This window comes from Acomys minous (assembly GCF_964271855.1).
Source record: "Acomys minous genome assembly, chromosome: 17".
In the NCBI taxonomy this organism is placed as follows: Eukaryota; Metazoa; Chordata; class Mammalia; order Rodentia; family Muridae; genus Acomys; species Acomys minous.
Window position 1 is genome coordinate 55,468,997 of NC_140500.1, and position 69,557 is coordinate 55,538,553.

General features: G+C 50.7%; 2 protein-coding genes, 1 long non-coding RNA gene and 1 pseudogene across 11 annotated transcripts; 1 reads left to right on the top strand and 3 right to left on the bottom strand.

Moving 5' to 3' along the window:
- Positions 1 to 261: 261 nt before the first annotated feature.
- GATA2 (GATA binding protein 2) lies at positions 262 to 12,889 on the bottom strand. Of its 2 annotated transcripts, none has more exons than XM_084766629.1 (6): positions 12,549 to 12,889; positions 6,674 to 6,946; positions 5,602 to 6,243; positions 3,763 to 3,908; positions 1,568 to 1,693; positions 262 to 1,050 (listed from the first exon to the last, which is right to left on the bottom strand). In XM_084766629.1, the coding sequence occupies exons 2-6, from the start codon at positions 6,900 to 6,902 to the stop codon at positions 751 to 753; spliced, it is 1,443 nt and encodes a 480-aa protein (XP_084622755.1). In that variant the 5' UTR covers positions 6,903 to 6,946; positions 12,549 to 12,889; the 3' UTR covers positions 262 to 750. The 2 variants fall into 2 exon arrangements, with proteins under 2 accessions (XP_084622755.1, XP_084622754.1); XM_084766628.1 differs by lacking the exon at positions 12,549 to 12,889 and adding an exon at positions 7,613 to 7,752.
- On the top strand, positions 8,058 to 19,349 carry LOC311588706 (uncharacterized protein). Of its 7 annotated transcripts, none has more exons than XR_014776314.1 (5): positions 8,058 to 8,310; positions 8,569 to 9,266; positions 9,578 to 9,899; positions 13,911 to 13,961; positions 15,786 to 19,349. XR_014776314.1 is itself a non-coding variant. In XM_084766643.1 (5 exons), exons 1-5 carry the CDS (start codon positions 9,062 to 9,064, stop codon positions 16,322 to 16,324), a joined length of 636 nt encoding a protein of 211 aa, XP_084622769.1. In that variant the 5' UTR covers positions 8,058 to 9,061; the 3' UTR covers positions 16,325 to 19,349. The 7 variants fall into 7 exon arrangements, 3 of the variants coding, with proteins under 3 accessions (XP_084622769.1, XP_084622768.1, XP_084622770.1); XR_014776315.1 differs by having other exon boundaries at positions 8,058 to 8,170; XM_084766643.1 differs by having other exon boundaries at positions 8,058 to 9,266; positions 9,784 to 9,899; positions 15,786 to 16,002; positions 16,278 to 19,349.
- An 11,454-nt stretch (positions 19,350 to 30,803) lies between these two features.
- On the bottom strand, positions 30,804 to 31,601 carry LOC311588274 (V-type proton ATPase 16 kDa proteolipid subunit c-like; annotated as a pseudogene). The gene has a single exon. The product of its transcript is annotated as a V-type proton ATPase 16 kDa proteolipid subunit c-like (transcript).
- Positions 31,602 to 32,722: 1,121 nt separating this feature from the next.
- Positions 32,723 to 36,036, bottom strand: LOC311588340. Its single transcript, XR_014776164.1, has 3 exons — positions 35,939 to 36,036; positions 35,022 to 35,153; positions 32,723 to 32,952 (listed from the first exon to the last, which is right to left on the bottom strand). It is a non-coding gene; the product is annotated as an uncharacterized lncRNA (long non-coding RNA).
- Between the last annotated feature and the right edge of the window lie 33,521 nt (positions 36,037 to 69,557).

Below are 69,557 nucleotides of genomic sequence, written 5' to 3' on the forward strand. Positions count from 1 at the left end.
GGGGTGCAACTGGACTAGAGCATAGGCCGCAGCTTGGCCCATCTGGGTCACAGCAGCTTTGGCCTCTCGAAGGCAAGGGAATGATCTGGGAGACGTTTCCCTTTCCAGAGAATGTTTCCTTCCTGTGACCCAGCCCTGGCCTGGGAATCTGCGCAGGACCGCCTGCGATTGTCTCTGCCCTCTAGGGCTGCGTCAGGGCAGGGGCTACCCTCCAGGCGGCTGGGGAGGAGGCTCGGATGGACTTGAGGCCCTGTAGGATGGACTTGAGGCCCTGTAAGTCTGCCCCCCAGAGCCCTGAGTGGTGGCAGTGGGCCCCAAGGAAGGAGCCAGAGAACACAAACAGCCCATGCCCCCATGTCTTCACGTCTTTGTAAGAAATAAGAGCAAAATAAATTATTTAAAAAAAAATTTTTTTTTTGCCTATTCCTTTCTCCTTCAAAAATGGTTTCATTTTCCTGTCTCCAGTCTCCTTTTCTTGCTATAAATCTTTTCATTTTGCTCTCCAAACAACTATCCGTGAAAACACTTTCCTGGGCAGCACCCGGGGCACACACAAGCTGCAGCCCAGTTAGAAATATTCACAGTAATGGCGGCACAAGTCTGGGCGTCCTCCAAGGAGAGGTGGCTTCGGCCAGGTGAGGCTGGCAGGAGGAAGTGGGTCTCTTGGCATGGGAGGGAGGCGAGAGTATGTTCCACCCGTCCCAGGAGTGCCACCCTTGATGTCCATGTCTGTCCACTGGGAAGCTGCACCTAGCCCATGGCAGTCACCATGCTGGACGGGTGGGGGTGGCCAAAGGAGAGACTGGAGGAAGGGTGGATGGGCGTTGGTGTGGGTAGGATGTGTCCAGAGTGGCTGAAGGGTGGAAGGTGGCCTACAGGTGCCATGTGTCCAGCCAGGGCAGCCGCACTGAACGGAGACGATTTCTCCTGCATGCACTTGGATAGCTCCTCAAAGCATTCGGCCCCTTTCTTGCTCTTCTTGGATTTGCTGGACATCTTCCGGTTCCGGGTCTGGATCCCTTCCTTCTTCATGGTCAGCGGCCTGTTAACCTGGGAGCGGCAAACAGAGCCCTTAGGACGAGTTCCCTATAAACTATCCCCTCAGACGCTCTCCACAGGTGGAGGGAGGGTGAGTTATTTCTATCCCCCAGGGGGCCAGGAATTGTGCCCTCAGCCTAGCCTGAGATGTCATCATGAAATCTCTCATGACTTGATGGATTGTGTGGGACTAACAGCCCACATGGTTGCTTCCAGTCCACTAAATGCCTATACTGCCCCTCTCCTCCGACACCTCTAATCCTCCCCTGTCCCCAGCTTTTCCTAACACAGAGGTACCGATCCCCTGCTGGCCCTGCCCCCCAACTGGTCCCACCTCCAAAGCAGAGGCATCCTTCTTACAGGACGCCATGCTGGCACTCTTGGGCTGGCCAAGCAGGCTGCCGGCTGCGGCTGCGGCTTCCCAAGCCAAGCCAAGCTGGTGATTGTAGCTGGGGCTCCCGCTGGCTGGCCAGGGGGCTGGGCCCCGCACAAAGACCTGAGGTCCCTGGGGAGGGGTGGGGTGACTCACATTGTGCAGCTTGTAGTAGAGGCCACAGGCGTTGCACACAGGGTCCCCGTTGGCGTTTCGGCGCCATAAGGTGGTGGTTGTCGTCTGACAATTTGCACAACAGGTGCCCGCTCTCCTGGCAGCCGACTAGGAGGGGAGGGGTAGCGTCAGAGGCTGTCTCCCACGCCCCCACCTTGACCTCCTTCTGGGCCCTTAGCACCACCTCCCCCACCCCCCACCCCCCCCTACCACCCCCCCACCCCTCCCCCACCCCCAACCCTCCCCGCTTAGCCCAGTAGCAGTGCCTCCATCTCAGACTCGATTTTGGAATTTGAGAAGTAAACTAGTTGAGAATCACAGAACTTGAATAAAGAGTTCTTAGAATCTAAAGGATTATAAACACAGAAAACAGCCACTCCCCAAACGGCCTGGCCATCTAATTTCCTAGGTAAGGAAACCGAGGTCCCAGGGAGACTTTAGTCCCTGCGGCCACCCTGAGTTGCTCTGTCTTCAGTTGCATGCCTCCCCCGCCCCCCCCCCCCGCCCCACGTTCCCCCTGGAAATCAGAATCCTGGTGAGTCGTGGTCAGAAGGCCACGGCAACAAGACCCCCCTCCCCGCCCGCACTGCCCAGGAGCACCCAGAAAGACCTAGGGACGTTTGAGCCCAGGCTTAAAGTGTGGCTTTGCCTTGTCCTACACAGGATCTGCAAGTCACCAGGAGAGATTTAAATTAAATTTAACTACACTTTCAAAACTAAACATTCAGTTCCCTAGACTGCACGAACCGCATTCCTGGCGATCGATAGTCAGGCTAGCCAGAGGCTTCCCCAAGGACTAAGGCGCAAAGGCATTCCCACTTCCTGCTGGTCTAGAACCCTGGTCCCTGAGAGGTCACACCTGCCGCCTTTACCCGCCCCTAGTCCCAGACCCTCACCCCCACCCCCCACCCCCCAGGAAATACCAGTCAGAGGTGGGGAGGGAAGAGAGGAGGGTCTGGTCTCTAGAACAAGGAACGAAAGGTCCAGAGAGAGAAACCTTTTTCCTAGAATACAGATCACTCTTGTGCCCCCAGGTAAAAAGTCATGCCCTGTGTTCCTCCCCCACCCCTTCCACCCGCCACTCCTGCCCAGCAATTCCTAGCGCTGAACTCCACTTGGGCAGCCAGTGCGGGGTGGGAGCCAAGGCCAGCTGACTCCAGAGCGGGCCCCCTGGGCCTGAGCCTGCTCACGGAGGGGACCAGAGCTGGCTGCCTTGCCTCGGGGGCAGGGTGGGTGAATAAGCCGCCTGAAGCTGGAATTCTGACTCAGGGGCCAGCAGCCGCCGTATCCTCCTCCACCCCCACCAGCCCGCACCCGCCCTCACACTGCTCCGGGGGTGGGGTGGGGGGGGGGAAGAAAAAGGGCCCCAAAGCGGGTGAACGATTTAAAGTCATAAATCACTTCACCCTGAAAAAAAAATATATTTATTATTCTTAGCATTTTACACATTATTTGCAGAGTGGAGGGTATTAGAAATTTCAAAACAGCCCAGCGAGAGGCAGGACTGAGTCGAGGTGACTCTGAAAACTTGCCGGTCCGGAAACAGATACACGGAGTTTCCTTATCTACCGGCTGCAGATGTCCGGATAGGAAACTCCGGCAGGAGATCCGAAAGGACATTTTTTTAAAATCACTCAAATGAAAATACACAGTATAGGTGACTCCATGGAAAAATAATAAAGGGCAGGTTTTTTTGGTGGCTGCTGTGTGTTATTTAAATAAGCGAGGAGACTGTGAGCTGGGAGGCGAGGGAGGGCGGCTGGAGTCGCCACAGGGAAAAGTACTTCATGACCCTATTTTTTTTTTTTTTTTTTTTTTTAAAAGATCGACTAGGAGGCCAGAGCACAAGGGTGGGCTGTTGGATCCAGGGCTCTGGGAATCCTTCACCAGTGAGAGGGCGAGGAGGGGTGCCCGGTGGCTGCAGGACAGGAAATTTGGCAGGAAAGAATCCGCCAGAACGAAGACCGACCTGACTGACCCCCAATGATTTGACTGATAAGAGAGTTTCAGGTGCTGAAGTGTCTCTGTATTTGAAGTTCTGTTGTTGGGGTGTTTTCGGGTTTGTGTATGTGTGTGCTTTGGGTTTTTTGTTTTGTTTTCACCAGCTCTGCCCAGTTGGCGGCCACCGTGGCCCTTGTCCTGCCCCAAGATGCGCGTGCACCCCCGCAGGGTCTTACCAGCCTCCTCTTGGGCTTGATGAGCGGCCGGTTCTGTCCGTTCATCTTGTGGTAGAGCCCACAGGCGTTGCACAGGTAGTGTCCCGTGCCGTCCCGTCTCCAGAGAGGGGTGGCTGTGGCCCCACAGTTGACACACTCCCGGCCTTCTGCAGGGGAACAAGGAGAGACACAAGGCCTTCTCAGGAACCAAGTCTGACAGGGTTGTTGTTGTTGTTGTTGTTGTTGTTTTTTAATCAAAGGAGACATTTAATCCCACCCTGGACAGAAACAGGGACTTTGGGCGGGGGTCGCCATAAATGAAATCCTGAGTCGTTTGGGGACAAATCCTTGGTTCAGATGCTGCCTAGGGAAAAAACAAAGAGCGGCAGCAAGTGTGGGGTGCCAGGGCTTCTCAGAGCCAGCAGCAAGTTACCCGGAAAAGGAACTGAAGGCCAGCTTTATGGAACACAGGCTCCGGCCGCTCAGGCCACAGTTGCCTAGGCTGACCTGGGCCTGGGGAGGCTCTGTTCTCTCTTGCCTGCTATTACCTCTCTCTTTTGCCTCCCCAACTGTGCAGGGGGTTCTCCGTGCATGCTCCCCATCTCCACTCTCAGCCCCTCGCTGTCTTTATGCTTTGTCTAGAGTCAGGAAGGAGAAACTTTTCTCTTCCTCCAACTTTTCTCCCTTTTCAGCCAAAACCCTAGAATTCAATGATCGTTGTTGTTGTTGTTTTAATGAAATAAATAAGATGTTCTTTCACTTTAGGTTAGACAGCCTTATTTTCTGTTTGTTTTGGCTATCTGGAATTCAAATAAAAAAAAAAAAAAACAAACTCGGAAGAAAAGGGCTACAAAAAAGCCAAGACTTTGCCAAAAAGGCAGCGTGGCTGGTCTCAGCAGGGCAGGAGCTAGCTAGAGTCAAGTTGGGGCAGGAGTGCAGTGGGCTGAGGGCTCGGTGACTGCTTCCCCAGGAAACTCTTCCTGATTTAGTTGGAGCTGAGTCGCTATGAACTGCAGCAAGAGAAGGTGGTTCCTCATCTCAGGGCTTCGGAGAGAGCCTTCCCCTCCCTTCCCTGGCTAAGATCTATGGGAAGGAGCCTCAGCGCCAGGAGTCACTGCCTGAGGGCCCTACTGCTGGAGAAACCCAGCTGGCTCCAGCTACCACTGGGAAAGGGGTGCGGGCACCCGCACGCACAGGTTCTCACTCCTACCCTCTGGGAGAAGGATCCGGGTCACTGGGATGCAAACAGGCCTTGGGAATTTTGCTTTGGGGGAAATCTCCAAGGAGATCTGGACTCACCCGCAGTCCTAAAACTGGGCTAGCGGGAGTTGGAGAACCAGATTCCTTTAGGGCCTGGATCTCTGCAGTGCCCGCAGCATGCACACACGCTCACAGATACACGTACACACATGTACACACTGACTCCTTCCCTCACCTACACTCTCCATTCCCCCCCCCCCCCACACCCAGTCACGAGGCGGCTGCTTCGTTTCAGCTGACCGTTTGCGAAGAGACAGGGAGCTAGGGTCCTGAGTGTAGCCTGATGCTTACCAGCCTCGGAAAGAAGGGGGTACTGAGGGATGGGGAGAGGGGCCGGTCAGTGGGCGTGCTAGGACAGGGTGAAAGTTTTAGGGTTTCCTTCCTTTTCCCCCTTGCCCCTGCCTCCACCCTCCCCCCCCCCCGTGGCCCCCAACGGGGAACCTCAAATACCTGTGCACTATCAGAGAGAGAGGACCAGGACAAGCACCCATTCTTGAATCAGGTGCTCTAATGTGGGTGGTCCCTCTTTCAGATCACAAACCCCCTCTTACAGAGGCACACCCCACCCACGAGGCCCTGAAGTCCCACGGCTGCCTTTACCTGAGCAGGAACGCGCCTTGCTTCGCTGCTTAGGGGTGAAGCTGGAGGCTGGTCCACCCAGGAAGCCTCCAGGATGGAAGAGGCCGCTGCCATAGTCGTGAGCTGAGGCAGGCACATAGGAAGGGTAGGTGGGTATTGGATGGTGCGTTGCGGGCTGGGTGCCCATGGTAGCTAGGCCGGGGCGCAAGGGACTGCCACCTTCCATCTTCATGCTCTCGGACAGTGACACTTGGTACTTGACACCATCCTTGTCCTCACCCCTGGCTACACTACCCCCTGCAGAAGACGAGGCTGGGGAGGCAGCTCCTGTAGTGCTGGGGTCTGGAGACACTTCTTTGGGTGGCGTGGGTGGGAAGCCAAAGAGATGGGAGCCAGAGTGGGCTGCCGTGGGGGTGAGGGAGGCCACTGAGCTCCCACTGCCTGCCCCACTCCCAGCCGCAGCCCCTGGGTACACAGACAGAGGCCCTCCGGGTGCTCCAGCAGCTGAGGGGTGCAGCGTGGTCTTGGAGAACGGGCTGACGGTCCAGGGGCTGTGATGATGGGCAGCGGCGGCAGAGAGAGCTGCTTTGCCCCCGTCCAGCCACGGCAAGCCTGGGCTGTGCAACAAGTGTGGTCGGCACATCTGGCCTCCGGTGAGCCGGGCTGCAGCAGACAGCAGACGGAGAGGGAGTAAAGGTGGGCAGGGGCTTCAGAGCCATGACACAGGCACATAGGATCAGAACTCAGCAGCCCCACCCTTTAAAACATTAGAAACGTAACACCCCAGCCTGTAATCAACAGTATGTCAATGAAAAGCCTAAGGACAAGTGACACAGAGCAACTCCACCGGACAGGGCCCAGAAGGACCACCCCACCCCCCCAAGACAGTTGGAAATGGACAGAAACACACTACAGGTCTCAGACCCTCCCCAAGAGGTCGGTCACTGCCTCCACCTTCCTAGGCCCGATTTCGCAGCTGCTCAGATTCCTGTGGATCCCACATCCGGGAAGCAGCAGCGGGCCCTCGTCCTCCCTTCCAAGGCCTGGCGCGGGCGCCCGGCTTCCAGAAACCCCGGGGGCCGCCGAAGCTCACCGTGGGCCGGGCTGTAGGAAACGCGCGCGCGCGCGTGGGCCGGGTTGGCGTAATATGGGTTGCCCTGCGAGTCGAGATGGTTGAAGAAGACGTCCACCTCGTCAGGAGGCAGCAGTTGCGCCGGCTCCATGTAGTTGTGCGCCAGACCCGGATGGTGCGAGTCGGGGTGCTGCGCATTCAATACGGCGGGGTGAGCCATCCAGCGAGGCTGCTCCGGCGCCACCTCCATGGTCCGCTACTGCGGCTTGGGATCCAGACGAAAGCGAGGCGGCCCTGGATGGCATAGGGGATGTGAGGGACACTGCTGACCTCTGTCACCAACCCCCAAAGTCAGTGTCTTGAGAGCAAAAGGGCTCCAGCGGAGCTCCACTGAGGACCAGTCCCGGGTGGGAGGAACGCGCAAGGTTTAAAACGAAAGGAAAGTGGAGGAAGGGGTTCAGACTCATACACTCTCAGAGAAACTCGCGGTCCCATAGCCTCACACCCATGCACACGAGGTCACACACAGGAATGGGCTCTGACACCGGTGACCCCAACAAACGCACGCGGAACTGAAATCGGGTTCTCACACTGAGCCTCTGTCTTCTGGGCACATAACCTAAAAGTTAGAGACAAGAAGAGCCTAGACATCCACTCTGGGGTACACAACCCCAGACACACACACACACACACACACACACACACACACACACACACACACGCACGCACACACACACACTCATTCACTTACATTGGCAATGTATACAGAAACTAAGCTCCACACCCCCAACCCCAAACACGCACACGCAGTTGCTGAGTGCCGGTCCCCAATGCAGTCTCCAGCAGCCAACAGGACCTTTTCCCCAAGGCATAAGAACGTAATCATCTACAGAAGATTCAGGCCTGAGCTCCACAGAGATCTCGCCAACCTAGGACAAACCCCCTGAACCTCAAACTTACACTCGCAGAGGCGCGGGAAGGGGAGGACTCAGCAGTAGAGAGCAAGGGACACCAGGAGAGCCCCGGGGACCGCGGGCCCAGCGACAGCGCGTCCCAAAGCTGGCCGATTCACGGGATAGGGGTGGGGAACAGCGCGCGTCTCGGCCTCCGGCCCGCCCGGCTCCGGCCCCTCTGCATCCTCCGGCCGCCCTGGCGCCAGCTGCCGACTCCTGCACAGACATGAAGCGGGGGCCGCGCACGCCTAAGAAGCCGGCGCCAGCCAATCAGCGCCATGCACCGCCCAGCCTCCGCCCGCCCCCCCCCCCCCATTGGCTGCTTACGTAGCTTCGGCCGCTGGACTCTGGGACTGACCCGAGAGCTGGCCCCCCTCGGCCGCCTTGCCCCCTCCCAGCACCCTCCCTGCGGCCTCTGATGCCAACGCCCCCCAAGGGACCATCGCCTGGGGCCGAACCCTCCACCCCTCTGGAAGACGCTGGGGTCCTCCAACCTCTGCCCTCCCAGCAACTAGCCACGAATGGGGTCCCTGACTTCCCAGGAGCTGAGACACGCACCTTTTGGGTATCTTTCTGCTGGGACTCCAACTATTCACTCTTTCTGGCGGAGCCCCACCTCCCTGGCTACGGATCCTGGCCAGCCCGAGTCCAGCTGACTCTCCAGACCCTCTGTTCTCCAATCAGGGCTGGCTGTGCAAGGGGATGGTAGGATTGGCTGAACAGCATGAGTCTAGGGACCGGGAACCCCTCTAGGGCACCTGAACTTTGGGCTCTGAAGGCTCTGCTGGACCGAGGGTCGCGGTCGGGCCAGTGGCCCAGGGAGGGGGAAGGGCTCCGGGCGTGGCCTTAGTAGACCACCAGGCCGAACTGCCTGAGGCGAGGCCGTGGAGCCGGTGACTGGCGCCAGTGTCGGCTGGAGGGAGACTCCTGGGGTATTAGCCATATATATTTTTTTCCTCCTAGGGATCCCCGAGACGGCCTTTGGGTAGAGAGAAGCAATGTTTTGAGCACTTTGTTCCCAAAGTCACCTGGAGATTTTCTTCACCACACCTCCATTCTGGAAAGGCAGTGAGCTCGGCGGCGGGTACACAAGCCTTGCTCCCACCCTGGGTGTAGACTGGAGACTTAAGCTCCGGAGGCCAGAAAAAGGCTTGCGAACCAAAGACTTTTAGGGGACTCTAGACAGGTGCGAGGGATTGGCCGAGCTCGAAGTCCTCCATTTACCTCTTCTATCTTTGCAGGGCTCGATACCCGCCCCCCCCCCCAGGGAATAATTCCAGAGGGGTCCCAGGTTGGTCTCGAGTAGGGGGAGGGCTGGGGTCCCAGCCGCCCCCAAGGATGGGGGAGGGGCGGCGGGATTGACAGTCCGTAATTGGGTAACTGGAGGCGGCTTCTCCGGCCCGGCGGCCCCGCCACCGCGACGCCGGGCCCCTGACGTCACCCGATTCGCCAGGAAATGAACTTTTTAATAATCCAAGGAGGGAGGAAAGCCCTCGGTCCCCTCGGCTCGGGGGGCGCCCAGCCCGGCTCAGCTCCTCGGGCGCGCCCCCGTAACCCCCTCCCAGGTCCTCTGCGGACAGCAATGTGGGGCGCGCACACGTCAGGGCCTCCTCCGGCCTCTGCGGCTGGCGTCCATCTGTTTGTCCGAGGCCTTGGAACAGGTAAAGGCCTGGGGCCCGGGGTGCAGAACTCCACTGGGCAGGAAATCCCTGGGCGGGCGGCGGGGGGGGGGCGCGGTTCCCCCTGCTGTCCGCTGTGTTCCCCGCGCCTCTGCGCTCCAGAGACAGCAGGAACCCAGAAGGCTCGGGAGTCCGCTCCCAGCCTAGGCGGGAGGTCGAGCAAGAGGGCTCCAGAGACTAGTGGGGCGCAGGACTGCAGTGCCCCGGGGCCGACTGGGCAGGTGGGTGGTCTCAGTGCCGCCAGGCTCGCGCTTCCACTGCGCGGTCCACTTAGAACACACACCCTCTCTCAGGGAGGCTTTCTCGGCTTCTCCCAGCCTTTAGCCCACGATATTTCATTAATGCGCAAAGCGAGATCGCCATGGAGTTTCCAGAGTGTTCGATTTCCCTGGAACCTAGCTAGAGAGTCTAAAGGCCTCGCAGCCCTGGCGACAACCCCACTTTCGACAAAGGCATTCCATGTGCCCGAATCCAAGGCTTCTGCTGTGCGGACTTCCAGGAGAGCGTGAAGCGCAGAGGACGCTGCCCTGGCCCAGTCACCGCCGCCACAAACTGGCAGGGCAGGGGTCTCCCATCACCGCCATCTCCCCCGCCCCGCCCCGCCTCCTAAAGCAGGTAATTTCCCTCTTTTCTCCCGAAGTCGCGATTAAAATTATCTTTCTTTTTGGATGAGATGGAAGTTGCGGTTTCCATGCCACATCGCCGACGGGGCAGCGTGCTGCCTCTCACAGAGGTGAAAGTGGTCAGCCCGGCGGGTCCCCATCGAAACGCGAGCCCCAGTGTTGCCCACCCTGCTGGCTCAGAGCGGAGTGCAGAGGGGATTTAATTACTCCGTTCGGCAGCTCAGAAAATCGCAACAAGGGCTTAACCGGGTGGTTAAGCGACGCTAGAGCCTGGGCCTCAGGAGACCCGCAACAGCCTCTCTGCCCACAGACTGGGCATAGAGGAGGAGAGTGGGGTCTTGCCAGGTCGTCTGATTGAAGACCTAAGGCTGCCTTCTGGAAACTGCAAGCAACCAGGCGGCTGGGCCAAGCCCCTGCCGAGGTTTGGAGCCCCTGCGTCCGATGCGGGACTGCGGAGTTTTCCAGCAGGAACTAACCCGTCTGAAAGGGAAAATTTCCGGCTAGGTAGCAGAGCACTGAATTAGCGAATAAAGGGGAGCCTGTGTTGATCAACGTGTGAACCAGATGAATCCACAGCCAAGAACCCACTACTAGGCCAAGACGAGCCGCTACTAAAGCCCAAACACCGAGGGCCAGTTCCCAGGACCGCTTAGACTCAGCTTCCCGCAACCCGCGTCACCCTCCCCCAAAATGAAAGCAGACTTATTCCAATTTACAGACCCTTACTATGAAGTCCCTAGAACACCTACAAGTGGACACTTGCTTTGTAAAAAAATTTTGTTGCTCTTCATTTTGGAGCATACCCGAAGCTGCTCTTCTCTGAACTAAACTGTCCTTTTCCTACCAAGGTGGTGGTGGGGGGGAAGATTTCTAGGAGAACAGAGGGACCTTGGCTCCCACACTGAATTTGAATTTTCTAAGCACCTTTTTTTTAAAAGAGTGACCTGGAAGCTTTTGCAGAGAAGGGGGAGCAGAGCAGAGGGGTGCTCCTGCGTGGGAGCTGGGTTCTGTGGATCCAGGCCCGGTTCTGGGTGTGGCCCGGCTCCTGCAAACCAGATGGAAAGGGGATGGAATCATGCAGGTCCTCAGTACGTGCTACCCTCTTCGCTTGCCCTTTGTTTAAACTTCGACTTTCCAAGCATCCCCCTGGGATCACAAGTTTGCCCTCTCTTTGCAACCTAATTCTCTTCTTTTTCCTAAGGGCAGCTAAGTGGCCGGCTAGCTTAATGCTTTTTTTTTAGGGCTGCCTTCCAAACCCACGCTGCTGCTAGCAGCCTAGAGGCCTCCAGCCGTCCGTCAGCCACGAGCTCTGAGGGACCCTGGGAAGGAGTGGAGAGCTTCGACCACTATGGCTCAGAGTCCCCTCTAGGTGGAGGACTCCTAATGTCCCAGGCAGCATCCATCAATTCAGAAGGGCCCTAACAGTACCCCTTTGCTCTTTGGGATTCTCTTCTGGCTCCTCAAATCAAAAGACCCCGGTATGCCTACCATCTGCCATCTTACTCTGAGTCTTTTGGAAATACAAGGGCTAGGACGCAATGTCCTGGGTGTCTGGCCCGCTGATGCCAGGTGCCTTCCGACTCAGAAATTTCTGGTCAACTTCTAGCCTCCATGCTCCACCCGCAGACAGTCGGGGAGAATTTCCCTCTCTGGCCAACAGCTATGCTTTTGCTCAGAGGCCTGGGGGTCAGCATCTTGACAACTGCTAAATGCATTTCGTTGGATGCAATTTGCTTGCAATTTGTCAACCCGGCTGGGAAACGCTCTCCAGACGCCTGGCAGACGCTTTGGCTCTACCTGGTTCCTACATCCTGCCTGCCTATAAACGAATCCCGACTTGGGTCCCCGTGTAGACCCGTAACTCACCCCCAAGATGCTCCCGACCTTGGGAAGCAAGTTAGTTAGTTGGTTTGTTACCAAAACAAACGAATTTATTTCCTTATTTTCTGGTAAAGGAGCAGATGCCACCCGGGAGGTCCTTCTGAATACAAGACCTTTCCCCACACTGCTGGGGTAAGCTCGAGTTCAAGCCTGGCCACCACCGAACGGTTCAATGCCCAGCGTCCAGACAGGCCCAGAGGGCCGACTACTACGCCTATCCATAACGGATCCCCTAGCCTGCGTCGGCCTCTTGAAATCCCATTTATTGAAATCCCACTGAAAGGATTCCAACTCCGACTTGAGCAAGGGAAGACTTCCATACCCTGCGCTCTCCCCCCACCTGCACCCTCACATACAGGATAAAGGGCCGTGGGGGCACTTCGAGCGGGGGGACCCAAGCAGGAGCGAGCCGGGTTAAGCCGCGCAAAGCCGGTGCACGGGACTAGCTGGCAGGTGCAGCCAGCGCTCCGCAGCCCGGCTTGGGCGCATCCGCCACCACAACTCTGGGGTGGGGAGCAGCCGAGACAAAGGCTCCAGATCTGGGGTGGGAGGGGGCGCGTCTCAAAGCTCTGGAAAGCTGGGTCTAGAGGTCCGGCGCTGTTGAAAAACGAAAGGCAGGAGCCCCAAGGCGGACCTTATGAGTTTCCGGGTGACTTAGGTTTGAGCCCCTCCCTAGTACGACCGTGCGGTCCGGTTGTTGGAAAGGCCGAGCCTGGGTCCGGGAGGCTCGGGACAGCGCAGGCTGAGTGCAGGAACTTACCGACTGCGGCGCGGTGGGCGGCGCCCTCGGGCGGCCACGGCCAGGGCTCAGCAGGGAAGCAGCGGTGTACGCGGCGTGGCTAGTCCGCCAGCGGGAGTCAGCGCGGCAGAGGCGGTCACCAGTAGGGCCCCCGTGGCAGGGCCGAAAGAAAGCTCTTTTGCGCAGGCGGCCGCTTTTGTCCGCCTGCTGCGCCCTAAGACCGGCTATAGTTGTGGTGATCTCAGGACAGACCTGAGCAGTGAACACCTCCCCGCTGGTCTGGCCACCTCTCTTGATTCTGGCTGCTTCTCGGTTCCCAGCCGCAGCGCGGCAGCTTTTTATTTCGACATCACTTCAGAGCGGGCGGGGGGGGGGGGGGGCGTCGCAGGGGGGCAGGAGGGTGCCCGGGCTCTGCGCCCTGTCTGCCTAGTCCAGCCGCTGCGCTGGCCAGGCTTGGGCTACTAGTCGGTCGAGGCGCACACACTCTACAGGCCACTCCCGCCTTTTCAGGCCCACGCAAGCACTTCATCTCTCAGGGATGTAATCTCAGAAAGCCTGGGATGTCTCTGTTTTGAGACTCTCCCTCACAAGCAAGTATACAGACACCTGCCCCTCTGTCCATACACACATTGTGCACGTGCTGTTGCTGTGTTGATGTCCCCAGACAGGCGCTCTCTCCCTCTCTCTCTCTCTCTCTCTCTCTCTCTCTCTCTCTCTCTCTCTCTCTCTCTCCACACAAACACCGGTGCACACACAGACATAGTGTACACACTCACAGACACACAGACACAATTCCCTCACTTCCTACACTTTTGACTATGTGCAGATGCATTGCCACTTCCTTCCCCCACAGACCCTCGGTTCCCAACTCAGAAGCATTTTAGGGATGGGGCTTCTGGTGTGTCCTTGGCCCATACCTGGTAAACCCTTTGCATCAGAGTGCCACAAGGAAAGCAAGAGACTTGTCCTTGGAAGGATGCGGGGAGTCAGCCTGGCGGTAGTCTGCACCCTAAGGAGGCACCTGAGCTAGATTGCAAGGAGAGAATTCATTGCTTGTACTTTTCCTAAGCCCCTCTGAGAAAGACTGAATCCCAGTGTTCTCCATACAGGGAGTGGGTCCCCCCCCCCAACCCCATCCTTGTAACGCCAGCTGTTTTCGGTCTTTCTGAACCTGTTGTTCCGTGCATGCACCCTCTACACGCAGTCCAGTCTGTGTGCCCGGTGGGCTCTGTATTTACCACCACGAGGAGCTCATAGAAGTGTTTCCCTAAGTAGTTGTGTGGGGTAGTAGGTCAGGTCACACCAAGACTGTTATGAGGGTGTGACCCCACAAATGCACATAAGAGAGCATCTGTGGAACTGAGTGCTTGTCTCTGTGTCCAGGTCATCTCTGAGATGGACCATCATCTTCAAGAGTCATGTGATAGGCAGCAGGTATCTATAAAAATGTCTTAATCGGTGTGTTACCTTTGTGCATTTGTGTACGTACCTAGGTATGTGTTTGCGCTTGTGTGTTTAATAGCCTGGCTGTCTGTTCTGTGTACATCTTTCAACGTGTGTGTGTGTGTGTGTGTGTGTGTGTGTGTGTGTGTGAGAGAGAGAGAGAGAGAGAGAGAGAGAGAGAGAGAGAGGAGTTGTTTGTAATATGTCTGCATAACTGACAATTCTATTAATTAATGGGAGGAGTGTCTGTGTATCTGAGGCCATACAGGTGTGTGTGTGTGTGTGTGTGTGTGTGTGTGTGTGTGTGTGTGTTTAAAAGCAAGATCTCACTATGTCACCGTGCCTGGCCTGGAACTCACAGTGATATGCCTGCCTCTGCCTCCCAGAGTGCTGGAATTAAAGGTGTGTGCCCTGCCACTCAAGGGTTGGCTTGTCTCAGTGACAAGTGTTGCTGTCTAACTTTGTGGTGAAGGTAGATGGGGGGCAAACATATCCAAGTAAGTCTGCATATCTGTTGCTGCAGGTGGAACCCATGTGTTGGGCTTTCTGTGTCTGAGGGGAGGGCACCTGTGTCTCACTCCAAGCCTGGCTCTGTGTTCCTGTGTCCAGGGCTGCTCTGTGTCTGGTAAGAGAGGGTGCGGGAGACAGGAGTGTATCCTTCAGGCTCCCTGGCCACCCGCACCCTTTTCTAAGCAGCAGGGCAGGCAGCCAGTGGAGCCCCGGGGTGCCATTTACTCTGGCACTTTCTGTCTGTCTGTGGGAGGGGGGAGATGAGCTGATAAGCCTTATCTGCTATTACCAGGGCCATGCTGAATAACCGTTCTAATGAGGTGACCTCACCGGGACCACCAGCTCCCAGGCCTCCTTCCTATTGCTTAGGGACATGGCCATCCAGACCTGGAGCACAGAGCCATTGCCCCAGAGACCTGGTAGACCCTGTGTCCCAGAAACACCCTCCACACACCTTTTTTTATTTTTATTTTTTTAAGGTTGGCCTTGTTTCTTAGAGGAAGGTCCTAGGTACCACAGCCAGGAATCAGTCATCTCTTCTCCCCGGGCTGGGCCTTAGAATGACAAGAGCTTTTCAGTCTGGTCTTCTAAAAGCAGCCAGTACGAGGCCCAAAACTTGGGATGGAGGGAATTGAAGCCCCAGTGACAGAAAGACCCAGAAAGAAAAGGGCAGACAAGCAGGGATCCCAGGCACAGATTTTTTTTTTTAATGTAGCCACATTAAGGAGGCAGAGGCACCAGCAGGATGGGCCTAGGGACTGGGGCACCCAGGCTGAAATAAACAACTAACAAGTGTCAAAATGAATCAGAGAAGGGGGACATAACAGCCAGGAAAGTATCAACCAGAAAGAAGCTCGGACACAGAGACAGAATCGAGATGCGGGGAGTGGAGAGGAACTACAGAAACAGAAGAGAAGAAAAAAGAAAGGCCCAGAAAGCCTGGGGTTGGGGGGCGGGGTTGGGGGGGCAGGATAAAGGATGGACCAAAGATGGAGAGAATGAGCCAGCCCAAGTGAGGCCAGGTCCTTGGAGACCCGGCAAGGCTTGAGCTAAGGCTCGGACCCCTGGCGGGGCACGGATCGTGGGGCGGTGGCGACGGGCAGGGGGGTCTGAGTGGGCCCTGAGCCGCTGTCCGGGGTAATTTTTCATCTCGGCCGCCTAATCTTTGTTCCCGGCGAAGATAATGAATAGGCAATCGTTATCTGCCCGGCTCCCGGAGGCTGCCCGAGAATGGGGTTGTACAGGGCTGGGAATTGTTTCCAAAGTGCCGCGGAATAAATGGTGTTTCTTATCTCTGCCTTCCAGATTATCGCGGCCCTTTCAGAGCGCGCACAACAAATGCGACCGCCATCGAATGCAGCATTTACCACCACAGATCCGCGCGCCGATGGGCAGGCAGATAGCGTCTGCGGGGGGCTCGCCGGGCAGCGAGTGTGCTCCCTGGCTCAGCCCAGTGTGTTTGGAGGAACACGTGGGTATGCCAGAGAGTGGACCCTGAGCAAGCAAGGACGTGAGTGTGCGAGTAAGTGTGCCTCGAGAAAGTGCACGTGTGCGAGGCCCTGCGCACACGCGTGGTGAGTGTTCATGGCGAGTGCCAGGGGAGTAGCGGCCAAAACTCAGGCGGGAAAGGGGTGCTGCACGTGACCCCGTGGGAAGCATGCCGCTAGTGTGTACAGTGTGTTAGCCGCGTGCACAAGACAATTTACTGTGAGGGCCTATGAGCACCTAGGCCAGCAGGATATTGTTTAGGGGTGCGGAACAGAGGTTTCTCAGCCACTCCTGAATGTTATGTTACAGGCCGCGCTGCACAAGGTGTTTCTGAAGCCGCCGGGTGGGCACAGTAGTAGACGGTTGCGCCAGTGTCTCAGGCCTTTTGGAACCGGTATGGATCTGTGAGACAGTGTGTACCTAGAACGACTGGGCGTGCAGAGAGCTGCGCGAAGCAGAAGGTCGTTTTCGGGCCTTGGTTGAGCTTGTGTTTGTGCAGACTCCGGGCTGGACATTGCCTATGAGGAGGAGACAGCTGAACACTCGGTCCGGGGAGTGCTGGAGAGTGGTACCGGGCAAGTGGTTGTGTAGTTTGAGAAAGCACAGGGATACTACTGGTGCTGGCCCTGGGACCTCCCCGCCAAGGCTTTGCAGCTGGGGCAACAGAGCCCAGCCCGCCGCCCGAGGTCCGGGCCATGAGTGACACGCGCCACCACAAAGGCTGTATTTTTCCAGGCCCGCGCCCCGCCCGCGCGCGATGGTCCCCATGGCGACGCAGATAGCGCGCGGCCATTTTCCTATCTCCCCGGAGTCTATTATACAGCGGGATTAGCTCATCTCCAGGCAGGTCAAACCCAAAGTCACACAACCTGCGGCGTGAGCCCCGCCTCCGGCCGCTCCTCCCCCCGCAGCCGGAGCGGGCGACCCCCGTGGCTGGGCCGGTGCGCGGGTGCAGAGCGCCACCTGGCGGCTGCGCGTTCTCGGCGCGCTGCGTGAGAGGCCGCAGGTGTTGGCTTTGTGTGGTTGCTTGGAAAGGCTGACACACACACACATTAGGTGCCCCACAACCGTTTGCTGGAGGGATGGACAGGCGGGCGGGGAATTCGAAAGGAGCTGACTGCCAAAGGCCACAGCATGTTGGCAACAAAAACCTATCCCACTGGATGAAGAATAAAAGCCAATCTTCTTTGCAACCCTGGAGTAAGCAAGCAGCCTTGCTGACCCCTGGGCCTGGTTTCCTTCCTCCAGGAAGAACAGCCTTGGGGTCCTTTGGAGTGTCTGGACAAGAACCCCCTGATCTATCTATCCATCAGACGACAGTTGATGTCCTCTCCCCTACTCCTCCTCTGCCTGTTGGTCAATTTCATAGTATTTAGTGAATTCTCTAATCGTGTTTGCTTGTTCAGGGGTCTGTGATGTTCCAGACAAAGACAGAGCGGTGGAATTCTGACAACTGGCTAGAATCAGACATTAAGAAGGAGTGGTTGAGGACCAAAGGGTTCTGTGAGCCTCAAGGGCCAGGTTACACAGCTGTCCTTGCATCACTGAGCCTAGGATACTAGCATAACTAGGATCCTAGGTTATTCAGCAGCCAAGCCTGCCAGGGCCTGGCCCCGCCCTCCTAGCCCATCTGAATGGGCAGGAGGGGGCAACATGGCCCTTCGCTTCTCTGCACGTCCTGTGAAGGTAAACTCACCCCCATCCTGCTTTCTAGAGCAGGGCCTTGGGTGGCAGTGGCACTGGTGGCGCGGTGGTGTTTGAACCACAGGAGACCTCACCCATAGTTGAGGTTAAAGAGGTGGGGCAGTCCTAACCGTCCATTGCTGACTGTGGAGCTGGGACCACACACTAAGGCAAAAGGAGCTCAGCAGGCTCCATCCTTGGGGTGGGGGCCAGGGCTTGAGGGCATGGAGTAGCTCTGGGAGAGGTCTTGGCCAGGAGTGCTGGGAGTTACCTTCAGGTTGTAGTAGCTTCCTCAGCACTGTCCTGGGAGGGGAGCCATCACAGCATCCACAAAGTCTCCAGCCCTACCATGCCCAGTGAGTGTCCGTCAGCACTTTAGAGTGAAATATCTCATGCAAAGAATCTCGTTTCTTGAAGTGAAACACTTCAAGACTGGCCATTGTGTGCCTGGGTTCTTGCATGGGGAAGGGTGCTAGAGTTCCGCCTTGCCCCCTCTGAGCACCTGGGGCCAATGCAGATCCCAGCCCCTAGGTCGGGGGTGTGTCCCTCACTGGGACATTGAGTATTGGGAGCTGTTTTAGTTTTGCCTTCTCTTCCAACACTGGAGACTTGTGACTTGTTTCTCCCCATAGGACCAGTAAACCACTTAGCAATTAATTAGTCAATGAGTCAATGCAATCAACATTTAAAGGAGGCACACAGCCATACTCTGAAGGCCCCCAGCTGTGTATATTGAACTGTGCCCAACCTACCAATGCAGCAAAGCAGTCAGACCTGACTCACCATACAGATTGATACATCGGCAGATTATGGTAAGAATCCTGAGAGGTAAGTTTTTTAGTATCCAAGCTTTCCTCTGAACAATGGGAGCCATGGAGTAAAAAATAAAAAAATAAATAAAAATAAAATAAAAATTAAAAAGTGGATATAGCTAGTGTATTCAACAGCAGCTCCAAATGTGGTAAAGCAGTAGGCGTGGCAACAGCCATGTGGGGGTCTAAGGAGAGGTGCTTACCAGAACTTGGGAACACAGTACATAGAGGTTTGACAGGGCCAGCAAGAAGGATCCGTGGGTAAAAGGCTTGCCACCAAGTCTGATCTGAGTTCAGTCCCTAGGACCCACATAGTAGAAGGGGAGAACCAACTTCTGAAAGTTGTCTTCCGGCCCTCGCACCCCTTCCCAGCAGATAAATTCAAAGTAGTGTCTGCAAATCAATAGAAAACGGAAAAGGGTGCAGAGAGAAGATCCATTGAAAGGTAATGTCTTTTAAATAAGTCAAGCATGCTATTTCCTTAATCTCTTTTCATTAGTTCAGCTCCATCCATAGCAATTAAATTGTGGGTTTTTCCCCCCTGCTGGCTCTCTCTTCCCCCTCTGTTTGCACGTGTGTGGCGGTGTTGCTTTGTGAAGTGTGCTGGGGACGTTATTTAGGATCCTGTGATGACCTCCGAGCCAAGCCAGCCTCAGAACTGGGACCATTTATGAAAGACAAATTGCAGCCCTCCTAGGTAGGATTCATGAGCAGTGGTGGCGCACACCTGTAATCCCCGTACTCCGGAGGCAGAGGCAGAGGGGTCTCTGAGTTCCAGGCCAGCCTGGTTTACAGAGCGAGTTCCAAGCCAGGCAGGGCTATTGTGTAGAGAGACCCTGTCTCAAAATAATTAATAAATAAATAAATAAATAAATAAATAAATAAATAAAAGAAGGAGACTTCTCTGGTTGACTGGCCTGGATTGGCATGGGTCCGTTCATATTTTGGAAATTGCTCAGGCATATTGGACTGGACTGGAGGAGGATAGTGAGGTGACACCTGAGTCCGACCCTGTAGTCGGTCTATACAAAACCTGACCTCTCTGCACAATGCTCTCCTGCCTGGGTTGCTATAGCAACATTCTCTCCGGACACTGTAGCCAGGGTCCTATGCAAACCTCCTCTCCTGCTCTGCTAGGAGAAGCCCCAAGAGCTGGTCCTCTGTTACCCCTCCAGCCACCGAGCTGTCCTGGCTCCCTCACACAGTTCCGCCCTCTCCCCAGGTGTTGGGAATCGTGGTCGCAGCCCCAGCCGCTTCTTGCTTAGTTAGGAGGGGAGGGTGTCACAGGGATCAGGAGGGTCCTAGGACTTGCAGGGACAGGTGGGCCGCTGGTATTCCTTCTCAGATCTCACACCCACTCAATGCAGAGCATATAACACAACACAACATCACATCACATCACAAGTTAGGAAGCTGGAGAGATGGCTCAGCACATTAAAAGCCCTGGCTGCTTTTCCAGAGGATCTAGATTTGATTTCTATCACCCACACAGCTGTGCAGCACCCTCTCTAACTCCAGGCCCAGTGGTCCAATGCCCTCTTCTGGCCTCAGCAGGCACCGCGTGCATGTGATGCACAGATACATGTGCAGAGAAAACACTCCTGCACATAAATCTAAATTCTTTTCTTTTTAAATATAATAAATAACTTTAGGCACAGAAGAAATTAAATAGTTTTTTTTTTAATGTGTGTGCTGGACTGGGAAGGTGGTTCAGTGCATAAAACATTTCCTGACATTTGGATTCCCAGAACCAAGTAAAAAAAAAAAAAAACAAGCCAAAACAAACAAACAAACAAACAAAACTAAACAGACACTGGGAGCTGGAGAGGTGAGTCAGAGGTTAAGAGTACTGGCTGTCGTTCTAGAAAACCAAGGTTTGACTCCCAGCATCCATGGGCAGATTGGAACCATGTGACTCCATTTCCAGGGCATTGATCTGACACCCTCTTCTGGACTCTGTGGGCACCAGGCGCACATGTGATACACAGACATATATGCAGGCGAAACACCCATACACAAACACAACAAAACAAAGATTGAGCCGGCATAGCAGTTACTTGTTGTCCCAGAACAGAAACAGGATCCTCTGGACAAGCTGGCTTGCTAGATGAGCCAGAACTGGTGCACTCCAGGCTGAGCAGAAGACCTTGTCCCGAGAGATACAGTGGAGATTGATTGAGAAAGACGCCGTGATGGCTAGTTTTATGTCAACTTGATACAAGCTCATCAGAGAAGAGGGAGCCTCAGCGAACAAATGCCTCCATAAGATCAGGCTGAAGGCAAGTCCGCAGGGCATATTTTAAACGAGGGATTATATGGGAGTGGCATCCTATTTTGGATGGTGTCACTGTGGGCTGGTGGTCCTGAGTTCTGTAAGAACGCAGGCTGAGCAAGCCATGAGGAGCAAGTCAGTAAGCAGCACCCCTCCATGGCCTCTGCATCAGCTCCTGCCTCCAGGTTCCTGCTCTGTGCTGAGTTCCTGTCCTGACTTCCTTTGGTGATGAACAGTGATGTGGAGGTGTGAGCTGAATAAATTCTTTCCTCCCCAAGTTGCTTTGGTCATGGTGTCTCATCACTGACACCCAAAGCCAACTTTAGGTTCTCAGGAATCTGTGAGACCTACATACATACACACTCACCAATGCACATCCAAGCATGGATACACGCATGCATGCATATGCAACCAAACAAAAACCCATGCACCCAGCCGCTGGTTTAAACGTGGAAACGTGGCTGGTAGTGTTGAGGCTTTTTACTACAAACTGGCATAGGCTGGACAACTTGGTGAAGTCTGACACGGTGGTATTCACCTTTAATCCAGCACTTGGGAGGCAGGCAGGCAGGTCTTTTGATTTGAGACCAGTCTGAACCTGATAGCAAGTTCTAGGCCAGACAGAGCTACACAGTGAAACCGTCTTAAGGAAAAAAGACTTGGGGTGGGAAAAGCCTTTCTTTCCTTTCTTTCTTTCTTTCTTTCTTTTTTTTTTTTAATTTTTGTGGTGATAGGGTTTCTCTGTGTAGCCTTGGCTGTCGTGGACTTGCTTTGTAGACCAGGCTGGCCTTGGTCTCACAGTGATCCGCCTGCCTCTGCCTCCCAAGTACTGGGATTAAAGGTGTGTCCCACCACCGCCCAGCTGGGAAAAGCCTTTCTAAGCATTGCCGAGAAAGCAGAAGCTGTAAGGGAAAAGATTGACTCTCGCTGTGCAACACGTTCTAACTTCTGCAAACAAATCCAAGAGACAAGCCCCAGACTGAGAAGGAATTTGCAATGTATATAATGAAGCAACAGTCGTTATCTATAATATGCAAAGTGTCCCTAAAGATCAATAAGACAAACAGGCCAAGGAAAAAATAGGCCACTCTCTAAGAAGAAAGCACGCCCTCGTCCTCAGTCAAACTAACGAACGTTGTTAACAACACTATTCTTCATTTAGTTGACTGGTTTAAAAAAAAAAAAAAAAAGGATTACCCAGAAGAGAATAATAACAGTCCAGCCAGTAGCAGTCTGGGGGGTCTCCTACACAAGAGTGTGGAAGTATAAAGTGACACAATGTAGCCCAGGCTGGCTTCAAACTCTTTGTTGCTGAAAATGGCTTTGAGCTTCTGACCCTCTGGACTCTGGCTCCAGAGTGCTGGGATAGCATGGCTTCAGGTAGAACCCAGGGTCTTATACATGCTAAGCAAGCGCTCTACCAGCTGAGCTGTGTCCCCAGTCCTTGCAGCTTTAAGAAAGTTCATACTTAGCCGAGAGTGGGTGCACTCCTTTAATCCCAGCAGAGGCAGGCAGATCTAGGCAGCCTGGTCTAGGACAACCAGGGCTCTGTGTAAGAGAGAAACCCTGTCTGGAAAGAACAAAAAACAAAACAAAACAAAAGGCAAGTTCATACACACACACACACACACACACACATATATATGTATACATATACATTATATATGCATGCATACACATATGCATGCACACATATCTATGCATACCCATATACATGCATATACACACACACCTACATATCTATGTATACATGTATACACACATGCAGCATGCATATTACATACACATATGCATATCTTTTTTTAATACATAAATAAAGTTATTTTCAATTTGTATCAGTTTGGGGGGTTTCATTTGTTTATTTTATTTTTTACATATATATTTATATTATTACACATATATACAATAGATTACCTATAGCAAAAAGAACCATGACACAATCAGGAATTATATAAATGTTACATTTTTAGTATTTTGGCTATTTGTATTTGACAGCTTTGAAGAAGACATCTTTCCTACCTTGATGCATCTAAATTTCTGAATGTAAATCAATCTCCATCACATCTTGTCATTATCAACTTAGAACACCTATCTAGACCTAAAATCATCTTAACCCCTAAACAATTAAGCTTCACTGTAAAACTAAGCTACTTGGTCTTCAAATCCCTCAGAGACTTGAGAAGGAATAAACTTGATTATCTGAGTATGCCGGGAGTGCAGGCTAGGAGCTTTCCAAACAAAAAGATAACAGAGACAGTTTTCTACCTGAACAGTCACCCAAAACTCTCTATAACATTGGAGCATCTTCTTCAGCCGTCTGGCCCAATATATCTGACAGACATATTTGTGAGGCAGGAGCTACTGAGGACTTGCTTACCCTGTCTTGGCAGAGTTTGGCTATCGACTCTGCCTGCATCCAAGCTTGCCCTTTTTTAAGGCAGAATTCTGTCTGTGGTAGAAATGAGGACCTTTTGCCCAGTGGCTCCTTTGCCACATTTGAAGCCATCTCCATAAGGAGGTTCTTTGATGCTCATCATCTTTGAGGTAGGCTGGATGTTGCCAGGAGTTAGCCTGTCTCATTGTCAATGAATCTTTAAAGTAATAAAAGACATTTTTAAATGCCATATTCTGCATGTCTCTGGGGTTTTTGAAGAACTTGTCTTTCTATAGAGGCACATCTATCTGCTGCACCTAAGATGTATATTTTTGTGATAAAAGTAGCTTAGCAATTGACATGACCATGTTTTAATCTACTAACATTTAATTTGTATAACTTATTTCTCCTAAACAGCTTGATAGCACTCTCAAAGCACTGGAAGCAAACCTTGTGTTATAATTGAGTTATATGGGTACAATAACTCATATTAGAGTAGAAATATATATATATACATATATATAAACTGTGTATGAATAATAATCTTACATTTGAATTCTATACCACTGTATCTAGAACTTATTTTGCATCTATATACAAAATTCTATACCAGTGAATTAAAAATATCTTATGAGTGACAATTGATGCATTAAGTTGAGTAGATTCACTAGTCTACTTTTTGTTCTGTATTCTCTGTACATTTCTATATCCCCCCCTTCTTTCTTTTCAACCACTTTCTCCAAACAGGATGTCAGTGTCCAGCATGCTGTGAGGAATGCATCCTGTCAGGTCTGAGCCAATGTCAGTGTCTGGTTCTTTTGTTCTGAACGCATATAATTTCTCGCAAGCATTATACAGTCCTAAAATTATAAGTGTGTAAGGTGTGCGTGATACACAGAACAATTAAGGCTGGACTTCTGCTCTTTGTATGAGCAGGAAAAGAAGGCATCTATAAATCTTCATTCATGCCATATGAAGAAGGGCATCTAATAGTAATTCATAGGGCATCTGGAGCCAACAAGAAGCAGTGTCTATGCCTAGACTTTCACGTTTCAGCCAGACTCAGAGCTGGTCCCATATGGTGGGGTTATCAATATAAGTTACCTGCTTGTTCTGCAGTTTAAATTCTTCACATCCTGATTGTAGCCCCTTCCCTCGTTCCCTCCCGATCCCCCCTCCCTCCCTCATGCCTTCTCTCTCCCTCCCTTACTTCTCAGACAGGGGGGCCCTCTTCCCCTAATATCTAAACTACACATATGCATATCTATATGCATATATACACATTAACTGTGCATTCAGGTATAAATTAATTTTGTTATTTGGCAGTTTCCGTGCATATAATGCACTCTGCTTAACCCTGCATGCACACTTTCTCCTTCCTCCACTGCCAATAGCCTCTCAGCTCTAACAGTCCCTTTCTGGGTTCCTCATCACAAATCAAATGTTAGTATAGAAATTTTGTTTTCTGAGCACGGCTATTTTTGTGACCACTGGGTTGGCAGTGTCCATCAGAGGCTGCTGGGGTCGTAGGTGGGCACACAGCTGAAGGCCATGGTTTCCCCGCTCCCTGAAACTGTCCCTAGCAAACAGTTCAGCAGTTAGGGATGGACTCCATAAGTCCCTCCTCCACCCATGCCCGCTTAATGATAGGTCTCTTCTTTTGCAGATTAAGTCCGTCCTTTTCCTTCTTATAAATTAATTAATTTAAATCCAGGACCCAGGCACCTTTTAAAAATGTTTATCATCATCATCATCATCATCATCATCATCATCATCATCATCATTTTATGTGCATTGGGGTTTTGCCTGCATATGTGCCAGGATGTCAGATCCCCTTGAACTGGTTTTCTAGATAGTTGTAGGCTGCCATGTGGGTGCTGGGAATAGAACCTGGGTCCTCCGGGAAAGCAACCAGTGCTCTTAACTGCTGAGTCATCTCTCCAGCACCCTGCCCCACATAGGCATCTTTTTTGATGGATGATCGACAGGTATGCGACAATGGCATTGGCTTCTAGCTTCTTCTCATGTCACTCTGGAGGGGGAGGTTGGCAGTGAGAGACTAAGCTTGTGTGGGGCAGAGGATGTGTGGGAAATCTCTCCATTCCTCCTAATTGTTCAGCAAACCTAAATGTACTCTTTTAAAAAAAATTTTTATTGATTTATTCATATTACATCTCAATGGTTATCCCATCCCTTGTATCCTCCCATTCCTCCCTCCCTCCCATTTTCCCCTTACTCCCCTCCCCTATGACTGTGACAGAGGGGGACCTTCTCCCCCTGTATATGCTCATAGGGTATCAAGTCTCTTCTTGGTAGCCTGCTATTCTTCCTCTGAGTGCCACCAGGCCTCCCTGTCCAGGGGACGTGGTCAAATATGGGGCACCAGAGTTCCTGTGAAAGTCAGACCCCACTCTCCACTCAACTGTGGAGAATGTCCTGTCCATTGGCTAGATCTGGGTAGGGGTTTGAAGTTTACTGCATGGTGCCATAGTTTGAGCAGGACCCCTGGGCCCAGATCTGTCCATCATAATGTTCTTCTTGTAGGTTTCTAGGACCCTCTGGATCCTTCTATTTTGCCATTCTCCCATGCTTCTCTCACCTAGAGTCCCAATAGGATGTCCTCCCCTCTGTCCCAGTTTCCTGGTAAGTGAAGACTTTCATGGGACATGTCTCTTGGGCTAGTGTGCAGATATAAGTGAGTACATACCGTTTGACTCTTTCTGCTTCTTGGTTAACTCACTAATTATGATAATTTCTAGTTTAATCCATTTGTCCACAAATTTCGGGAATTCCTTGTTTTTAATAGCTGAGTAGTATTCTGTAGTGTAAATGTACCACAGTTTCTTTATCCATTCTTCTACTGAGGGATACTTAGGCTGTTTCCATGATCTGGATATTATGAATAAGGCTGCTATGAAAATGGTTGAGAAAATGTTCTTGTTGTGTGCTGGAGCATCTTCTGGGTATATTCCAAGGAGTGGAGTAGCTGGGTCTTGAGGAAGCCCTATTCCCGGTTTTCTGAGATAGCGCCAGATAGATTTCCAAAGTGGCTGTACTAGATTGCATTCCCACCAGCAATAAAGGCGTGTTCCTCTCTCTCCACATCCTCGACAGCATGTGGTGTCACTTAACCTCCTTAGTCATCAGGGAAATGCAAATCAAATGTACTCTTTAAAGGTCTTTTTATGCTGGTTGTGGTGGTGCACACCTTTAATCCCAGAACTCAGGGAGGCAGAGGCAGATGGATCTCTGTGAGTTCAAGGCCAGCTTGGTCTACAGAGTAGGACAGTCAGGGCTACACAGAGAAACCCTATTTTTGTTTTTGTTTTTGTTTTTGAGACAGAGTTTCTTTCTGTAGTCCTGGCTGTCCTGGACTCACTTTGTAGACCAGGCTGGCCTAGAACTCACAGAGATCCTCCTGCCTCTGCCTCCCTGAGTGCTGGATTAAAGGCGTGCACCACCATGCCTAGCTGAGAACCCTATCTTGAAATGGCCTTCCCTGAAGACTAATATATCATAATTCCCACTATAACAAACCCACCTGATTGTGCATGTGAGCACATTACTTAGGTCTTATGAGTGGCCCTTTGAATCATAATGACAAGTATACTGTCTCATATTTCAGAAAAACAATAAGGAGTCTTGAAAATCTAATAAAATGTATAAATTGTAATTTTAATGGGAAAATGAAATCTATTTCCACTTTTCCCTTTATAGATTGTGTCAATTTTGTCTTATTTATTTATTCATTCATTCATTCATTTTTGAGACAAAGTCTCACGAGGTAGTCCTCAGTGGCCTGGAACTCACTGTTTAGACCAGGCTGATCTTAAACTCACAAAGGTCTACCTGTCTCTTCTTCCCAAGTGTCAAGATTAAAAGTGTGTGCCCAGAGTGGTGGCACACACCTTTAATTCCAGCATTTGGGAGGCAGAGGCAGAAGGATTGCTGTGGGTTGGAGGCCAGCCTGGTCTACAAAGTGAGTTCGAGGCCAGCCTGCTCTACAAAATGAGTCTAGGATAGCCAAGGCTACCCAGAGAAACCCTGTCTCGAAAAACCAAAAAACAAAACAAAACAAAACAAACAAAAAAGATTAAAAGTGTGCCACCACACTATGCTAAAGTTATTTTATTTTTCATCGTGTCAGTGTGTCTGTCTGTGAGTGTGTATGTGTGTGTGTTTTCTGTCTGTGAGTGTGTGTGTGTCTGTGTGTGTGTGTGTGTGTGTGTGTGTGTGTGTGTGTGTGTGTGTGGTGTGTGCAGTGGTGGCAGAATCCTCTAAACAGATTTCCAGGAGTCTGTGAGACATCCAGTATAGGAGCTAGGAACCAAACTCAGGTCTTCTGCAAGAGTATCAAGTGCTCTTAACTGATGAGCTTTTTTCTCCAGCCCCTTATTTTATTTAAAACAATTATTTTTATTTATCTGAGACAGGGTCTCACTACTGTGTAGTCTTGGCTAGTCAAAACTCACTCTGTAGACTAGGCTGGCCTTGAACTCGTAGAGATGTGCCTGCCTCTACCTCCCAAGTGCTGGAATTAAAGGTGTGTGCCATCAAGCCTGGCAAAGATGTATTTATGTATGTATGTATTTATTTATTTATTTAAGTGTGTGTGTGTGTGTGTGTGTGTGTGTGTGTGTGTGTGTAAGTCTGTGCACATGAGTATGGATGCCCACAGAGGCCAAAAGAGGGCACCAGATCCAGGTGGGTGGGAACTGAACCTGGGCACTTACAGAAGGCACAGCACTCACTCTTAGCTCTGAGCCATCTCTTCCAGCCCTTGTAGTTTAAAAAAAAAAAAAAAGTCTTTACCTAATCCATGGCATCAAGTGTTTGTTTTGTTTTCTCCCTCAATTTTGAGAATTTAAGTTCTTATATTTAAATATATGATATTTTATTAATTACTGACTTTAACTAAGGATTGAGATTCTTTTTGTTAATTAATAAGTGTGTGTGTATCTGCCATGGCATGTGTGGAAGTCAGAGGACAACTTGTTGGGGCTGGTTCTTTCTTTCCACCATGTGGGTTCTGGGGATCAAACGCAGCTCATCCTCAGGGGTGGCTGCACACGCCCTGCTCTGCTGAGCCACCCACTGCGCCAGATTTGCGTTTCCTTTTAACACAATAATGTCTAGTGGTTGGATCATCAGTATTAAAAAACAGTATTCCCCCCTATTAAATCACTGTGGAAAATTCAAAAACAACAACAACAACAAAACAAAACAGTTGACCAAAGTGTGTGTCTGTTCTTTGCCTCCAGCATCTTTGTCACTGCATTTTGTCTGTCTTGACGCCAGCACTGTATTGATTATCACAGCTTTACAGTAAAGCCTGAAATCAGACTATACAAATCTTTCCTGATTCTGTTTGCTCTTTTTGCTTTTCTTCAAAATCTGGTTTAGCATTTCTAGAGTCTTTCTGTCCCCCTTAGTCAATTTTTCTTTTCCCTAAAGTTTAATTTTTTTTTAGAATTTCACACATAACTACTTTATTTACATTGTTTCAATCCCCTCCACTTCAACAGCTCCTGTGTACCCTACTCTCTTTCAAATTCATGTCATGGCCTTGTCTTTATTTCTATTTTACTTTTTTAGGGACAGGGTTTCTCTGTGTAGCCTGTAGGCTGCCCTAGAACTCACTCAGTAGACCAGGCTGGCCTCCAACTCATAGAGGTTCATCTGCCTCTGCCTCCCAAGTGCTGGGACTAAAGACATGCACCACTGCCCCAAATGGCCTTGTCTTTAATTATTATCTTTTAAAAAATATTTATTTTGCTGGGCGTGGTGGCGCATGCTTTAACCCCTGCACTCGGGAGGCAGAGGCAGGTAGATCGCTGTGAGTTTGAGACCAGCCTGGTCTACAAAGTGAGTCTAGGATAGTCAAGGCTACACAGAGAAACCTATCTCAAAAAGAATTTTTATGTGTATGTATACATATGTATGTATACATTGCCTGCATGTATATTTATGCACTATGTGCATGACTGGTGCCCACAGAGGCCAAAGAAGTCATGTGTCACCTGAAACTTAAGTTACAGACAGTTGTGAGCCACCCTATGGGTGCTGGGAATTGAACCTTGGTCCTCTGCAAGAACAGCAAGTTGTCTTAACCACTCAGCCATTTCTCCAACTCTTATTTAATTAATTATTGTTGATACATAGACTCACATATGTATATATAGATACAGTTACTGGGTCCATTAGTGTTGCTCAATACATATGTGCTGAGAGACTGAATAACCTGTCAGGGCTTGCTATAAAACACTTTTTAGTAAAGCCCTAGCATTTTGATTAGCATTACATCGAATATATAAATCAGTTTGAAAATTGTCGCCCTAAAATTGAGCTTTCCAACTCATCTGAAGGTCAGAAGAGGGCATCAGATCTCATTATAGATGGCTGTGAGCCACCATGTGGTTGCTGGGAATTGAACTCAGGACCTCTGGAAGAGCAGGTGGTTCTCTTAACCGCTGAGCCATTTTCCCAGCCCAAGCTTTCCAGCTCATAATATTTCTCCCATACACTTATCATCTAATTCTCCTCAATACAATTTGATCATTTTGAAGGCATAGGTGTTTCTCTGTCTTACTAAAATTATCCTAAGTAAAGGAATAATGAATTCCTTTTTCATGGGCTGGAGAGAGACAGCATAGAGGTTAAGAACACTGGCTGCTCTTACAGAGCACCTGAGTGTGATTCTCAGCACCCACGCAGTGACTCCTAACCACTTGTTCCAAGGGATCTGACATCCTCTTCTTCCTATGTACATACAGATAAAGCACCCATACACATAAAATTAAAATAAATAAATCATTAAAGATAAAAATAAAATTCCTTTTCCCATTTATTGTTAGTTTGTAGACATATACTAGATTTAGGCTTTGGTTTTGATTCCGAAAGCTCAATATAATCATTTATTCTAATAGGTTTTTATTTTTATCAGTTTCTTGGTGGTTTTTTGTTTTGTTTTGTTTTGTTTTTTGAGACAGAGTTTCTCTGTGTAGCCCTGGCTTTCCTGAACTCACTTTGTAGACCAGGCTGGCCTCGAACTCACAGCGATCCATCTGCCTCTGCCTCCTGAGTGCTGGGATTAAAGGCGTGGGCCACCACACTCAGCCAGTTTCTTGGTGTTTCAAGTACACACTCAAGTTGAGTATAGACAAAGACGGTTTTCAGGGCGGGAGAGGTAACTTGGCTTTTTTGTTTATTTGGTTTTGGTTTTAGTTTTTGGAGACAGGTTTCACTGTGTAGCCTTGGCTGTCTTGGACTTACTTTGTAGACCAGGATGGCTTCGAACTCACAGCAATCTGCCTGCCTCTGCCTCCTGAGTGCTGGGATTAAAGGTGTGCGCCACTAGGCCTGGCTGTGTAGCTCAGCTTTTAAAGTCCAAGGCTTTTTCACATCTTTCTTTCTTTCTTTTTCTTTCTTTCTTTCTTTCTTTCCTTCCTTCTTTCTTTTTATGGTTGCTGCTTTTCTTGCTCTCTCTTCTTTCTTTCTTTCTTTCTTTCTTTTTTCTTTCTTTCTTTCTGTGTGTGTACACTCATACCACAGGACAAATGTGGAGGTCAGAGGACAGTTTGGAAGAGTCAGTCCTACCCTCTGCAGGGTGGCTATGTCACTCTTGTTGTTGTTTAAATACTTTATGGAAAACATTTTTGAGGCCCTACAACAAACAACATGGTTATTTTAAATGGACAGTCTGGACACGTCATAAAAGACAGTGTTTGAATGGCCAATAGAAACACAACAAACTCCTTAACATCATTCATCTCTGAGGAAATGCAAGTAAACTTACGCACTCACATACAAGACCGGGAGTTAAGTGTTGACAGACTATAGTGCGGAGGATGGTATGGGACCAACCAGAATTTTCATACAACACTGGTGGAGACGTGAAATGACAACTTTGGAACAAGGTAGGATGGGAAATGAGTGGACTCAGATGGCCACAGCATGAGGTAGCAGGGACCAGGCGGGGGCAGCAGGCAATGGGCACTTAGGACACTGCCCACTTACAAGACCAACTACTGAGGGGGCAGCTGCCCGTGCATGTGTGGCAGGCTGTTCGTTCTGGCAGGAGGAGGGATGGGCTTTGCATCCTATCCTGTGACTGGTGGTGGAAAAGGACTACTTCTTGGAGAGGATTAGGGACACCATGAGACCACAGAGGCCGAGCACCTCCGCGAAGATGAGGATCAGAATCACGTCCACGAACAGCCGTGGCTGCTGGGCAGTGCCCCGGGACACCAGCATCCCGCACAATGTCAGAAGCCAGGCCACTCAGCCCCACACCCCGGCCAGCACCCAGCTGAAGAAAACTGTAGAGGGTGATGCCATCAGTCAGGGAGTTAGCGATAAGTACGGCCACCACCCCGACACAGATGGTAATGATCCCAGCCATAAACACAGCCATGAGGCCACAGCCATGGCTTCGTGACCAACATAGCTGCGATACCAGAGCCACTTTTGGCTGTGCCATTGGCGGCTCCCATGACACTGGACGAGGTGCCTATCACAGCAAAAAAAAAAAAAAAAAAAAAACAAACCGCAGTGTATTGGAGCTGTTCTTGATATCATCCACACTGCAAACGCAAAGCGGGGAGAGGGTAAACTCAGCGGGAGGCAGAGGGCAGCGACAGGGCTAGGGAGAGAAGTGAGCAGGAGAGTGATGGACATGTGGAGGCAACCAGCACATGGGCCTTTGAGAAACATTTCATACCCAAGCTACAGCAGCCCTTGCCTGACGACATCTCTTTGGCAGCTCAGGCAGATGACCACCTCACATCGACCTACACCCGCCTCAGGCAACACTGATTCCCCCATGCAGGGAAGGCTACAAAAGACCCGCTGCCTCACCCTGTGAGGGAAACCTTGCCACTCTCAGCTCTGCCCCTCCCTGCCCGCCGCCCCCCCCCCTTCATCAGGCTCTCCCAAGCCCTCAGACCTCCTGATCTCATTCTGCCCCACAGAGAGCAGCCAACCTGAGAGAGCCACAGGTCTGGAGGTCTCTCGGGCTCTGGGCAGGGGGTGGAGTTTCACAAGGGGTCTTGAGGGAGATTAGCAGGCAGCCTTCACGCCTCTCAGGACAAAAGAGGCAAGTGTTCGTAGATGTTTATGAACCTCGGAGTTGGGGTTTGCCTCCCTTTCCAGGCTAAGGAACTGAGATACCCAGCAGGCAGGAGAGGGAAGAAGTGCCTGTCAATTAACCCACTTGGCTTAGCAACAATGGGCCGTGGTCTCCTTACAACTGGACTTCACTTATAACAGCAGAAACCTGGGTGTTGGTGAGCTGGCCTTTGGGTCAGCTGGAGGATTTGGCCTTACCAAGGGTTGGGGCTGGACTGGCCCAGCACTGTTCTGTTCAGCACCTTCAAAAAGACTGAAGCAATATTCCATCTTAATGTCCCTGGTCCTCCTCTTGAATGGCAAGTCCTGTCCCTAGCCTGAGTGACACCTGTGTGACCAGTGTGGAACTTTCTTTTCAATTCTAAAGACCCAGGTCCTGTGACCCATGAGAGTCTAGTAGTTCTGACTGGGAGTGTGAAACGTTTTAATCAGAAATCTCCTGACTCTGGCTGAAGGGGGCCTTCTAGTCATGAGCTCAATCCTTCATAAAGCCGGCACCCCTCTATGAGGCGGCCATCTGTTCTTGCATGGCTCCTTTGTCTGGGTTCACTCCTTCCAAGAACATCCTCCTGAGATCCAACTGTTTGGAAGACATTCTTCACCTTGAGCTGGGCTCTGCTTCACTAACCCCTCCCCATATCTGCTGGCTTCTGAGACCACAGACTCCATTTTCCACGTTGCTCCAGGATGTTCCCTCAGAGTCTTTGGAATCAGGTTCTAGTAGGACAGAATAATGAATCTTAAGCCAGTCACAGAAGTCAAGACCCACCCAGTGACATTAGTAGGCCCTCAAGACCCACCCAGTGACATTAGTAGGCCCTCAAGACCCACCCAGTTACATTAGCAGGCCCTCAAGACCCACCCAGATGACATTAGTAGGCCCTCAAGACCCACCCAGATGACATTAGTAGGCCCTCAAGACACCAGCTATGTCTGAACTTTGGAGAAAAACACACAAAACATAAGAATCATGGTTTCCTACCCCCAAAGTTTATACCCAACTAAACTATCCACCAAGTCAAATAATAAAGATATTTTCAAGCTTACAGGTTCTCAAGAAATTTGTCTTCCATACCTGCCCCTGTCCCCTGAAATTCCTGGAGACATGTTTGACCATTAAGAGGAAGAAAGCCAAAAGAAGAAGATCTAGCTTACTTGGGTGTGCTGCCTAGTTTTGCGTCAACTTGGCACAAGCTAGGGACACTGGAAAGGAGAAAGCCTTAATTGAGAAAATACCTCTATAAGATCTGGCTGTAAGGCATTTTCTTCTTACTGTTTGATGTTGGATAGCTGAGGCCATTGTGGGAGGGGCCATTCCTGGGCTCGTGGTCCAGGGTTCTAAAATAGGATGAGCAAGCCGTGGGGAACAAGATGGTAAGCAGCACCCCTCCATGGCTTCTGCATCACCTCCCGCCTCCAGGCTTCTGCCCCGCTTGAGTTCTGTCCTGATTTCCTTCAGTGGTGGACTGTAATGTAGAAGTGTAAGCCAACTAACCTTTGCCTCCCTAAATTGCTTTTGGTCATGGTGTTTCATCACAGTGATAGAAACCCTAAGATACAGGAGATACAGGTGTGCACCACACAGGAAAAGGAGGTCACCAGACTGGCCCACTCTAGGTTGCAGCCGAGAAAATACAGTTTGCCTCTGAGCATCCAACGGGTGTCCCGACAACCTTCTAGACTCCAAGATGAGTGGTTAGCAAAGATAGACATCCCACCAAAGAGAACACCACCCTCCCCCCCCCAGACACCAGCTTCAGAGGGGAAGCCCACTGGAAGCAAGGAAATATTAGCTGCTTATTCTAAACAGCTTATGGGTGTCACGGTGACCTAACAGAGCAGTGCTCTCATTGGTCAGAGCCTGGGAGGAGCGGGGCAGGCAAAGTTCTCCTGAACCACAACAGAAGGCTGAAACTAAAGCTGTGGCCAGACAAGTCTTCAGAGGTATGGAGGCCAAGAGATTAGATTCAGACTTTTATTTTTAGGGGCTTGGTTGGTAAGTGCTTCCCTTGCAAGCTTGAGGGCCTGAGTTCAGTCCCCAGAACTCAGTTTTTATTTATTTTTATTCATTTATTTTATTTGCATTGGTGCTTTGCTTGCATGTATGTCCGTGAGAGCGTGTCAGATCCTCTGGAACTGGAGTTACAGACAGTTGTGAGCTGCCATGTGGTTGCTGGGAATTGAACTCAGGACCTCTGGAAGAGCCATCTCTACACTGCTGAGCCATCTCTCCAGCCCCAGAACTCACATTTTAAAAAGCCAGGCATGGCCCTTGTAATCTCTGGGGCTTGAGGACCAGATGCAGAGTCTCTGCTTGTGTTGTTTATAACTGGACTTCAACAAGGGCAGTGGTCTCAACCTTCCTAACGCTGCGACCCTTTAATACAGTCTTTGTCTTGTAGTGACCCCCAACCATAAAATTATTTTCATTACTACTTCATAACTATAATGTGGCTACTGTCACAAATTGTAATGTAAATATATTTGGAGATAGAAGTTTGCCGAAGGGGTCACAACCCCCCAAGCTGAGAACCACTGATTTAGAGGCTTCCCTCCTTTAAAGGAAAGTGGGGTGTCCTCAGGACCTTTCCCAACTCCAGCCAGCTGGGAGAGGTGAGGTTGCTGAATCAAAGCATCATGTATCACAAGAAAGCCTCAAAAACAAAATGGCAATAGCATGAGACAAGAAGAACATGAGACCATGTTCCTGTCGGCACACGTGGCAGCCAGATCACCTTGAACTCTTATGTTGAGACAGAACCCAGCACCCTTCCAGTCTGACCTACCGCCATCTTTGCTCTGCTGGATGCACCAGAGTCCTGTGGGTTAGATGAGTCCCTGCTGTGACTGTGGCTGCATGGCCACAGGAGAGGACTCCTGGGGAGGGACTCACAGGAGGGCACCTTCCTTTCTGCCTCCTAAACCTGTGACAAAAACTGGAGTTGACACAGTCATGTTCGCTTGCAGGGGACCATTCATAGGCAGCAAAGCAAATCCACAAAAACTGGCTGAAAGTAGAGAGGGACAGCTGGGTGGGGGGGGGGTCACCCTAAGCCGCTGCAAAAACCCACCCATGGCTGTCTTTGTGGCGGGACAGTAACTCCCAGGTAGCCCGGTCAAGCCAGCTGCAGTCACAGGAACTTGGTAAATCCTACAGCTTGGAGATCATTGCCGGCCACGCTGGCAGACCCAGGACCTCAGTGTCCTCCCAGATGGGTGCAGAGGTCTTGGCTCATCTGAAGCCACCAGCCAGGCAAGCTGAGGACCGCCAGGCAGCCACTCCTCCCCCAGGTCAGGGTTTATCAGGGATCTACTGTCCGTGAACCCTCTGGACTCTGCTAGCTTATCTGCAGATAAGCTACTGTCTCTAACAGTCTCTCTACAACCATCTTTGTGTGAATCAAATCAGATAGTGGATTATTTGAAAGCAGACTGTGTGTCGATTTACGGGACTAGAAAGTGGGTTTGTTTGGCTGAATGAATGCGTATCTCTGTAATCCGAGAACCTGAGACAAGGCCCAAGAGGGGGCAGATGCTCTGTAAACACAGGGGGAGATGTGAGCTGTGACCAATCAGGACACTGCAATTCCTTCAAGTCACAGGGATTGGCTGACAGATTGAAGAGCCGGATACAAACTGGTCAGAGCGAGTCCAGGGCTGAAGAGCAGCTAAAATGAGGTTAGGGTCCTACTCCGCACTCCACCAGTGTACCTGTGGCTGTGTATGGCCGGAATGACCGAGCTAATTCACTACACAGGCTGCGAGGCTTCTCTCCAGGGCGGACCCCAAAGAGCAGGCAGATCCCGAGCACAGAAAACAAATAGAGTTTGATGGTAGCTCTCAAGACGCTCCTAAAGAGCACCCCAGAGTCTTCGGCTACGTGCAGCCCTTGTTCAGTTTTCCCTGGACAGGATTTGTGACTCCTGGTGATGTAACGGCAGGGCAGCAGGGAGCGCCTGTCCTTGTTTGCCCCTCCCCCCTTTAATTAGACAAGATCTCACAACACAGCCCTGGCTGGTCTGGAACTCTCAGAGATCCGCCTGTCTCTTTCTCCTGAGTCTACTTTGCTTTCTATTGCTGTAATAAAACACCATGCCCAACAGCAGCTTGGGAAGGATAGGATTTGTCTGGCTTACATGTCCACATCACGGTCTCTCACGGGGGAAGTCAGGGCAGGAACCGGAGCCGGGCAGCAGGAACCATGCATGCTGCAGCCTGGCTAGATCCTCAGCCTGCTTTCTCATACAACCCAGAGCCACCACCCGGGCGTGGCACCACCCAGACTGGAATGGACCCCCCCCCCACACACACATCAATCATTAGTCAACAAAATACCCCTACAGATTTGCCCACTGTCCACTCTGCTCAGTCACCCTCAGGTGAGATTCCTCCTTCCCAGCTGGCTTATGCCAAGCTGACGAAATCAACACAGCGATCCCTCTGTATCTGTCCATGGCGTTACTCCTGCTCCTTGGTGAGTAGTGAAGGGTTAGTGGCAGCCCTGCTTTGCACGGAGCTAGAGTCTCAGGTATTCCCTTTACTGTGGGGAGTTAGAGGTGACCAGAGGCTTCCCTGTCCCTGGCATGCTATAGAGATTTTCCAAAACAGACTAACTCAGAGGTGTTTAGACTCAAGGCAAGCTCTGTCAAGTGCTGTGCCTTCCCTCCAGTCTCCTGAGGATCGCCTCACTGGAGAGGCCCTGCTGGACACTGACCTGCCTAAACAGTTCTCCTTGTCCGGAGGGTACCATATTAGCTTAAGGCAGCCCACAGGCCCCTCCAGCAAGAACAGAACAACCGGGACAAGGTGGGCTGCCTCAGACCAGTGTGGACAGGCAGACACTGCCAGTTGGAACCAAACACCCGTATCCTGGGTCTAAGCTCCTCTGTGGTCCAAAATATTCCCTGTTGGTGTTGGCATCTCCTTGGAGAGTGAAGAGGCAGGATGGGAGCACTGTGCTGGGATGAGGGCCTTGGAGGAGGAGGACTGGAGCTAGGATACCTTGGGGTAGACCAAAGCTTGAGCGAGGAGCTTCAGTCCTGGCCAGTCATTGGAACCACACTGTCCCCAAGCAGATGTCTGACCCTTGGGAAGCAGCTCTTTTTCTTTGGTGTTATTTAAAGAGTGGGTTTAGCAAACAGCTCTTCCAGTGGTGAGGGGCACATTAGGAATATGCGATGCAGCAGTGTGCCAAGGCACCTCTGAAAACCCAAGCCAGGAAGGAGATGAGTCCCTCACTCTTGGTCTGCTCCCACTTTCTTTGTGACCTGTGGCCACGCTGTGGGCTAAACTCAAAGCATCCTTCTATCTGAACCCATGGGGCCCTAACAACTGCGGACAATGGTCCTTAGGAGCATATGGAGGAAGCCAAGCCTGAGCCAGTTTGGCCCCCTGCTCATACTGTCCATATTGGGGGGGGGGAGGTGCACGGGATGTGGTGAGGTCCTCTCTTCCTTTACTTACGGGGGAACCCTCACATTCTTCTTCCAATGACCATTGTAATATCAACCACGTCCCCAGAGTCCCCAGGCTCCCCAGAACTCTGTGTCCTTGAACATGGCTGAGCCTTCCCCTAGGCATTCTGGGTCTTTCCCTAACATGTGACCTGGTAGGGATCAGTCCATAGGGTGAAGTGACCTCTCTCAATGGGACTTTGAAGTGATCTCTCCACTTGAACTCCGAGAAAAGCTTGTGCCATGTGATGGTGGGTTCTCAGAAGCCCAAACCCCCTTTGTTTGGCACGTGGATGTCCCATCTCCTCTCTGCAGCAGAACAGCGGGACCCTCATCTCTGACTGGGTCCAAGCATGGCCTGCAGAAGGAGGGGCAGCCCGGGCTCCCAGGTGTGGGGAGGTGTGGTCAGTACCTCTACACTCTCGGACTTCCTCCGGCCTCTGCGGGAAGCCTGACCGTGCCAACCAGCACGTGTGGCACAGTGGCCTGGGTTGCAAAATATATCCGGCATGGCAGTTGGTAGAGTTATGCAATCGCCCCCAACTTACGGAAACCACCTTGAGGTGCTCCCGGGGAGCAGAGGTGGATGGCCGGGCCAGCGGCTGGCTGCAGGCCTAATGTGGTAGCCGGCTTCTTAGAAATCCCAGAGTTCACCTTATAGATGTGGGACCAACCCTTGACAGGGCCGGAGAGCATGCTCCAAGGAGTGCTGGTGATCAGCTGGAGAGAGGGTTGCATCAGGGGTCATGACCTTTCACCCCTTCCTCAGGTGACACAACAAGCTTCCCACCGGCCTCAGGTAGCAAAGAGGCTTAGACAAAAGTCCCACAGCGATGGGTCCCGGCTCCACGTTTGGAGCATTCTGTTCAGAGCCTCCACAGCAGGAGGAAAGAAAGATGGGGACAGGTCCTCGTGGTGACAGGAGGTTTGTCCATCCTGCTGATATCCTGGGATTCATCAAAGCAATATTGGGATGTGTCCTGGACAGCCACACCTACCGCAGCTGCATGGTCAGTCTTCCTAGGAAGGTTGTTTGGCACAGCAGAGGGATTCTGGAACTAAGTGAGGGTCTCCCAGTCCTCCACCCACCCCATCCTCTTCCACATCTCCCCACAAGGGAAGAATGGCCCTGAGTGGGATAAAGTCCAGTTTACCTAGAATGGGACTCCATCCCTGCTTCGCCCAGGTGCCCTGGGTGGTCATGGCCTTTTCAGTTCTCAGTTCTCTGAGGGTGACATAGGTGAAAGACATGAGAGAAAAAGCTGGCTTTGTTCCAGTCCCATCCCCCAGCTGCCTCCATCTCAGACTCCCGGCCCCATGGCTGAGGGAGGTGCTGTGACAGGAAAGCCAGCTCTCTCGGGCTCCTCATGCCTATTGAGGGGGTGATTCTGTGTGAATTCGCATTAGCCACCGTATAACATACTACACCGTGCTCTCTCTACTCCACAGCGTATCTGAGGCCAACTTGTTAGCATACACAGAGCCAGTCTGTTTGTTTCGGCTCCTATGTTGTTTCGCGAATGGATGTGTCAGGATTTATTTAGCGCTGTCCCGGAGGACTAGACACTGAGGTTAATTCCACTGTTTCACTCTCACAAACAATGGACGTCTTCAGTGCCTTCCAGGGTTTACAAAGCTGCCTTAGAGAGCCCAAACCCTGGAGTCCCTCTGTCAAACAGGATATGCATTTGTTATTTTAATGGATATAGGAAGATACAAATACATTGAGAAAATTGCAATAAGCTTTTCTTTTTCTTTTTTCTTTCTTTTCTTTCTTTTTTTTTGCTGTTCTTTTTCTTCTCTCTCTCTCTCTCTTATTTATTTATTTATTTATTTATTTATTTATTTATTTATTTTGAGACAGACAGGGTTTCTCTGTGTAGCCTTGGCTGTCCTGGACTCGATTTGTAGACCAGACTGGCCTCGAACTCGCAGAGATCTGCCTGCCTCTGCCTCCCTAGTGCTGGGATTAAAGGCATACACCACCTTGGCTGCCCAGCACAAGCTTCTTTCTTCTTTCTTTCTTTCTTTCTTTTTTTTTTTTAAAGATCTGCATTATTTCAACAATTTATAAATTCTTTTCTAAAGAGTTATTTATTTTATTTATTGTATATAAGTGCTTTATCTGCAGAAGAGGGCATCAGATCTCATTACAGATGGTTGTGAGCCACCATGTGGTTGCTGGGAATTGAACTCAGGACCTCTGGAAGAGCAGGTGGTGCTCCTAACCACTGAGCCATCTCTCCAGCCCCAACTTCTTTCTTATGCATAATGCTTTGACATTTCACCCACATGGTATCATCCCTCTTTATAGCTGCCTAATATTCTCTTGTACGGATGAACCATTTTCATGAGATAATTATGTGTATTTTGTCCTTTTATTCCCATTGAATCTTGTTAGGTAGGAAGTTGCCTTGTTCTGGTACATTTTTTGTTATTTTCACTTATATGTGTCTGTGTGGGGGTATGTCTCTGTGAGTGCTGGTGCTCTCGGAGGCACTGGGTCCCCCAGTGCTGGAGTTACCGGCTGTTGTGAGCCACCTGGCGTGGGTCCTGAGAATCAAACCCAGGCCCTCCTGAGCAGGGCGTGTTCACTGCTTCCCTTCCCCTCCCCCAAGTCGGCCTCCTTCAGACTGAGCACTGTGTTAGGGCCATGAAGAGCAAGACTGCAGATGACTGAAGAGAGCAGCGGAGCTCCTGGGCCCCAGCTTTCAGCTGCCCTGGCCTGCTGGCTCATTAAAGTGTGGGAACGTCAAAGTAAAGTCTTGCGTTTGATTTACTGTTAGCGTCTGCATGTGTGTGTAAACATAGGTGTGTATGCGCCACGGTGCACATGTGAAAAACAGAGTATTTCTAGGTGGTGGCTGTCTCCTTGCAGGTGTGTGGGCATTTTGCTTTTATTCTTGGCCTTTGGCCTCTGTGTTACCCATGTATAGTCACAGGACATTTGGGCTACAGTGGCCCTTACCTGCACCATACATTGATAATGGCACTGACACTGTGACTTTTTCTAAAGGCACAGAACAAATGTCTATTTCCCTCAGACAGGGCACCAGCGGCCAAACAAAAAATTCCATACAAATCCTACTCGGTGAACCAATGACTTTATTGGGATGGCTCAGAGGCACCTGAGTGAGAGGTAAAAACCACACAGGAGCATGGGTAAGGGGTCACTCATGAGAGAATGGATGAGGGGTCACTCACAGAAGCATGGGTGGGGGTCACTCATGGGAGTATGGTTTGGCTTGGTTTTGGCTTTTCGAGACAGGGTTTCTCAGTGTAGCCTTAGCTGTCCTGGACTTGCTTTGTAGACCAGGCTGGCCTCGAACTCACCGAGATCCGCCTGCCTCTGCCTCTGCCTCCCAAGTTCTGGGATTAAAGATGTGCTCCACCACACCCTGCCCCACTCACGGGAGTATGGGTAAGGGGTCACTCACAGGAGCATGAATGAGGGGACGCTCACAGGAGCATGGGTGGAAGTCACTTACAGGAGCATGGGTGGGGATCACTCACAGGAACACATGTGAGTGGTCACTCACAAGACCACAGGTGAGGGGTCATTTTACAGGGACATAGATGAAGAGTCAGTCACAGGAACATAGGTGAGGGGTCACTTACAGGAGTACAGGTGAGGGGTTACGCGCAGGAACACAGATGACTCAAAAACAGCCAGATCACTGGAAAGTCATACTCCCATCATGGGTGACACCCTCATGGAAGCTGCATTCCGGAATCCCACCTTCAGCTAATTTGCATTTCCTATGTACTCAGCACCCACTCCCTAAAGCCACAGGCTGCCGGAAGCTGGAGGTAAACGGAGGGTAGAGATCTGGAGACGGTCAAGCCCTGTTTGTACCACAAAGTTCAGCAGCTCCATTGCCATCTGTACAGACCTGCTACCGGGCCGAAAGATCCCTAGGTCACCGTAGAAACCTCTCCTCCACCGTCACCACCTGGAGGATTAGGCTTACGCACGGGAGAGCCACGGCTTCTGTCACGTGGCGATAGTACATAATGCAGCTGTGCACTTCATACTTGATGATTGTGGTTGCAAATCTATGTCACTGGTTCACACAGTTGCTGTATTAGACTTCAGTGCATCATGACTTTGAGGGGGTCCTTCAGAGTCTGGTGAAGTGGTGTTATCATTGTCATGTAGGATGACAATTATGAAGACTAAGGACAGTGGTCCCCACAGTCATTTCTAAGTCCAGTAATATAAGTCCTACCCCTCCCTTAAAGATTCATCTTTTTTTTCTTTTCTTTTTGTTTTTTGTTTTGCTTTGTTTTGTTTTGTTTGAGACAGGGTCTCTCTGTGTAGCCTGGCTGTCCTGGACTCACTTTGTAGACCAGGCTGGCCTTGAACTCACAGCAATCCACCTGCCTCTGCCTCCCGAGTGCTGGGATTAAAGGTGTGCGCCACCACACCCGGCTCATCTTTAAGTTTGTGTCTGTGTGTGGGTTTCTGTCATCAGAGGCCAGGAGAGGGTGTCAGATCCCTCGAGCTGGAATAGGCAGTTGTGAACCGCGTGACATGGGTGCTGAAGATCAAACCGAGGTCCTCTGTAAGAGCAGAAAATATCTTTAACTACTGGGGTATCTCCTCAGACCATTCTCCTCTTAAAGCTGGTATGGTGGTACTTACCTTTAATCTCAGCACTCGGGAAGCAGAAACATAGATCTCTATGAGTTCCAGGTCAGCCGGAGCTACATAGTGAGACCCTATCTCAAAACAAAACAAAATGGCACGTGGTGGCACACTCCTTTAATCCCAACACTCAAGGAGGCAGAGGTAGGTGGGTATCTGTGAGTTCGAGATCAGCCTGCTGTACAAAGTGAGTCCAGGACAGCTGGGGCTACACAGAGAAACTCTGTCTCAGAAAAAAACCAAAACAAACAAAAAGCAAAACAAAATCCAACCTAGCTAAAAAGCTATTTGTTTACATATTGTTATATGAGGCAGGCCTCTACTGTGGAACTGCCTCCCCAGTGCTCCGGATCTATTCTGCCTCACGCACAGCCCACACAGACTTCCAGCGGCAGCTGTTTGCCTGACATGTCTGCTTCCATCTTCTCTAAAGGGGACCTCCGTTACACAATGTGTAGTTGGGCTTGTTTCTCTTTGTGACCATCTCTGGTGTTCCCCCACCTCCGTACTGGATAGCCCAGGTCCCCACAAACACTAGGCCTCTGTACTGTATAGCCCAGGGGCCCACAAACACCAGGCCAGCTTACTATCAGTGAGTCTCCCCGTGGCTGGACAGTCTCTGACTTTTGACTGGATGGTCTCAACTCATCCTTAAACAAATGACGTGACTGGATTTGTATCTGACATTTTTGTAATTTATTTTCTGTCTCTCCTGTCCTTTTTTCATCTTTGCTCTTTTCCTTTGTACGAATTGTAACATTTGAACACAGTATAAGCCAGGCAGAACACTGTGTATTAAACGCACTGCTTTGTACAACTGCTTAAGAGAAAATGAAGAGGAATGCGCCTATGGACTTCACTTTCAATTGCATTAAGTACAATTCTACTTCTATTAAAATGGCTTTATTACTTTATTGGTTCTCAGGCTTTTGTTTTGTGAGTTTTGCTCACTGTCTGCAGTCTCCTGTGTCTGGCCTGGAGCACTTCCTGCATTGTTTCTCCTGAGATGGGTCTGCGATGCACAGATCATCTCAGGATCTGCTTGTGTGGAAATGTCTTTAGCTTGACTCTCATCTCACTTAAGGTGCTGTCCTGTCCCAGGACTGCCCGAAGCCTCTCTCTCTCTCTCTCTCCCCATCACCCTGTCCCCCAGTGGCAGTGTAGAGATTTCTCTAAAGAAAGCAGCCCACTTTTTCTTGCTGGCAAGACTGTTACTGGTTTTGGCTTTGCAGTTTCGCCCCTGCCATGTCTGCCTCGTGAGTTGCCTCAACAGTCCAGTCTGGAGATGAGTGAGCTGTCGGAACACTGGGAAGTTTTCAGTAGTGACTGAAGAACATATTTTCTTCATTTGTCTCTCCTCTCTCTGTCTGGAATTTCCATCGTGCAAATGCTTGTGTGCTGAGATTTCTCAGAGGCTCGGTGTCTTTTTCTTCATTCTATTTTTACACATTATGTAAAATGTAAAATAATCTATCAATCTGCCTTTACATTCACCAATTCTCTCTTCAGCCACTGAAAAGCCTACTGTGGGTGTTCTCGAGCATTTGCCTTTTCATTTTGTTTGCGTTTTGTCTTTTTAAACATTTATTTTTGTCCATCCGCATATGCCACATGTGCTCAAGTACCTGCAGAGGCCAGAAGAGGGCGCTGTTAGATGCCCTGGAGCTGGAGTCACAGGCAGTTGTGAGCCAACCAAGTGTGGGTGCTGGGAACCGAACTCGGGTCCTCCAGAAGAGCAGCAAATGCCCTGACCCCCGTCGCTTGTCTCTATCAACTTAGTCACTTCCGTTTGTTTCAAGTGCTGGGTTTAAACCAGGGCCTCATTGCAGAACGCTGGTTCGAGCACTGACCCATATCCCTAGCTCTCTGTTGGCTTCTTTAAAAATGTGTTGTGTCCTCACTGACATTATCTATTAATGTGACACTGCCACAATGCGTGCCTGACATCTTTAATTGTGGCTTCTCTAGTTTTTTGGTCTTTTTTTTTTAAATAGGGAAAATTTTTTGTCTGTTAAAGTCTGTTTTGTTTTGTTTTGTTTTTTGTAAGACAGAGTTTCTCTGTGTAACAGCCCTGGCTGTCCTGGAACTCGCTTTGTAGACCAGGCTGGCCTTGAACTCACGGAGATCTGCCTGTCTCTGCTTCCCAAGTGCTGCTGTTAAATTCTGAGTACTGGCCCTAAGAGGTACTCTTTGTTGGCACCATTTTCCATTTCTCCACACTATTTTATTTTTGCTTGAAATTGGACATTTTAGACAATATGCTGCTGCAGCCTCAAGTACTGCCTCCCTGTCCCTCAGCTCCGCACCAGGGTTTGTTTGCTGCTGAGTTGGGGGTATCATCCTGCTAAAGTCACCTTGCCACCCACACAGCTCTCTCCCCAGCTCTCTCTATTCTGGGTAGCTGCCGTGGCCATGCCCAAGGTTCCCCTTGGAGGGACACTGGCAGGTCTGTTGTCTTTCCCCAACCACGCTGAGAGCCACCGAACCACTGAGCCACTGAGCCACTGAGCCACCGGACTGAGTCTTCAGCAGTGGTCTCGATATGCACTGCTTCATGCTCTGACCCAGTCAAATGCAGGCTCCTCTAAAGCCATGGTGTGCAGTAAAAAAAAAAAAAAAAAAAAGGTTACCTTTGCCCCCATCCGGCCTGTCCCTTTACCTCCAGCTTCCAGGAAGCACCAGAAGCTCCAGGCTGTGAGGCCTGTGACGTGTCTTTGTTCCCTAGGGCCCTGGGTCAGTGGATGGCCTATGACTTGGTGAGTCGGTGAGCAGGGCCCAGCTCCCGCCACCAAGTGGGCTCTTGTCTTGCCCTCTCCAACAACAGAGTAGGCAGACAGCAAAGAGTACAAAACTCAGGATTTAACAACTGAGAAGAGTAAAACAGATGGTCTCTCAGGTGAGCCCATCTCAGTTTCAAGGAAGTCTTAAAGCAGAGTCCAGTCTTCCGCCAGAGCCGGGAACCAGCAGCCTGACCTCAGACACATCCACATTTATTGAGAAACAAACTGTCTCTGATTGGCTGATAGTGAGCAAAGAATAAGGAGAGATGTGCAGCCATTCTCGCTCACGATAGTAACTTTGAAGGCTTGCTGCTTTCCCACCTGGAGGCCCTGGCCAGCAATTTCCTTCAGCTGAGGTTTGCTTCTTTTACAGCTGCTGCTGTATTGATTGACAGCTGTCAGTAAGCCATAATTTGCCCTCCTCTGGGCTTGAGTTCACCAGTCATACAGTGGGGCACACGGGGCAGGTAATTTTGTATTGGTGGTCACGGGGAGCTCTGTTTTGGAGCTGAGTCACCATCGCCCAGCTTGTCTTTTTTTTTTTTTTTTTAAGATTTATTTCCAGGTGGTGGTGGCACACGCCTTTAATCCCAGTACTCGGGAGGCAGAGGCAGGCGGATCACTGCAAGTTCGAGGCCAGCCTGATCTACAAAGCAAGTCTAGGATAGCCAAGGCTACACAGAGAAACCCTGTCTCAAAATACCAAAAAAAAAAAAATTATTTATTATGTATACAGTATTCTACCTGCATGTCACTTCTGCACTTCAGAAAAGGCCACCAGATCTCTTATTAGACTGTTGTGAGCCACCATGTGGTTGCTGGGAACTGAACTCAGGACCTTTGGAAGAGCAGCCAGTGCTCTTAACCTCTGCGCCATCTCTCCAGCCCCTCACGTCTGTCTTTTAAAAGCAGTATTACTTAGGAGTTTTCTCTTCCTTGCAGAAAAATCTCATCTAAGATATGCCACTCCTTCAAGCAGCCTGTCCCCGTAGTGGCTGGGGGAAGACAGCCTGCAGGAGCCGCGATGGCCTTTCTAAAGCCTTAGTAAGAACAGCAGACAGCAATGGACGGAGAAGTCCTGTCTGGCACCATGTGCCCCCCGGTTCTGTCTGAACTGCCTCCTTTGCGGTTAGCATTTGAGTGGCAGATCTATCGCTTGCTTTAAAAGCCCCTGACTAGCTGGGCACAGTAGTGCATGCCCATAAGTCCCAGCACTCAGGGAGGCAGAGATAGACAAATCGCTGTGAGTTCAAGGCTAGCCTGGTCTACAAAGCAAGTCCAGAACAGCCAAGGCTACATAGAAAACCCCTGTCTGGGAAAAACAGAAACAAACAAATAAAAGCCTCCTTCCCCCCATTTCCTACTTTTTTTCCAGCAGTGCTAAGCATGTTCATGCACCAGGTGCTACTGGACTATTCAACAGAATGTGGTCTCCACCTTCCAGGGATCCACAGCCTGGGGGAGGCAGACATCTGCCAAGTCAACTATGGTGGAACAGGGGGCTCACACGTGGCCAGTGGGAAGACTGCTGGGAACAAAGGGCAGCAGCAGGGCCTCCATCCAGGATCCAGCCAGAAGCAGAATGCTCCAGGGGCCTGCGCAGAACACTCTTCCATCCTGAAAGTCACGAGGAGGACCTGGGGCTTTGGGATGAAGAGTTCACCCTCACTCCCTCAGGGCAGGTTCCTGTCAGAGCAGGAAGCAGAGGGAGAAGAAAGAACCTCTTCATGACTCTAAGGTCAACTGTTGGAATTAGGGTTTTGTTTTGTTTGTTTGTTTTCTACGCCTGCTCTCACTCCCTGATAATGAGCCGGAGACCTGGTACATTTATTAATAAGCTTCAGAGCACTATGGCTGGGCAGGTATTAACCTATTCTAACCCGTCTATGCTGGCTACTCCCCAGCCATGTGCCCCATGCTACTAGCCATCAAGGCACTACTGTTCCATCTTTGTCCTCATGGCCTGGGAACCTTCGTCTTCTCTCTCTCTCTCTCTCTCTCTCTCTCTCTCTCTCTCTCTCTCTCTCTCTCTCTCTCTCTCTCCCTGGGACCCTCAGACTGACAACAGAAGTTATTGGCTATTCAGCTATTGTTTATTAACCAGTCAGAGATAACTGGGGAGTCATTTTTACACAACACTGAAGCAGGAGATTCCTCAGCAGCACTGACAATACCAAACAGAATAGAATCTGTTAGCATTTAGCTCACTGCCAGTTCATCAATTGACAACTGAATATGTAGAGACACACCTCAATGCAACGTGAATGATGCTCACCTCTACATCTCCCCCTCTTAGTCCAAGAAGTGGCTTTTTCCTTAACATCAATAAACTATATACAATAAGAACAATCATGAACACTGTCATGTAAGAATCACATCCACAGCTGGGCGTGGTGGCGCACGCCTTTAATCCCAGCACTTGGGAGGCAGAGGCAGGCACATCACTGTGAGTTCAAGGCCAGCCTGATCTACAAAGTGAGTCTAGGATAGCCAACTCTACACAGAGAAACCCTATCTCGAAAAAAACAAACCAAACCAAGAAAGAATTACATCCACAAAGCCTAGTTCACTTGTATTTGGCAACCTTGGAAAGTGTATTCCATTATCTATCTATCTTGGTGAGTCCAGAGTTTTCTACCTAAATCATTTTTTAAGTGCAACTTTGATGTGTCTCAAAGGGCTGGGGGAGCAGCAGGGGGCAGGGACAGAAAGCTTCATGTTGTAAATCATTCTCCCATTACCATCCAAGCCTTTATACCTCTAACTTTTACATCTTGAAATTACCAACCTTAAAACACCTCCTTAGACCCTAAACCACTTTCTTAGATCCTTCACAACTGAAGTGTTACAGTTAGTCTAATGGTAAGGCCTAATAAATGTTTATTATTAGTCTTGTACTCATCACAGCGGTGTTATCTGAACAGCTTTTACAACCAATAAAGACACAGACACCTGATGTGTTTTTAGAATAGCCTATCTTCACCTGGGGCAAGGCAGATAGTACCTCTTAAGCTAGCTTCATTTATATCTCAGACTCCATCCCATGACATCTGTTTCTAATAGTTTATATTTTATTTACCTCCCATCCATAACCCCCGAATACTTGCTAAGGTTGTTCGTCTGGGCCATTTCTTTCACGTGGGACTTCAGAGCTCCTCCTCTGGGCCCACGTGGCTCTTTCCTATCCCGTGGCCATTCTTCTCCTTCTTCCGCCTCCATCCCACCTTCTCCTCTCTCCCAAAATTCTCTTTGCTCAAAGCCCTCAAACCTTCTCTCTTCTGCCTTGCCCGGTGTAGGGCTTTTATTCAGCCAATCAGGGCGGCAACTAAATCTTGCAAGCCAGTAATTAGCATCAAAATACATAGCATCAGACCAACCTCCAACACTTAAGCTCATATGTGAGACTATAACTATCTATTCTTCAACCCAATCAGAGACCTGAGAAGGATAAATATTACCTGAGTGGACAGGAAGTGTAGAGCAAGCAGTTTCCAAAACTATAGAAAGGTCTGAGACAGCTGACCCAATATTCCTCAGCAACATTGAGGCATCGTCTTCAGCCTTTTGGCCCAGTATATGACAGACTTTTCTGTGAAGCAGAAATTATAAAGGATTGCTTCCCTTGTCTTGGCAAAGCTTGGCAATCAACTTCTTTTGTGCCTGTTTGTCCACAGCTCGGATAGCATACTGTCTGCAGTTGAAGTAAGAAAAGTTTTTACCCAATAGCCAGCTTGCCACTTTTGAAGCAAATTCCATACGGAGGTTCTTCAATGATCATCATCTTCTTTGAAGTAGAATGGAGAGATGGCTCAGAGGTTAAGGGCACTGGCTGCTCCTCCAAAGGTCCTGAGTTCAATTCCCAGCAACCACATGGTGGCTCACAGCCATCTATAATGAGACCTGGGGTGCGGGCAGAATACTGTATACATAATAAATAAACAAAAACAAAAAAAGAACAAGAATGGGGTGCTGCCAGGAGCTGACATGTCCCACTGTGAACAAGCCTTTTATTAATAAAGCACCTTTAAATGCCATATCCTGTGGCTCTCTGAGGTTTTTGAACACCATCTGTCTGTCTCTCTGTCTATCTATCTATCTATCTGTCTGTCTATCTAATATATCTGAATAGGCAAACATTGCTGGTTTCTAGCTATTACTGTCTGTTTCATCTAGGAAACATATTTTTGCAATTAACTAGACTAGTATATAACATGACTATGTGTTTGATTGGCTGCTAACTTGCATTACTTAATTATCCTAAATAGTTTGCAATAGCAGCTTTCAAAAGGACTAGAGCTTCACACTGCATCATTAAATGAGTTGCATGAGTTCAAGACCTTATACAAGAGTTTAAATGTATGTACACAGTATATTATAGCAAAATGTAATCCTAAATCTCTACCAATATAGATACAAAATCCATACCAAATACAAAAGTGTTTGAGACTAGTAGTTACTCTTTAAGATTCAGTAATCTGCCCTTTCATCTTATCATTTATTTATTATTCCCACACTCCCTTTTTCTTTTCCTCCCTTCTCCCCCTCCCCCCTTGACATTAGATAAGAGAGATAGAAGGATAGAAGAAAGAAGACAAAGCAGAGAAGTCCGTGAGTCTAACCTCCTACACCCTGCTTCCTCCCTGACCAAGGCCATTAACAACTTGCAGCTAACCCCCCTTTTTAACATCAACAAACATCCATCACCCACCGAACAACCGAAAACCACCCATCTCACATTTTGGGAATGGGGCATCGTTCTCTTTCGGAAGCCCTAAGAAAATTAGGATAAAGGCCAAGTCCTGGGAGAGCTGGCTGTTTCTCTCGCTGTCCAGGCTCTGTATGACAAGGAAAATACAGGCCTTAGCTGAAGTCCTATCTGAAACAGTCTGTAAGGCTGGACCAACTGGGGTCAGGGGCTTTTTTTTTTTTTTTTTTTTTTTTTAGACAAGGTTTCTCTGTGTAGCCTTGACTGTCCTGGACTCACTTTGTAGACCAGGCTGGCCTCGAACTCACAGCAATCCGCCTGCCTCTGCCTCCCGAGTGCTGGGATTAAAGGCGTGCGCCACCATGCCCGGCGGGTCAGTGGCTTTGAAGCTGTTCTGGAAGTATTTTTCTTTTTTTTTTTTAATAGATTTATTTACTATTATGTATACAGTGTTGTACCTGCAAGTACACCTGCAGGCCAGAAGAGGGCATCAGATCACATTATAGATGGTTGTGAGCCACCATGTGGTTGCTGGGAATTGAACTCAGGACCTCTGGAAGGGCAGCCAGTGCTCTTACCCTCTGAGCCATCTCTCCAGCCCCCTGGAAGTACTTCTTTTAAAAATATTTTTTTTATTTATTAATTTTATGCATATGAATGCTCTATTTGAATATACACCTGCAGGCCAGAAGAGGGCATTAGAATACACTATAGATGGTAGCGAGTCACCATGTGGTTGCCGGGAATTGAACTCAGGACCTCTGGAAGAGCAGATAGTGCTCTTAGCCATCACCTTCCCAAACCCTGGAAACCCACCCATTCACTGTCTCTACAGACTTGCCCTTTCTGAATACTTCACACACACACACACACACACACACACACACACACACACAATCATCCCACCTGTGGCCTCAGTGTGGAGCCTGGTTCACTGAGCGCTGCATAAACCTGCCTGTTCTGTCTGTTCTTTCACAGTGAGGGCTTCTTGGGGTGTTTGCACCCTTAGGAAACTCTACTGCTGAGTTCATATAAGCTTTCTTGTAAATGTGTATTTTTAATTCTTTTGGGATTTTTTAAGTAGGAGCAGAAGATGGCCCTAGTTTTATGCTTGACTTTTTTCTTAAGATTTATTTTTTTTCTTTTTTCCTCTTTAAAAGTTATTCATTCAGTCATTCATTTTTGGTTTCTCTACAAAGGGTTTTTCACTATAGCCCTGGCTATCCTGGAGCTCGCTTTGTAGGCCAGGCTGCCCTTGAGCTCGGGGATCACCTGCCTCTGCTTCGCAAGTGCTGGGATTAAAGGTGGGTGACACCATCACCCAGCTTTAATATTTATTTTCAGTTTTGTGTGTGTGTGTGTGTGTGTGTGTGTGTGTTGCACACATAAGTGTAGGTGCCCACAGAAGCCAGATGTGTTGACTCTCCTGGAGCTACAGGATGGATTTTGGGAGTAATCCATACACACCCTTACCCACTGAGCCATGCCTCCCGCCCTTGTGGGCGTTTAAATAAGTTAAAAATCACTCATCTCCAAACGGCCGCAGCCTCACTCTCTCAGCGGCATCACGGGAGCCGCAGCTGTCAACACCCTCAGGAACCCTTAGTGCGCACCTTTTTCGTTAGGGCCGCTCACTGTCTTAGCCCACCATGACCAAAAGCAACTGGGGGGTGAGCAGGACTTAGACCTCTGTGTCGCAGGCCATCATCAAGGGAAGTCAGAGCAGGAACGCTTGCAGGGCCCTGGAGGTCAACCCTGAAGCAGAGACCACAGAGGATGTTGCTTATGGACCAAGGGCTACCTGCCCAGGGGTGTCGCCCCCAACAGTGATCTGGGCCTTCCCACATCCATCCTTGGCCAAGAAAATGCACTCCAGACCTACCTCAGGCAATCTGACAGAGGCATTTTCCTCAACCGAGGTTCCTCTTCCTAGATAACTCTAGTTTGTGTCAAATGAGGTGTATGTGTTGTTCTGTCTTTGTTACTGTTGTTGTTGTGTTGTTTTGTTTTTCCAGACAGGGTTTCTTTGTGTAGCCTTGGCTGTCCTGGACTCCCTTTGTAAACCAGGCTGGCCTCAAACTCACAGCGATCCACCTGTCTCTGCCTCCCGAGTGCTGGGACTAAAGGTGTGCGCCACTATGGCCGACTCTGTCTTGGTTTTTTTTTTTTTTTTTTTTTTTTGAGACAAGATCTCTTGCAGCCCCACTAGCCTTGAACTCACTCTGTAGCTGAAGATGGCCTTGAACTCATGATCCTCCTGTTCACCCTTTCAAGTGCTGAGGTTACACACATATGCTAACAGATCTCCTCCAACAAGGCCACGCCTCCTGATCCTTCTGTGTTGACCAACTGTGAGGCGCACACTCAAATACATAAGCCTGTGGGGGCTGTTCTCGTTCAATCCACCACAGTTACTTTGAGTTTAAAAATTACTGTTTTGAGTGTCTGACTTGAATTTTACAGGATTACTAAATACAATGTTTCTTGGCATTAGGACAGAGTTCCCAACAATTCTGAAATGTCCCCAGGTCATGTCTTGGGGGGGGGGGCCTGTCTACTTTCCACCCGCAGCTGGCAATCACCAGGGTCTGAATCAATCTCAGCATCAGACAAGTGACATAGCCGCCCCCAGGGATGGAACCCGAAGAAGAAGAGTCAGGGCAGGGGAAGCAAGTCACAGCGGGGCCTCCACAAGGGGCTGGAGAGACGGCTCAGTGGTTAAGAGCACTTGCTGCTCTTGCAGAGGACCTGGGTTCATGTCCTGGCACCCACATGGTGCTCGCAAGCATCCTTGGCTCTGGCTCCAGGGGGATCTGATGCCCTATCCTGCCCTCCACAGGCTCCAGGCTGCAGTGCACATGCGCTTGAAACACTCAAGCCCATAAAAAATAGAATAAATACATTAAAACAGCAACAAAAACCCTTCATCAAACCCGAGTTGTTACAAAAAGATGGAGATTCTGTCCCAGGAGGTCCTCTAGGACTGGGAATGAAGTAAACATCTTTTCTTCATAAAGACACCAGTAGCAGATATTTTGCTAAAACAACAAAAAAATGGATTAGGATGCAATACATTCTTCCTTCCTCCTTTTCCTTTATTTTTTAAATTTTTATTTATTTATTTATTTATTTATTTTTATATACAGTGTTTCTCTGTGTAGTCCTGGAACTTACTCTCTAGACCAGGCAGCCCTCACACTCAGAGATCTGCCTGCCCCTGCCTCCCAAGTGCCCAAGGTGGGCACCACTGGACCCAGCTCTTCCTTCCAGCTTCTTCTAGGGGGAAAAAATGTGGTTCTTTGAAAAACCTCCCAGACATCCCTGAAATCATCCACGCAAATGTACAGGACAGTGGCTGTCCCAGTTCTACCTGTCTCTTCCCTCAGAAAAAAGACACTTCCCAAGGAGAGTTCCCCGGGATGGAGGCAGGGGAAGTAACCCCAATACGCACAGACTGTGTCCTGTGGCCCTGCCTGGCCAGGGTCACTGTTGTGGGTTCAGGGCTGGGTGCATGCCCAATATAAGCTGTCAGCTGGCCTAGTGATTTTTATTTATTTTTTTCATTCTTTTTTTTTTTTTTTTCCTCTCTCCCCCTTCTGGAACTAATGGGAAAAGGGAAATCTTCCAAGTCCATTGAAATTGTTGATCACATTCCAGAGAAAGAATCCAACAAAAGGGCCCTGGAGCCAGCCATTCCTGAAACTGGTGGGTTTCAAAGGCAAAGCAGTTTGGGTTTTTTTTTGTTTTTGTTTTTGTTTTGTGTTTTTTTTTCCTCTCTCTCTCTCTCTCTCTCTCTCTCTCTCTCTCTCTCTCTCTCTCTCTCTCTCCAGACTGTCATATACATCCAGATGACACTGCTGGACGCAACAAGCAGATGTCTTCTCTGGTCCGTGTCACTCCTTCTCTCTCCCCAAGTGTTCGCTGTCTGGGTGTCTGCTCCACTCTCCTTTAAGGAGGTCCAGCTTCGCCCCAAGAGGCTGGCACAGGCTCCAGGTAGTGGCTGAGCAGGAAAGCCTAGAAGGTTCCACAGTTTGTGAGGCCCCCTAGTTTAGCAAAAAAAAAGAAAACTTTGAGCAGACACCTGAGATCCCCAGTGAGAATGAAGGACTTTGTTGGGTGGTACGTCTCTTGGGGAGGCTATGTGTGGCTCTCCTTCCCACTGACTTGTTTTCCAAACTCCCAGTATGGAAAGTGAAAGGAAGGGACCTGCCTGGCCAGGCGGGGTGAACCACCATGGAAACATAGGCTCTGTATGGGGGGCTGGGTGGGCCGGGTTTCCAGGAAGGGCTTGGGCAGGAAGCCAGGCAGGAAGGGGCTGGGAGTTCCTGGAAGGACAGCCCAAGCCTGGGGAGCCTTCTCACCAGCAGCTGGCCTCCCCTTCCCGACCTGGGGAACCCTCTGCACTTCCTGGCACATGGCGGGCACAGGGCAGGATTGGTCCTGAGACCCGTTGCCTGCAGGGCATAACCATGCACAGGCTTGGGAGGCAAGAGCGTCACCAGTTTTCTGTGGCGGACTGTGGTAGAGGGCTATTTTCCCCAGGTCCAGGAAGGAAAATGTCATACGTTTAATGCCAGCATAAAGTATATAGTAAGCTCCAGGCCAGCCTGGGCTACAAAGTAAGACCCCATCTCTAAAACCAAACTAACACAACCTAATATTCTCAACGGCATATAACCTGCCATGCCCTTTGTGTGGTCCCTCAGTGAGGTTGCTGAGCTCTGCTCTCTCTAGAAGCTACCCTTCTACAGAGGCTGAGCTTCAGGGAGTGGGGGATGGGGAGATGACAAAGGGACAAAATAAAGGGATGTCAAGGGTGTGGCTGGCCAGAAAGATACTGGGGCGGGGGAGGGAATTGCTAGGAACAGCTGAGGACGGACCACCCCACGGGTGCCTCCCAGACTTCTGTGTCACGTGGCAAATACCAAGAGATGCCTCCCTTTGTTTGTGTGCACTAAAACCTCAAACATGAAGCTGGAGAGACTGCTCATCAGTCAAGAGCGTTTGATGCTATTCCAGAGGGCCCAGCTTTGAGTCCCAGTACTCATGTGGTTGGCTCTCCAGTCCTAGGAGACCAATGCCCTCTTCTGGCTTCTGTGGGCCCTGCATGCACATGGTGAACACACTTTTTTTTTTCTTTTGGTTTTTTGAGACAGGGTCTCTCTGTGTTAGCCTTGGCTGTCCTGGACTTACTTTGTAGACCAGGCTGGCCTTGAACACACAGCGATCCGCCTGCCTCTGCCTCCTGAGTGCTGGGATTGAAGGCGTATACCACCATGCCCGGCTGATAAACACCCTTCTATGCAGTGAAAACACCCAGTACACATAAAATAAAGGGGGAAATGGGCTGGAGAGATGGCTCAGTGTTTAAGAGCAGCACCTGCTCTTCCAGAGGTCCTGAGTTCAATTCCCAGCAACCACATGGTGGCTCACAACCATCTATAATGTGATCTGATGCCCTCCTCTGCAGATAAAGCACTCATATACAACAAATAAATAATAAATCGTTTAAAAAGAATAAAGGGGAAGCAACAGCAAACACTGTTTCACACTCAGAGTTGATTCTTCCAGCCTTCCACTTTGCTTTCTGCAAGGTCCAAGCGGTCCATCAAGGCAACAGGAGAGAGAGGAGACAGAGGGGCTCAGGTGCCTTACACCCATGCCCACTGCAGGAATGCTGAGATAGACTCAGCCAGGGTGGCCAGAACCTGTTGTCTGATCTCTTCCTGGTGGAGTTATGAGGGCAGTCAGCGCACACCTGGACTTTGAAGTCCTGAGTGTACACAGGAGCCAAGCTCCTCCCCCCCCCTCCCCAGCTGCTTTCTCTCCCCAGCTTTGAGGATGATGAAGAAGAGGATCTTTATGAGGCTCACTTCCAAGTGTGGCATCAGGGGATGCTATGGAACCTTGCGGAAGTCACTAGATCACTAGAGACTTGGGGTCTTACTCACATGACCTCCGGGGCAATCTTATGGGAGGGTTATAGGAGACTGTGCGTCCTCACCCAGCCCCTCTGTTTGCCCCACCCCAGAGGAATGGGTTGACCCTTGACACAGAGCCTACACTGGGCCTTTTCTAAGCTGCTGGTTGTTAGGACTTTGTTACAGTAACAAAAAGCTGGCTTGCTTATAACCTCTGGCCTCCAGTCCCCTGGCCAGATCCCTCCTGGGCTAGCCTCAGACACAGTGAACCTTCAGAGAGACTGCCACCTGCCTGCCCTACAGAGCTGACACTGAGTGGTTCACAGGCTTCAGCATCACCCTCTGTCTGCCCCACCCATTCATTATCCACGCCCTGGACCCTCCAGTCTTCATGTAAGAACATGCCAGACGCCTTCAAGTCTTGACCACTTGGGCACAAACGCCATCCCAGCTAGCCTTATGGAGTCAGATGCCAGGGATTTTTGACAGATAATGTCCTGGTAAAGGCTTGACCCTGGGAGAAAAGGGCTCATGACAAACAAGGCCATTTGTCACTTTTGGAAAGTCTTCCTGAGGGTGGACTCAGTAGAGGGACAGATGCAAGCACCCACGACAGACTGTTTTAATCATCCCATCTAAGTCCCCCGTACCCACTCACACCTGAAACAAGCCTTGGGGAGCGCTCCCATTCCCGCTATCTGAAGCCGGGTTTCTGCTACCTACAACCGTGGCCCAGCAGAGACAAGGCATGCGTAAGTAGGCCCAAGGGTGACAGGGGGCTGAGGGAGAATGGGGGATCTGGATAAGTGTTGGACATAGTCACCCACTTCTTATCTCAGCCAGCTCTCTGACATCTCCAAAAGCCACCCCCACCCCCACCCCCGAAGGAAACAGCAGATGTTCAGTCACAGACTGAGAGATCCACGTGCCTGAGGGCTCAGCCATCAGTCGTGGCCGGCAGGTGGAGGCCAGGTCCGTCCCAACTGCTCCTGAGGAAAGCAGGAAGGCAGTCATTCTGAACCAGCTGAGGTTGGGCAACACCTGTGCTCAGTGTCTCACAGTCCATGGCCACAGGCCTGGGGCTCCCACATCCTCCCTCTCCGATGCGCACACCAGACATGTGTATTTGCTGTCTTTTGGTCTACTGTCCTGAGTTCCGGGAGGAGCATGGCACGCAGCCAGAGAGAGACAACTCAATAGCATTCTGGGATGGCCTCCAGACAAAGAAACGGACAAAGCAGTTCCCCCAGATGACTTCTGTTGGCAAGGATGGGCGGGGAAATAGGGCTGGAATAAAAAGAGTTGGTGGTCAGGGAAGACTTCTTGGAGGAGGAAAAAGTTCAAGTTGAGGGAATTGGATTTCCAGGCCAGGACTTGACTCTTCTCTGGGCAACCATGGCTGACAAGCAGCACCCCAGGGCCAGGTGGGGGGGGTTGGGGGGGGAGAAGTTACAGTCAAGAAGAGATAAGGAGCCAGAAGGTGGTGACGCACGCCTTTAATCCCAGCACTCAGGGAGGCAGAGGCAGGCAGACTGCTGTGGTTGGAGGCCAGTCTGGTACCAAACTATCACAGGACAGCCAGAGCTCTGTGAATGTCCACTGTCCATGGTCACTAACATGGACTTTGCCATTAATGTGACCAGTGATGAGTGATGTGTGCAAACTCAGATGCCCTGCATTCTGCACCCTGGGAGGCAGGACCAACACACATGCCATCAGGAGCCACAAGAGCACAGACCAGCCCCGATGGGGGGGGGGGGAGAAGAATCAAGCAACCATGGGGCTCCCCTGTTGAGGGGAGGGAAGGCAGCAGTCAAAGAAGACATTTCAGAGCCCCCACTACCCATGTGCCCCTCACATCAGGTTTCAAGTCAAGGCCTCTTCCTGAACCAAGCGACAGAGCCTGGCTGGCTGTATAAACTGATGGGCAGTTGAGCAACCCACACACATTAGGACCAGGTCAAGAGACACCTAGATACCACCCCTGCCACTCAGCTCAGTCCGCTCTCTTGGCTCACTTCTACAGTGGCTTCACTTTTTCCCTCTTCAGCAAGATGGCCGCGACAGCCCCAGCCCTTGTGTCTACTCGGCCTTGAGGCCGTCAGGAAGAGGGATGCATTTGGCTAACGTTGAGCCGCATCTGTCTCTAAGCGTGTGGGTGTGAGCACAAGGCAGGGCATTGGCCGTCTATGGCTACATTGACCTCCAGAACCAAATGAAGCCCGTTCCAGTCAAACCCTGCCGCTCAGTGTGGACCAAGGGCAGTTAAGCTCCGAGGGGGAGTCGGGGAATTAGGAAAGAGAAGAAAGAAGTGGTGGTCCAGCAAGACCTTGCAACTGAGGCCTCAAAACTACAGCATCCCAGTATTGCTAGCAATCCCTCAAGATGTCCCAAGCCCACGCCTGCCAGCCTACAGACCACGCCCACAGGCTGTGTGCGCTCCCTCACAACAGTCCCCGACAGTGCTTATGCACAGCTGACTCCTAGACCACCAGGGAGAACTGCTGCAGGAAGAGACCCTGGCTGGAAATAACCACCCTTGAGGTGAGCCAGGTGACACGATTTATACCTGTGACCCTGAGCTTGGAAAGCTAAGACAGGAAGATTGCTGCACGTGTTTGAAACCAGCCTGGACGGAGACCCTGTTTCAGAGGAACAGCAAAACTAAACGAACAAAAACAACAACAAAAAGTCCTGAGGCAGGGTGTGTGCTGTGCAAAGGCCGTGACGCAGGTGCATATGAAAGCTTGAGGGAGCCTGGGGAAGCTGCTGGCCGGGTGACAGGTGGAGGGTACTCAGCTTTCCCCTGAACTATGTGGGACCCCGGAAGAGTGGATCAGAAGGGGGATCCCGGCTCCCAAAGATCCTATGGGTGAAAAGAAAGACTAGAGGGTATCTGGGGGGGGGGGCCTGAGACATGGTGGCAGCTACATACAGGAGGAAGTTATGAGGGATGGGTGTTGAATGTCACTGTGGCCCTATAGTGGCTGTAGAGCCCAGAAGACAGGTCCCCTTGCTCCCACAGGCCACCCTGTGCTGATGGAGTCTTGGAGTCTTGTGCCAGGCCACTTGAGGATGGACTACTCCCTGGCAGAGGTCCCTCCTGTGCACCCAGCTGTCGCCTGGCTCCTGGGGGGGGGGGGCACAGAGGAGGAGGGCCAGCAGATGTCATGTTCAGGAAGGAAGCTCTCACTGTTAACAGTTTAAGTCGGGCACCAGGAAGCTGCCCTCGTGCCCTCAGCGGCTGCCCGGTGGTCCAGGCAAAGCCAGAGGAGGGCAGGAAGGGAAGAGGGGAGGCGAGCATGGAAGCAGCTGTGGAGTCAGGGGTCCATACAGTCTTCAGCTGCACGGTGCGCAAGCCGGCGGGCGGCCGGGGCTGTGGCTGGCGGCGTGCCCAGCTCCACAATGCACCGCGGGCCGGAATTCCTGCAGAACGCTTTGTTCTGACTCAGCCCTCAAGTTCTGGGGACCCGCACGGGGTGGGCGGTGGCCAGAGCAAGGGCCTCGGGAAGTCCCTGGAGGATCCAAGCTGGGCACTGCCCCCCATAGCGCTGCCCTCACCCTCCCCTGGGCACCCCCACCCGTGGCGCCACTGCTTTTTGCAGGCCCGCCTCCCTGGAGCCGTGGAGACACTTGAGCCCAATCCAGTTGAAGAGGCTGTGTGGACTTCAGTTCCGTGGAGACCCCTCAGTTTCTTGCGGCACACACGCCCACGCTCCAGCAGAAGCCACAGTCCTGACCTCTACCAGATTCCCTCATCCAGCAGAGGTGCCCCCGAAGCTAGCAGATGGGCCCCACGGTGGCTCTTGTCACAGTGGGTCCCCCTGAATGACTCCCCCAGCTGCCTGTGTGACCTCCTGAGAGTGGCCTAACTTCTGTGGGCATAATTTCCTCTGCTCTGTAGCAGGACTCCGCCCCCTCCCCACTAGGTGCAGTGAAGGAAAAGGTTCCGTGAGAACCGACTCAGCTGTGATTTCCAGAAATGTCTGGAGGAAGGCGCATAGCTTGAACTAGCAAGTTTTGGTGTTGCTTTGATTTGTCAGCAATTTTTAAGACAAGTGCCCTTTCTTTCCGCGTCGGCATTGTTCTGAACTTCACCTGTGGGAAGGGCAGGCCACTGGTCTCCTCCTCCAAAGCTAGGAAAGAAAAAGCACTTGGGCTACCGTGCTGTGGAATGCCTGATTCTGAGCCCAGAGGCCTGGCCCGGCGCCACCTCCATAGCACTGCAGCCCACGCCGAGGCTAAGGCCTAAGCTGACCTCTCCAGTCAAACCTGAGGTGGGAGGCCGGAGTCCAGAGGAAGAAGCGTGATTTTACAGGCCTGTACCAGGGGCCAGTGGTGTGTGTGTGTGTGTGTGTGTGTGTGTGTGTGTGTGTGTGCGTGCATGTGTGTGTGTGCGCGTGCATGCATGCAGGCGTGTGTGTGTGCGCGTGTGTGTGCCTGTGTGTGCACATGTGCGTGTACATATGTGTGCGTGCGCACGTGCGTGCACATGTGTGTGTGTGTGTGTGTAGGTAGTCCCTTGTGTTGTGCATGTGTATGGTATGTAGTGCCGATATATAGGGGTGTGTGTAAGTGACTAAGCTGGAAGTGTACGTCTGCGTATAAACGTGTGTGGTGTTCAAAAGTGTATGCTATTGTCTGTACAAATGTGCAGTGTTGCGTGTATGTATGAAGGTGTATGTGTGGTGTGTATGTAGTGTTGTGCACATGTGTGGTATTGTATGATGTGGCGTGTGTGCATACTGTGTGTGGTATGTGTAGTGTTGTATTGTGCCTGGGGTGTGTGTGTGGTGTAGTTTATGTTTGTGTGAAGACACGTGGGGGGGGCAGTGAGTGTGCCCGTGTTCCAGGGGCATCTGAGCAGAACTGGTAAGCTCAGAGTCTGGGGTGCCAGACAGAACACATCACTGTGCAACTGATCAAAGCGTAGCTGTTGCCCTAATCGTAATGCCAGCAGCAGGGCTACCTCCTCCAGATGGTTCTGGAGGCTCTGGAGCCCTCAGGAAGCAGGTGTTTCTGGAATACTTCCTGCTGCTGGACTGCAAGGTCACCGAGCTCTTGATTGCTACCCCGAGAGGCCAGCTGCTGGGGCTGCATCTAGCTGGCTGGAGACCGGCGACCACTGTTCACAAAGCCTGCTTCAATGAGGACAGGCCCAAAGCTCCGCCATCCCCCCCCTCCACCAGCTGGCACAACTGTGTGTCCAGGCAGTGCCACTAGCAAAGCCAAACAGTGGCTGTGGACCCTTGGAGCTCTGAGAAGAAGGTTCTGAGCCATCCAGTTGCCAGTTGGTCTTTGATGGGTTGTAGGGATTCATAGACCCCCTCCCCAAGCGGCAACTCTTAGGCGCCGCCTCTCTTCCCCTTACACCCCGCTCTCTGCACCTAATGCCCCCTCTTTGGACCTTATACCCTCTCTGTGTACCTTACACCTCTTCTCTGGACTTTATACCCCCTTTGGATCTTACACCCCCTCTCTCTTTAAACCCCCTCTCTGCCCCTTATACCTTTCCCTACATCTTACACCGCCCTTCCTACACCACTCTCGCCTTTTCTCCTCCCCAGTCCAGGAGAGGACCCCGGCATCCGCAAGGGCAGATGCTGAGCTGAAGGGGTGCACAGGCTGTGCTTGTGCTAGGAGGGTCTCCAGGGCCACCATGGTGATAATAAGCTGGGATACAGGGAGCACAATGTCGCAAGAAACAAACTAGGGGCTGGGACGCAGATCAGCAGTTGTGTCCTTGCCTAGCATGTGTCCTCAAGGCCCTGGGTCACAGTTCCAACTCCTCCAAGACAGAAACAAAGCGGGACAGGTAAAATGACCTTACCTTCCCCCAAGGACACCTGGCTAAAATGTTCACTTTTCCTTTTCATAACCTAAGACGTTGGTTGGGCAGAGAAATTTGAGTTGCTAACTTAGCATGCTTAGACACTACCTGGTGCCCACTGCCTTGAGCTGCACACCTGGTCCAGACAGTTCAGGCCCTCCATGCTTTGAATATTCCACAGAAGGTTCTGGAAGCTACTCAGTAACAATTGGCATTACAACACTATTCAGCACCATCCTGGTAGCTACTGCTTCAAATCTCTCTTGGACACATTTTGTTGTTGGTTGTTTTGTTTTGTTTTAACTTTTTTGAATCATGAGCCTCTGTGAACCCAGGGACCACTTTTTCCCAGGCCTGGTAGGAAGCACCTCCCCTGTGATTGGTGCAGAAGAGACTGTACTGTGATTGGTGCAAAGTTGCCTTCATTTGCATGAGGACTGTCAAACCTCTTTACCATGCCCATTCTGGGCACTGAGTGGCTGGTCAGCTTTCCGATGCCTCTGTGTCGTTGGCTTTTCCTGCCTCCTTTTGAGTTGGTAGCACAGCAGGCATACCCACAAATGCCAACAGAAGTGACCAGCGGGAAGCTCTGGTTTCTGGCTCCCCCCACCCGCCCCACAAAACGCCCTCTGTCCAAGGGACCCAGATGTCCCGCCAGGCCCCACAGTGGAACTCCTATCCAGAGTGCCCACCATGGCCACATCTGACAAGCAGGCAGTTGCTCTGACCTGACTATCATCCTTTCCCCATGTGGACCTTTGGGCCTGGCTAGCCTTTCAGTCTCAGAGCAGACTGTCTGCACCTGGCTCCCCAAGCCCTGCCATACCCTGCAGCCCGCAAGGGGCTTTTGTTTTACAAATAATTCCTAGGGAACTTCTGTTTGCAGTGGAGAAACTGCCCTTTCCACAGCATGGCTACAGCCGGGAAAGGATCTGAGCGGTTGGTTTGCTCACTGCTACCCTTGTAGGGGGGCTTTCTGTCTCCCCATTTTACAGATGAGGAGACTGGCATGAAGAGAGTAAAAAGTTTCCTCATCCACACAGTGAGACGTGGCCTTATATTTCCTAGAAATGGTTAAAGCAGCACTTTTCAACCCCTTTGTGAGTCGAACGACCCTTTCACAGGGGTCGCCTAAGGCCAGACATACACACAGATGTTTACATTATGGTTCCCAGCAGTAGCAAAATTACAGTTATGAAGTAGCAATGAAAATAATCTTACGGATGGGAGTCACCACACCAGGAGGAGCTGTGTTACAGTGTCTCAGTGTTAGCAAGGCTGAGGACCACTGGGTTACAGTGTCTTCAGTATCCTTTTAAAAGTGTAACAGCTTGTGACAAACAAACTCTTAAGGGTGTGTTAAAAGGCATTTCAATTAGGGGGCACAGTGCCCACTCCTGAAGGGAGCGTGGTCCTCAGTGAATTCCTTCAAAATAGCCCAGAGTCTGTTTTTGCTTTTTATTGGATCTCTATAAATAACCTAGTTAACTAGTGATATAGTTTTATATCTAAGCTGCAATTAATCTTTTTCTTTGGTGCTGTTTATTGCTTTGCCTTTTTAAAACAAAAACAAAAACAAAAAACTTTCAACTTTTAGGGCCGGAGAGATGGCTCAGAGTTTAAGAGCACTGACTCCTCCTCCAGAGGTCCTGAGTTCAATTCCCAGCAACCACATGGTGGCTCACAACCATCTATAATGTGATCTGATGCCCTCTTCTGGCCTGCAGGTGTACATGCAGACAGAGCACTATTTATGTAATAAATAAATAAATAAATATTTTTTTTAAAAACTTTCAACTTTTAGGTGTTTAGATGGATCAGAGCTCCGTCACCATGGCAATATGTACTTCCCTCGAAACACTGCTAAGAACTACACTAGGAGCGCAGCCTTCTAATCTTCACTGGTCATCGTGAGATTGCTGTCTAAGTTAATAAGGACATACATTGCAAATACATTGCTTGCATGGCAAAGACTCTGAATTCAGCTCGGAAGAGCTGCTGGCTTTATGTCTTGAGCATTATTCAGCACAGTCTAAGGATGGAAAGACAACAAAAACGATGCCAGGCATCCTCACCTCCTCATCACAACAAAATCCTTCCCTGGGCAAACCTGACTCCCCTCTCTTCCTCCTTCATGTCTCAGTTACTGTCACCTTGTAATATTTGGAGAGCATTAAGATTATGGGCCTCACTAGAGAAATAATCTCAGATAGTCATTAGCCCACATACCTTCATATTTAAAGGTGGGATGGAGTTGTAAAATGTTTATTTAATACAATATTATTGCTAAAAGAAAAAAAAAGAGCCCAGCACGAAGGGGACAGTAACGGTACAAAGTCATGAATGAGGAGAAGAGAGGTGGCCTTGGCCAGATGGTGAGGTAGACAGAGCCATGGCATCCTGCCAACAGCCTTCCCACCAGGCTCTATATAACAGAGCGGGCACACATATACATACACATATACACTTATGCATACGTATACACATATATGCACACACACATACATGCACATGTATGCTTACATTCACACACACACACACACACACACACACACACACACACTGAAAGGCCATCACTACCACTAAACCCCTGAGCAAATAGACAAGATGAAAACATGAAAGTAGCATGGTGCCTCAGTGACCATCCATCCCAGTTAGAGGGGCCACACTAAATGAGAAACACAGGCCCCAAAGCCGTGTTGTCACTTCAACAGCATTGGCATTGGTTTGCCAGCCTGAACACACTCTCAGACCACGACATGTAGAGATGACTGTGGACGCATGCTGCGAGGCCCAGCACTGCCCAGCACTGCCCAGCACTGCCTCTCCTTATACCTGAGGCCTTGCCTTTCTTTCCTCTTCTTCCACCCTCTAGTCTCACCGAAGGGCACAATTCATCTGTGATTGGAGCTTCTGGCTCTTGGGAGAGATTTGGTCAGTATTTCTATGGCTTCTTACGCTCAGCCTCATTCATGTGTGAGCACTCTCTCTCCCTCCTCCCTCCCCCTCTCTCTCTCCTAGACAGGTTTTCTTTGTGTAGCCCTGGAATTCGCTCTGTAGACCAGGCTGGCCTAAACTCACAGAAACCCACCTACCTCTGCTGGGACTGAAGGCGAGCGCCAGCCACCATCGCCTGGCATGCACTCTCCTTTGACTGCCTTCTCCTAACCCATTTCCCATCAATAGAAACAGCATTTCCAGCTGGAATCACAATAAGTAGAGCAGCTTTGCGTTGGAGTTGCTCTCGGGGAATCTCGGGTGATTTCATGTTAAGAATCAGGAAGGAAGAAGTCAGAGGGTCACCAGCCTGCCGGAAGACATAGCCTTGGTTGTGGGACAAGGGTAGAACTGTCCCACAACCCCTTGGCTTATGTATGCCTCTCTCTGAGTTGACCTTTCTGTCACATCGCCTTGTGCCAATCAGGAGCTCTAGGGTCTGGGGCTGTGTGTGGTGCCCACAGGTGGCCACTGACCTCGCAGAGGCTATTTGAATAGCGCCTGCAGGGGCTCAGCAAATGGTATTGGCAAGAGAAAGGGGTGCATTTCAAGTGCCTGAGCCCACAAGTGCTCTAGGATCCCAGCCAGAGTGAGCTGGGCATCCCGGCGCTGCTGCCAATTACATGGGGGACGCACTGGACATGGGCGCATGGCCAGCCAGCCAGTCCGTGTGCCTGCAGCTAGGTTCCCTCTTGAGCAAGTCTTTGGCAGTGAGGCAGACTAGGTCTAAACCGCGGTTCTGCTGCTGACTGGCTTGAGGGGCTCTGGGGCAAGTTACAGGCTCCCTTTGTCCTCTGTGCTGTGGAGACAGAGGGCTCTACCCCAGCGCTGTGGGATGATGTGGGTTATTACCTTTAAAATCTCTGTGGTTATTCACAGAAAAGGGAAATGGGGAAACTTAAAGGCAGCTGGGAAGGATCTGGCTAGGCCTGGGAGCGTTAGTGTTAAGGGCCTGGCTTCCACCCTCGGCTTTCAATGTCACTGTGACCTTGTGCTAGGGAGGGCGTCAACCTATTTCAAAGTTGACGATCCTACCCTCAGAAATTGTGATTAGCCTGCTGGAGGTGACCAAGCCAGTGTCTCCCCGGACTTGCCACCCCATGCCACACACGGCCCGTCAGCTCTGTGACCTCCTTGTGAGGGTCAGAAAATGAAAAGTCTCCTGCCTTCTCTTAAATGTCTGTGCTGTGATTAAGCCAGGGTTCAAACACAGAGTCTCCTGGCTCCAAAGTCCCTGTCTTGGATGTTTGGGGTATGGTGGCATTAATTCCAGCCCTCAGGAGGCAGAGACAGGCAGATCTCTGTGAATTCCAGGCCAGCCAGGGCTGCATAGAGAGACCCTGTCTTAATTAATATTAATTAAATCCCCTTTTTCACAAGTTTGATTTACGTTCTGTCTACTTCACTGCCTGGTCTGCTTTGCAGAACGAAGCAGCCTGTGTTCCGCTGAGCTGCATCCTGTCCCCATGCCCCATTTGGCCTGACTTCACACTCTTCTGGACCAGGCCTCACCGCCAGGTCCTGCATGGTAAACAGATATGGTGCCAGAAAACCCTTTATGTACAGAGAAGGCTACCACCTACCTGCAGCCTGGGGGCTGTGTTCTGCAGCCTGAGGCACAGGGGTGTTGCCATGCGATGATAGAAGGACATTAATAACAGTGTTAACGGTTTTGAGTCTGGTGGGGATGTGAGGCTGTTTCGTTGTGTTGACTTTTGGTTTTGGACTAGGTATACCTCACTAAGTGCAATGCCTCAGGATTTTAAAAAATGCCTTATTGCACAGACCTGCAAGGTGGCTCAGCAGTTAAAGATGCCTGCCACCAAGCCTAACAGCGAGAGTTGGATTTGAAGGACTCTGGTAAAAGGAAAGCTGTTCCTGGGCTTCCACATAAGCAATGTGGTGTGAGTCTGAACTGCCCTAGATCCTACATGTGCACATATACAAATAATAATAGGTTTTGGGCTTTGGGGAGGGTGTGGTTCAACACAGAAGTTCTCTGATAACCCTGGCTATCCTGGAACTCACTCTGTAGATCAGGTTGGCCTGGAACTCAGTTATCCACCTGCCTCTGTCTACATAGTGCTGAGATTAAAGGCAGGCACTACCACTGCCGGGCTAAACACTTTTTTTTTAATTAAAAAAAAAAGCCTCATCATCTCATTAAGAGCCCAAAACTACCTCCTTTCTCCCCGACCCCATCCCAACAAAGACAGGAAATTCTCAATTTACCAACTAATTGTGTCGCTGAGATTCCTTTGTGAGGCTGCTGTTTGGAGGGTGGAAACAGGTCCTAAATAAACAAGGCTATAAATGGATCTGGTGAGCGAGGAGCCCCTCAGCCTGGCCTACTTTCAGCTTGTGCACCCCACCCAGGAGAACAGGGAGAGAAGAGCAGACTGGACCTTCAACAACCCAGAAAGGCAGATGTCAGAATTGTTCGCCTTTGGTGCTGGCTGCTTGAGGAAGCAGCAGGCAGAACCCAACAGCTGACTATGCTGACAGTGATGACTGGGGAGGGGGGGCAGAGCTGGGAAGGGGGTTGGGATGGAGGAGAGGGGGAGGGGGAGGGTGGTGGTGGTGGTGGTGGTGATGATGGTGGTGGTGGTGTCTGACCTCGAAGCTTAAGAACCAGACAGCAGCAGCCCAGGAGTCCCACTGAAGGCCACGTCACGTGGGAGGCTGAACCTTTGAGAGCTGGCCCACCAGAACCAGCCCCACAGCCAGCAGCCCCACCCTCGCCAGCAAACTGCCGAGTTTGGAGGGATTCCTATGTGAAAAAGTGGAACAACCCTCCCTCATGGACAGTGGGAGGCTTCAAGGAAAACATGTGGGTCGAGAACTTGACCCAGCCTCTAGCACATAGTAGGTGTGTAGTAAAAGCCCCACAGGGTCCATGGTGAAGCAAAAGGGCCCAAAGAGAGGAGGTTCTGCTGTGCTAGGCAGAGCAGCCATCCAGGGAAAATGGGCGTTGCTGGCGCCAGACCCAGCCCAGCGTCTCACTGAGAGTGGAGGAGAGAGACAGACTCTTCCAGGAACTTAGGACTGTGACCTGGGATAAAAGAGTCGCCCAGGACAGCATCAATAAGGCCAGGTGCTGCTCAGATCGTGAAAAAAACTCAGAAGACTGCAAATTAAATGAGGCCAAAGTCACCCTGGGGACCAGGCAAGGTCCTTGTGGGTCCTCATGTCCGTCTTCTTCTATTGAAAGACGACCGTGTGTAAGCTCCTGGTTGCCTGAAGCTAGAAAGCAGCTGTGGTGGCTCCTGCCAGATCTTTTGTACTAGAGAACATATTACCCAGGCTGCTGAATCCAAGCCCCTCAGAGCTCCCTGAACACTCGAGGTGCTAAGGCATCAAGCGAGGCCAGAAGCTTCCAGTCCACATCTATGATCTCGCTACCCTCCGTCACCTACTGCTGTGTGCCTATGAGCAGGTCACACAGCCTCTCTGTGCTGTGGCTGTGTGGCTGTGAGTTGTGTGCAGAACTGCTCACCTTGTGTGTGAGTTATTTTGCAGGTCAGCAAACGTGAGCATAAGTACCTGCCCCTTGACAGGTGCTCAAGGAGTGGTCCTTATGGCTTAGCTAGGATGCAAGAGCCAGGGCTGACAGATACCTTGAAACTGTGAAGAGCTGGGGGGGGGGCGGGGGGCGGGGTGGTGTCTGAGGATAGCCAGCCCCTTGCAGACAGCTCTATTCAAAATGTACATGTGTTTCCTGGGACGGAGTGGTATCTTTAAGCAAGACTTTGTCACTTTTGCTCTGCAAACTTTGGCAGAAGCTGGTGAGGGGAAATCCGTGCCTACCAGAACTCAGGATGGCACGATGGAAAGATCCTCTGATGTCTTTCCTTACAGGGCCTCACTGCCAGCTCTAGAGTCGGCCCCGCACGTTTGACATCTTTGGAGAACTTCACCACAGACTGCAGCCTGTCCACAGAAGAGAAGCATGTTGTCCTGGCCTCGAAACTGTGCTGTGTGAGCCTGAGAAAATTGTATGCCCTCTCTGACACCGAGGTCCTCATTGGACAGTTTCTGGTCACCCAGGAGGTATCTGTGCAGGGCCTCCTAGATCAGGGCATGTCCTCTGTTGAGAGTCTAAGGACAGAGTCACCGGTCCCCCAACACACTGCCAATACCTAACTAAATAAAACGCCGGCCCTGGAGAGCAGAGAGCCTGTGAGTGCTCTTGTCTCGGCTCTGAGAAGCTCCAATGACAGTGGCAGCAACGGTAGTGGCAGCGGAGGCAGAACCCTTTGTTCAAGTGAAATCTTACACAGGACCAGCCTTACAATCCACATTGATGGGAACTGTTAAGGAGGAAGGGGGACCCCCCCAAGCTGTCTTTAGGGAACCCCATGGTTGAAGGACCTCCTGGAGAAATGCTGGGGAGGGGAGGCAGGCCAGCAAATGACTAAAGGTGACAGAGACCTTTATCTATCAGAGACTCCGGAAGGTGAAAAGCCCACCACCCCACCCCCCCCCTTCAAATAGGTATGGAAGGTGGGAGAAGCCAGGCTGTATGTCCTGGCCAGAAGCCCCTCCCTGTCCTGGCCAGGGGTGTACTAAGCCTGGGGTACTGGGAAGCAGAGAAAATGGGTCTGGGCAGCTGGCGCTGGAAGGCAGCTCGCTGCAGGCCGATTATCTGATGGAGCGCTTCCTTCATCGGTGCTAATATCCATGTTGTGGAACAATGAGAGGGTTTCCTATCAGTTTCAAATAGGACGTGAAAAGCTTGGGCGCTGAGAGTAGAGGATGCGAGGATTGGGCAATTGGGAAACGCCTGAGTCACAGCGGCCGCTTTGATTCCGCAGCCCAATCCTGGAAAAGGGAAAGAGAGAGAGAGAGAGAGAGTGGTTCATTAGTGACCTGGGGAGGAGCAGGAAGCGCTGGCCCTTCACACAGGGTCTCCCTTAGAGGGCAGAGGGATGTGATCAAAGAAAGAAAAGGAGCCCATGGCCTCCACCGTCTATCTGCCCCAGTGGCCA

What these genes read in the sequence shown, in the direction of transcription:
- GATA2 (XM_084766629.1), bottom strand. Translation starts at nt 6,902, where the DNA reads ATGGAGGTGGCGCCGGAGCAGCCTCGCTGGATGGCTCACCCCGCCGTA. An exon ending in TTCCTACAGCCCGGCCCACG is followed by an intron (nt 6,244 to 6,673) that starts GTGAGCTTCGGC and finishes TGTCTGCTGCAG; the next exon opens with CCCGGCTCACCGGAGGCCAG. An exon ending in TCTACTACAAGCTGCACAAT is followed by an intron (nt 1,051 to 1,567) that starts GTGAGTCACCCC and finishes TGCCGCTCCCAG; the next exon opens with GTTAACAGGCCGCTGACCAT.
- LOC311588706 (XM_084766642.1), top strand. Translation starts at nt 9,062, where the DNA reads ATGAACTTTTTAATAATCCAAGGAGGGAGGAAAGCCCTCGGTCCCCTC. An exon ending in CGCCCCGCCTCCTAAAGCAG is followed by an intron (nt 9,900 to 13,910) that starts GTAATTTCCCTC and finishes CTCTGTGTCCAG; the next exon opens with GTCATCTCTGAGATGGACCA. An exon ending in AGTCATGTGATAGGCAGCAG is followed by an intron (nt 13,962 to 15,785) that starts GTATCTATAAAA and finishes TCTGCCTTCCAG; the next exon opens with ATTATCGCGGCCCTTTCAGA.